The sequence below is a fragment of the Quercus lobata genome, chromosome 4 (genome assembly GCF_001633185.2).
Source record: "Quercus lobata isolate SW786 chromosome 4, ValleyOak3.0 Primary Assembly, whole genome shotgun sequence".
Lineage (NCBI taxonomy): Eukaryota > Viridiplantae > Streptophyta > Magnoliopsida > Fagales > Fagaceae > Quercus > Quercus lobata.
Genome location: NC_044907.1, coordinates 30,623,527 through 30,695,196, shown reverse-complemented (window position 1 = coordinate 30,695,196; position 71,670 = coordinate 30,623,527). Strand labels below are relative to the sequence as shown.

General features: G+C 35.7%; 6 protein-coding genes and 1 pseudogene across 6 annotated transcripts; 2 read left to right on the top strand and 5 right to left on the bottom strand.

Annotated features, from left to right (window-relative positions):
- Positions 1 to 1,570: 1,570 nt before the first annotated feature.
- On the bottom strand, positions 1,571 to 9,878 carry LOC115987187 (palmitoyl-protein thioesterase 1-like). The gene is made up of 12 exons (XM_031110688.1): positions 9,526 to 9,878; positions 8,199 to 8,283; positions 7,391 to 7,442; positions 7,272 to 7,292; positions 7,126 to 7,179; positions 5,936 to 5,986; positions 4,535 to 4,597; positions 3,701 to 3,766; positions 3,387 to 3,425; positions 2,936 to 3,058; positions 2,722 to 2,814; positions 1,571 to 2,081 (listed from the first exon to the last, which is right to left on the bottom strand). The coding sequence occupies exons 1-12, from the start codon at positions 9,620 to 9,622 to the stop codon at positions 1,815 to 1,817; spliced, it is 1,011 nt and encodes a 336-aa protein (XP_030966548.1). The 5' UTR covers positions 9,623 to 9,878; the 3' UTR covers positions 1,571 to 1,814.
- An 8,532-nt stretch (positions 9,879 to 18,410) lies between these two features.
- Positions 18,411 to 25,058, top strand: LOC115986961. Its single transcript, XM_031110394.1, has 6 exons — positions 18,411 to 18,663; positions 20,018 to 20,459; positions 20,658 to 20,977; positions 21,070 to 21,126; positions 21,670 to 22,106; positions 24,451 to 25,058. The coding sequence occupies exons 2-6, from the start codon at positions 20,038 to 20,040 to the stop codon at positions 24,742 to 24,744; spliced, it is 1,530 nt and encodes a 509-aa protein (XP_030966254.1). The 5' UTR covers positions 18,411 to 18,663; positions 20,018 to 20,037; the 3' UTR covers positions 24,745 to 25,058.
- A 649-nt stretch (positions 25,059 to 25,707) lies between these two features.
- LOC115987704 lies at positions 25,708 to 28,384 on the bottom strand. Its single transcript, XM_031111302.1, has 4 exons — positions 28,308 to 28,384; positions 26,774 to 26,888; positions 26,224 to 26,284; positions 25,708 to 26,150 (listed from the first exon to the last, which is right to left on the bottom strand). Exons 1-4 carry the CDS (start codon positions 28,336 to 28,338, stop codon positions 25,860 to 25,862), a joined length of 498 nt encoding a protein of 165 aa, XP_030967162.1. The 5' UTR covers positions 28,339 to 28,384; the 3' UTR covers positions 25,708 to 25,859.
- A 631-nt stretch (positions 28,385 to 29,015) lies between these two features.
- LOC115986323 (pentatricopeptide repeat-containing protein At2g44880) lies at positions 29,016 to 31,194 on the bottom strand. Its single transcript, XM_031109189.1, has one exon. The coding sequence runs from the start codon at positions 31,142 to 31,144 to the stop codon at positions 29,351 to 29,353; it is 1,794 nt and encodes a 597-aa protein (XP_030965049.1). The 5' UTR covers positions 31,145 to 31,194; the 3' UTR covers positions 29,016 to 29,350.
- Positions 31,195 to 32,889: 1,695 nt separating this feature from the next.
- On the top strand, positions 32,890 to 36,082 carry LOC115986324 (cytochrome P450 81E8-like). Its single transcript, XM_031109190.1, has 2 exons — positions 32,890 to 34,066; positions 35,282 to 36,082. The coding sequence occupies exons 1-2, from the start codon at positions 33,176 to 33,178 to the stop codon at positions 35,906 to 35,908; spliced, it is 1,518 nt and encodes a 505-aa protein (XP_030965050.1). The 5' UTR covers positions 32,890 to 33,175; the 3' UTR covers positions 35,909 to 36,082.
- A 3,105-nt stretch (positions 36,083 to 39,187) lies between these two features.
- On the bottom strand, positions 39,188 to 41,826 carry LOC115986325 (annotated as a pseudogene).
- Positions 41,827 to 50,213: 8,387 nt separating this feature from the next.
- Positions 50,214 to 52,810, bottom strand: LOC115983756 (cytochrome P450 81E8-like). The gene is made up of 2 exons (XM_031106515.1): positions 51,748 to 52,810; positions 50,214 to 50,918 (listed from the first exon to the last, which is right to left on the bottom strand). The coding sequence occupies exons 1-2, from the start codon at positions 52,633 to 52,635 to the stop codon at positions 50,292 to 50,294; spliced, it is 1,515 nt and encodes a 504-aa protein (XP_030962375.1). The 5' UTR covers positions 52,636 to 52,810; the 3' UTR covers positions 50,214 to 50,291.
- Between the last annotated feature and the right edge of the window lie 18,860 nt (positions 52,811 to 71,670).

Genomic DNA, 71,670 nt, shown 5'->3' with positions numbered 1-71,670 from the left:
TATATATATATATATATTAATATCATTTTGTCTTGATTACAAGAACCCATTAATCATGGTAAAAAATTCCATTGTTTTAACCGTGCACAATATACTCCAATAATGCAATACAACTAGAGAAGAATCTTTCATGTTACAGACATGACAAGTCCAATTGAATGATGATATCAGCAAACAATTATGAATTATGATACAACTTACTAAGTGTTGGAAACATTTTACAGCATTTTTTTTTTTTTTTTGGCTCTCTCCTTTTCCCTTGAAGACAAAAAATTTGAAGATTAAATTACAAATTTGACACAATATGTTCAGGGATGCTTTCATTTTAGTTCTCATATTGAAAATTTTCATTTTTTTTTCTCTCAAATTTGATATCATTTTCAATTTCATCCTCCTATTTATCTAAGTAAATATGCAGGCTGGCTGCCCAAACCATTTATACCCCCCCTGGTTCTTCTTCTTTTCTCTCTCTCCAACCACATATTCCCTTGAAAGGAAAAGCCTGGGTCTAAGAAGCCTTTGGTATCTTAATGCATATATCTCATTTATTCAAAGCTATTAGAGCGGGATCCAGTACATAAGATCCATTGCAGTGATGACAAATGGCTAAAAGTTGACACGTGTCACCATCACAACAAGTCCAATGCACTGGAACATTGGACTTAAGCCAAGCACCCTACTTTAGAAACCCAACTTTCTAGCCTTCATCAACATACCCAAACTATCAAATCAACCAAATACCCACTTCAAAATAGATTTTGTATAATCATTCTCAAACATCCATAAGCAATCAAATTAAACAAATGATTTTTTTTAGAAGGCTCATGCCCCTGCTACCATTGGAAAATCTAGAATCAAATCCCCATGACTCGTCCACTCTAAAATCAAAGCCTCATTAATCATCAATACCTCAAGCCACTAGCCACCCATAAAAAGCACCCAAGACCCACGCGCAAAGTTAGAACTTGCTACTCATTTTTCAAACTCCTGAACTAGCTCACATCACAACCCTCAACTCAAATCATTATCAAACAAGTCCTTGATCATCCTAAATTAGACATTGGATGAAAATTGATGAAATGACCATTCCTAGGCAACCACTATCAAATTTAGTGTGAGACCTCACATCGTGTTTGGGTAGAGGTGTTTTAGGGAGGGAGGAAAATAGGGGAGGAAAATGAAGAGAGAAAATGTCATTTTCTTATGTTTGGTATTGGCTGGAAGGAAAATGGGGCGGGGATAGTTTTTCTCTTTAGGCCACAAATCTTTCTCCAAAATGGAGAAAAAACTTGAAGTAGGTAAAATATCATCATTAACCCAACTTTTCCATCCCCCTAATAGTAATAAGGGCATAACGGTAAATTAATTATCTTTCCTTCAACTTTTTCAGCCTCTTTACCAAACACATATGGTTAAAAAAAAAAAAAAAAAATTCTATCTCCTAACCTCCCCCACCAACCCCACCCCCCCACAAAATCTCATCATGCATCACAACCTAAGGAGTTGGGTAAGAGGAAAAAAAACATAATTTTATATATGAATTTTTCTTTGTTTTTTAATTGCTAACATAGATTGAGCAAGATCCAAAACATAGTTTTAAATAGAAAAATTACATCGCCTTAAACTTAATTGTCACATAACAGTCACATCCCTAACGGAGATAGACGGGAGGACTACTTTAAAATTGTTATCAAATTGGAGAGTAAAAAATGAAAATGTTCAAACATGAGGGACTAAATGAAAACCCCCAAACATAAATGGTCAAAAGTGTAATTTACTCATAATAAATATACGCATGTGAAGACAGCACTCAATTAATCCACCATGCGCAGCAATGGTTGATCCTTAGAGAACCCAATCAGTTCCAAAAAGAAATGCCAGATTGATGAGAGCCAGTTAAATGGTGAAGTTTCTGTTATCACCACCTGTCTTGATGTTTCATCCTCCAAGTAAGGCACTATATACGTTTTCATATCACTTGTAGAAATCTCCAAATGGCCCCCGGAAACGTTTATGAATTTAACTTTACCAGCTTCATCCAGGATTTTCAAACCAATCCAGTCTTCAGTATAGAGTAGAGTCTGCAGGGAATAAAATATGCTAAAAAAATTAAAAGCAATCATTAATTAATATATGGTGGAGATACAAGCAACTAATGAGTTATTTTTGAACAATTTGAAGATTCTTCAATTGTGTAAAGATTGCATATGTGTTACTCTTGCAAAGGGTAAGACTTTATATAGAATAAAATGGCAAAATAGAATACATGCGATTGACTGATTCTAACTAGTTTGTTGAGGATCCATAGCCAATTCCAAATTTTAGGATTTTTTTTAAAGAAGGATTAAGGCTTGGTTATTGTGTCTTTTGTATTGAGAAAATGGACTTCTCCTTGATATTGGTTTGAAAAGCATAAGCGTTTTTATCAAAGAAATGTTGTCCACAATATTTTAACAACACTTTCACAATAAATCATAAGTTAGAGCTTGTTACTGACAGTTATTAGTTGGTAAAAAAGTAATTTCAATTATAGGTTTAAATTAGAAGTAGCACTTCTCTTTTTATTATCCTATATTAAAAATAATAATAATAATAAATTAAAAAAAAAAAACTTATTGACCAGGAAGTATGTTTGACCAATAAAGTCCTCCCCAGAAGCAAAGCATAGAGAAGAAATATTTCTTCAAGAAGGTAAAATCATGACATGGAAAGATGGATTACCTCTTGTGCAGGCAAAATAGGATCAAAGGCCCCATCTGGGTAATACCCGAACCAGGACGTCTCCTTAGGAACCAAAACAGTATCCTGCTCAAACTGATAATGCATTCAAAGAAAGAGAAGAGCATCACCAAACATGTATGAACAATTGAAACTTGCATCATATCTAAGTGGACTAGAAAAAATTACAGATACAGCTCATGACTCTTCAACTCACCATAATAAGAACCAAATTCTGTAAGCTAGCAAATCTTTCCTTATAGGTGGAATTTCTTGTAGCGTTGATTTCATTGTTAAGCTTTGGAAGAAACTTGCATCCTTTTAAATAGGCGCTAATGTCCTGAAGAAAGAAAAAATAATCTTGTTTAGCTCTTAGAATAAAAAAATTCCATTGAAGCAATATTGAGAAGGTGGCAATAATGAAAATATAAAGAATTAAAATAGCTGAAAGTCATATCAGCAATGGTTTCATCCCAAGAGAAAAAATGACTAAACAACACAGGCCCATATTCCATATTAAGAAGTAGGAAGCTAATCTTAATCAAGAATGAAAGCTGGTCACCAACTTTCACTGAGGGTTTGGTTTATTGCGAAGATTAAAAGACAAACTATTTGCAAGATAACCTGCAATTTAAAAGAGCTTTAAGGTAAACTGAAGTTATACTCACAGTTGGGATTTTTACATAACCACTTGGAGCCAAATGTTCCTGCAGTTCCACCAATGATTAGAAATTCAAATCGTAAATGTCATCAGAGATAAAATAACAAGAAAAAAATGGAAAACAAATCAATTAAAGTAGTCCATAAGGATGAATTTAAATTTCACAATAATCAAGAGGAAGATGATTTATAAAGAGGCCACTGTTTCAAACATTGAATTATTCGTTTGTCTTCATTTAATATATATATAGCTTTTCATTTCTCATTTAATAAAATAATCACAATGCAAAATTATAAATTTTATTTTAAAAAAAGTTCATACCTGGACATAGTTACTGTAGACTTCTAACTCGATTAATAGGTCCACTAGAGCGCAAAACCACTCGGACTGCAAAAACAAGGCATATCAAGCTATAGTACAATTCATATGTAGATTGATTAATTAACACATTCAAGTAGGAAATGAAATTACATAAAACATGTTTATTAATTGTAATGATTACTCAGCGCCTTTCTACCATAACAAGTCCAAATTTTGTTGGCAAAGGACATTGATTAGTGATATATTTCAATATCCAGATCACTCAATCTCTCACATATGGTATACAATATAGAAGTTTTAGAAAATCCAACTAGAATTGAAAAATCATAGGAAAGGAATGAAAGTCAATTAATAAGAAGAGAGAAATATTGTTGAAAATTGGCCATTGTGTTTTTCATTGATATCAATGATCTATAATGATCTGTATCATCAGTATCCACAATCGATTTATAGATATAAAGAGCATTGAAAAAACAGCAACAGCATTTTTAATCTTTTTAGTCAACAATAGTAAGTTTTTCTAGATACTGTGCAACTTGTTTTCCCCCCAAAATATAATCTGACCTTTCAAAGAGTGCGGAGGTTTTGTACAACTGAAATTTTCCTTCAATGCCAAGGGTTAATTTAGTATTTTATTGGTGTAAAATACCAGGAAGGTAATACATCTTTTACATCTCCCTAAGTAAAGATTGTTCTGTCCAACATGATTATAATTTTCAAGTCTATTCACGCCAAAACGTATGCATATAGTTAATGCAAAAGAAATATTTAGAAGTGTTGTCCCAATCTACTTCAAAAAGAATATACAGATCATGAAGTGAAAGAAGCACATACTCCACAAAATGGAATTGAAGCAATTCCAGCATGAATACCAGCTAAAGATATGAAATTCTTAACCTGTATATAGAAAAAGAGATGGAACATAAGTAACATACAAATCAAGTTTGAGAGAACTATAAATCAGCACAATGTAAGAGAAAGATAGAAGAAGAAAAAGAGAAACAGAGGAGAAGAAACAATAATGAAGATGATGGGGGAATGATCAAATATTTGAAGGATTTATAAGTAAAATAATGTTATGGAAAAGAGGATGTTGATCAATAAACAAAATGTGAATTGACCTACTCCTAAAGAACTAAAATCCCAAGCACAGAAGACCTAAAAAGTCACAAATAGAAGATGAATGGATGCTGCCTAAAACAGTCAACCACTCATATCAAGACTGGAAAAAAATTACTTAATTACACAAATAGGCCTTTCAACACCATCAAAATTTTTACCATTCGTCTCTCACAAAACGGTCCACAACACACAAAAGGGAGTAGCATTCCAAATCTTCAAGTTCCTATGACGATGAAAATTTTCCTTGCTAACATTCCAACATCCGAATCATTGTCTTCACTCTTCAGCATTACCCAAGAAACACCAAGTACACACAAGGGAGTAGCAAGATGTGAGTATTGCTTTCATGCTCAGTCTCTCTGTACCTTTCAAAAGCATGATTCAATCCTCGGTAGTGTTGTGCTTCTCTAAGATGGCCCATTTTATCCTATGCTCTAAAACCTTACTTGCCACCTAAGTTGTGAAGCTTTATTTTGATGATATTGTCAAATTATATAGAATTCCCAAAACAAGTGTCTAATAGGGATGTTAGATTCATGAGCTATTTCTTGAAAACTATTTGGCACATACAAATAGAAATTGTCTTTTAGGAAAGCATAAAGAATTCTCTTTGAAATGGATAGATCAAAGGCCCCTGGACCAGGTTCAATAACCAAAGCTGTGTGCCTAGACTGATTTTCAGGCTACTAGGAGAATTTTGACTCCAATAAAATTTTCAACTAGACGGTTACTCTACATTCATTTCATTGATATCAGAAGTTAATGTCTTCTCAGTATCAGGTATCTTTCAGAAGCCAAGTATTAATTAGCAGGGAAATGTATCAACACTGTGGCAATCGAAAGAAAGGATCTGCCTTTAAGCAATTTTCTGGAGTAAAAATTAACTTTGCTAAGATGAAGTTCTTTTATCATCCAGAAGGCATTTCATCTATAGCATGTGATATACCAATTCAGCAATATATTTACAAGGCCTTTGTGCATGTGTGGACATTTGATAAACATCAATATCATTGTATTGAAGATGATGAAAGAGTACCTCAACAATATGTTCACTATTCGGGAATGAAAAACATAAAAAAGCAATATCAGAGTTATTATCAGATTAGTTCTTACAGGAGGGGCCCCATCACACCATTCAACTACCCCTCGACCAATCATAGTACCCTGTGTAACAAAAATGACCATGTAATATGTTACTAATATGTAAAAACATAAACAAACAATCAGAGAAGTCTAAATATTGGGAAAGAAAAAGATAAGAAAATCGAGATAAATGTAATGCCATCTAATTACAACATTATACATCCTTGAAAACCTTCTCAATTTTACATGCAGTACGTTCCATACTTCTCCCCTACATAAGTGACAACTTCCTTTTCACACATGAATCTAGAACTGAAAAGAGAAAATTTGTCTTTTCATTTAAATTTTCCTTCATGTAATATAATGCTATTTATGCAGATAATTTACTTTGACCTGCTGATTCATAGGTGAAAGGACTATTTTAGGCACTCATTATGCATCCCCTTTTTGTATTGCAACCTATTCAACATCAACACTAGATGTTGAATTGTAATTTTATTTTCAGAGAGTTCACCCATTAATTGGATGTCTCCAAAACTCATCAGGTTCTCCATTGACATTGAATGATGAATCACATCAACATATGTCAATACAAATGTTCCAACAGGAATCTAGACATGTATTTAAAAATTGCAGCACTAAAACCAGTCATGGAAAAATATAGGAAAAGCTTGGGGAATATCAAAACAAAAACATGTAGAAAAAGAAAAATCAAACGAAAGTTTGCTGAAAACTAATGAGAATCTATAACAAGAGAATGCCATGAAAGAATCCACATTAATCAAAACACTTTAGTAAGTAAAGTCTTTCCAAAAGTATCCCCTTTCATAATCAGGAAAAGCTAAAAACACTACAATAACAGCATTTTCTTGTATCACATTGCAATGATCCCCTTGTTTACATGTTACAAACATTTTAAGCAGTACACTCAAATTAGGAAGCTGATAAAATTAACAAACAATTTGAATGTATATAACCTACAGTAAAATGGAGCCTAAAATCAATTTTACACTTTATTCTCCCTGGATTAGAGGGACTTTGTCCCAAGCAAGTCTCTTTTTGATGTATTTCTGAAAAAGACTTCCACTCCACTTTCCAAGTTCCAAGCATATGATTAATTCTTGTTTTTGCTTGTCTCAATTCCATTTTTACTTGTCCCCAGGGAGTGCCATTGAAGTACACCGAAAGTAATACATGAGAGGAAATCCTATGTTAATTACCTGAGAAAGTCCAACTATGTTGTAACCCTCACTTAGTTCACTCATGTTCTTCACCTGCAAATAGAAGCTAAATCTTGTTGGGAAACAAATTATACTTCCATTGCAAGAAGAGGAAACAAAAAGCTATTACCAAACAACTTCATCACCTTCTCACAAGCAATAGCAGTCTGCAAGCACAAGAAATATAAAAAAAATGATTATCACATGATTAAATATGGAACATTCTCGATAACAAGCACTCCTCATATATTAGTATGATTGGAACCTGTTCCAGCAGGGGCATAGTCCAGGAATCCCATCCTCCATCTCCGATTTCTCTACAGGAAAAAAAGTACATCTGATTACATTTAGGATTTACTTAACACTGTTCATGTTGGTTATACACTGGATATGAGCCTGATTAGATTACAGATGCCGTGTACCAAAAAGCCAATCAGCAGGAAAATCCAATCTCAAAGCATCAAACATGTTGATATGTTGTAAAATAATTTAGCTTTCCACTAATAATAGTTGAGCATAGTTTGACAACAGGTCAAACTAAATTCCACTTTCTTGATGGCTTTATGGTCATAAGTATAAGGTATGTTAAATTACTGATTGTCCCAAAAGTTTAAACTATTGGGATATGATAAACTTTATCATTTAACTACACAATTCTAACACTCCCCCTCACGTGTAGGCCGAAACTACTTTTTAATAGGTGAGACCCAACACATAAGAATTTAAATGCGAGGTAAAGTGGAGGAGACAGGGATCAAACTCAAGACTTTCTACTTTGATACCATGTTAAATTACCGATTGTTCCAAAAGTTTAAACTATTGGGATATGATAATTTAATCATTTAACCACACAATTCTAACAAGGTATATAACAAGTTTAAATTTTTTTTAAAGAAAGTTAGATAAATAGAGTCATCTAACGACCTTGTGCACAAAGATAAGTAGCTTTCTTCACCTAGAGGTAATCCCCCAAGGAAAACAAAGGTAGTGTGGATGTCTGGCCTATAGGTTAGGTTCAGGGTTTAATATTTTACCAAATAGAGAATAAAATATTCATTAAAAAAAAAACATACACGCAATATCCTTGAGATCCAGACCAATTGCTTAAACGCTCGGTGAATGTTGCGACTGCTTTACTGCTGCATTTATCTCCAATGCCTGCCACAAAATGCATACAAAATGTTAGTATAGCAGCAAACACTTAAAGGATGCTAAATATTGCAATATCTAAATAGCAGCAAACACTTCAAGGATGCTAAATATTGCAATATCTATACATCATTCTCCTGAAGGAAAGTCTCAACATATTCTAGTTGCCAATAGAGAAGCTGAAAGATGAAGTCAAAACATGTTTTAGAAACAACAATTCTACAGAAAAGCTTTCTTTACTTATCCATTAATGTAAGAAGCTCATACAGGCTAGAAATATAACAGCTGCCATATACATTTGTGTGTGTGTGCTCGCGTGCGCATGTGTAAAGAGCTCCCATGCAATGTGAGAGTGTAGCATTGCTCAAACTTTGTGATTAAGAGTGCAATGAACTGATAGTTTGTGTGAACATTAAAGGCATAACATGACAAACTCTAGCTCTCACATATTTAGGACTAACTAACTCAGTCTCTGTCATGATTGAGAACACAGTCACAGCTTGATAGGATAAAATAACTACCTAACTGCTTGCAAGCAATTTCTGAAAGACTCTTCTTTGTCAAATGACATTTCTGCTTTTCCAAACACTTCTTTACTTGAAGGAAAATACGTTTGTTAGGATTAAGTCTCAAGGTGACCAACATGAAATCAAAAAAGTAAATCCCATAAAGTTTTCCAGATATGGATTGCTGGTTACTGATACCCAGTAAGGGTATATTCTAAGTCCCATCACAAGGTTTAAATTTTTTTTTCTTTCCTAAAAATTTAATCTCATTTAAATATATGAGACAGGAACTCCAATACTCCTATTTTATATTTTATCTCAAAACAAAAATGGAGCCAGTACATCAAAGATCAAATAAAGAATAAGCTCAGTCCATCCCTTCCGCCACTAACTCACTGATAATTTATATTTATATAAGAAAGATTTTAAACAAAAACCCAGGTAGAATATCAAATGGACTTTAACCAAACGTAAGGAAACATACAGTACATAACAGCACAATCCAACAGAATTACAGAAAGCTAAAAGACAAATTACTACATAGCAAACAGTATATTCCTTTCCCATACTGGAAGTTAAATTCTTGATACTACCTACATTCCACCATTACCACATTACAGAGAGAACAATATAGAAGGTCAAATAGCAGGTAAGGCATAAGCAGAACCCAGAAAAAAATTGAGAGAATAAATGGGAAAAAATTATTAAAAAAAAAAAAAAAAAAGAGAGTAAGAAAATTAATTACCATGCAAGACAATGAAAGGAACAGAGTGAGCAGTGAGAGTGAGTGTGCAGATGATGAAAATGAGAACAGTTGACAGTGGTAGAGAAAGAGAAGCCATTTGGTGTTAAAGGGTATTTGATATTAGAGCAGGTAGCTGAGTAGTAGCATTAGGAGGAGGATATAGGAGAATGTTTTGAAAGATTTCAATCCTAGAAGACAGGATTTTTGTGTGTGTGGTTTCTGGTATTGGGAGAGAGAGATTGAAAGGAAAGGATTGACAAAAACAATCGAAGAGTCAGTTTGTCAGTAGACATGGCGCCAGCTACCCTTCCATCTGTTGACAATTTCTCCTTCATATGAACTGGCGGTCGGTCAAATGATTTTCATTTCCTCAAAACAAACAAATATTTCTAGTGATTATTATTATTATTATTATTATTATTATTATTATTATTGCTGCTAAGATTTTTATCAGAAAGAAGTTAGAGGAGTAGAAGGAAATCAGAACATAAAAAATTTATATTTATTTAAAAAAAAAAGTTAAAAATTTCTACAATTTGGTACACCACAATTTCTAAATCATTCCAGTTCAACTTTTATTGTATAGTATTTGAATATGATACGATTATGAAGAATTTAAGGAATGTACAAAGGGTATTGATTTATGAAATATTTTTATGGGAAAAGAAAAAAGTAATTAAATTTTTTTAAAAGTTTTTTTATTTATATTTAAAAAAAAAAAGTGATATCAAAATTTTCTTAAAATGATTTATTAATAAATACTTTAAAGACACTTTTAACTGGAACTTTATTATTAGTATTTATTTTTTAAGATTCAATTATTAGCATTAGTACCATTTTAGTATCAAAATGATTAGCTGTTGGATAAAAAAAGGAAAAAAAAATGATTAGTTGAGAGACTTTTAGACATCTCACTTATTACATATGTAACCAGATTATTATTATTTGAGAAAGATATGCTAGATTTCGAAACCCTTCACTTAAAACAAAAAATCAATCATTTGAGCTAATACTTTGTTTGTTATTATAACATTAATATTTTCTGAAAAAGTAATCATTTAAAAAAAAAGTATTTTCTAGAAATTTGTCTAAGTTTCCTATGTTTAGTAGTGATCTTTAAATGAATTTGAAAACTATTTCTTTGATTTTCTTTATTTAGTTTCAAGTAAGATAGATTTATTTTCCTTATTGAGTTTAACGTTTGAAAGTGTTGTTTTCCATAAAATTTTATGCGGAAAACAGTTCTATCTCATATCAAGCTATATAAGGGAATTTAGGAAATAGTTTTTGTGGGGCCCAACAATTCGTGGACCAGGCCCATTCACCCTTAGAGAGTCCGAGGGCCCAATCCGAGGAGAATTGTAGCCCAAGCTCCATGACGCAGAGCACAGACCAATTTTGGAGGCAGCCGAGGACAGTCTAGTCCTCGGCAGGCCCATAATCCCCCCAGAATAAAGGGACAAATTCGGGAGGAAATCCAAAATACCTTGGGGCGATTACCCTAAATACCCTTCTGGATAAGGCCCAATGCCTGACAGAACCGTACTCTGCAGCTTTATCAAGTCATCCCCAACAATTCCGGGATTAGACTGATGGGACCAATGTCAGTATTTGTAAAGACTGACCCTACACGTGGACGAAGGACATCGAACGCACGCTAGTATAAAAGGAGAAGTAAGTGAATCTAGAGAGGGGGGGGGAGAAAAAGAAAAAGACTTCATGAATAAGATCGCCGGAACGATCCATGCAGAGAATAGAAAAGGTCCTCCGTTGGACAGCCGGAAAGGACCACAAGGGTCCTCGGATCCAGTCCGAGGAGCCCATTCTCAGAAGTGGCAGCACGGCGGGGCTTTAAACGTTTAGGCCCAGTCCACTTTCCACAGGGACCTCTCTGAAATCCAGACCGGACCATCGTCCCGTGACCAAACCCAAGCTTTTCAAGCCCACTCTCTACAAATTGTATTGTGAGGGATCTCTCCCGCGTGAACCCAAAAATGTCACTGGGCCGCGCAGGAATCGTGTCCTTACAATTGGCGCCGTCTGTGGGAAAGCATGCGCGCTTGGCGCAGGTGGCGGTGGAGTCAACTCTCTACTAAGCAAAAATTCACGGAGCTTCCGCCGTCTCTTTTGATGTGCAGCTGTTGTTCCGACATAAACTTCTGCTAGGGGCTACTCCTTGCAGCGCCCATGGCGTAGGCCGCCCTAGGGGCTCTTGGCCTCAGGCCGGCTCTCCCCGCCCTGATCTAGGGGCTTACATCCGAAAAACAAACAAATACAAAAAACAAATCTCAAACTTTGGACAGAACCAAGGTCTTGCATGGTCCTCGGACTCAAACCTATGGGGAAACCAAGTACAAGAGATCAATATCAAAAGTTTTGGACAGAACCAAGGCCTTGCATGGTCCACGGACTCAAGCCTGTGGGGAAACCAAACACGAAAAACAAATCTCAAACTTTGGACAGAACCAAGGTCTTGCATGGTCCTCGGACTCAAACCTATGGGGAAACCAAGTACAAGAGATCAATATCAAAAGTTTTGGACAGAACCAAGGCCTTGCATGGTCCACGGACTCAAGCCTGTGGGGAAACCAAGGAAACACAAAAAAATCCCTTGCTTTGGACAGAACCAAGGTCTTGCATGGTCCTCAAGAGAACCTAAAAGAAGTCGGTCAAATGCATGGTCCTGGACTCAAGGGGAAACCAAGTACCAAGTTTTGGACAGAACCAAGGTCTTGCATGGTCCTCGGACTCAAACCTATGGGGAAACCAAGTACAAGAATCAATATCAAAAGTTTTGGACAGAACCAAGGCCTTGCATGGTCCTCGGACTCAACCTATGGGGAAACCAGGTACAAGAGAAAAATCAAAAGTTTTGGACAGAACCAAGGCCTTGCATGGTCCACGGACTCAAGCCTGTGGGGAAACCAAACACGAAAAACAAATCTCATAAACTTTGGACAGAACCAAGTTGCATGGTCCTCGGACTCAAACCTATGGAAACCAAGTACAAGAGATCAATATCAAAAGTTTTGGACAGAACCAAGGCCTTGCATGGTCCACGGACTCAAGCCTGTGGGGAAACCAAACACAAAAAAAATCTCAAACTTTGGACAGAACCAAGGTCTTGCATGGTCCTCGGACTCAAACCTATGGGGAAACCAAGTACAAGAGATCAATATCAAAAGTTTTGGACAGAACCAAGGCCTTGCATGGTCCACGGACTCAAGCCTGTGGGGAAACCAAACACGAAAAACAAATCTCATAAACTTTGGACAGAACCAAGGTCTTGCATGGTCCTCGGACTCAAACCTATGGGGAAACCAAGTACAAGAGATCAATATCAAAAGTTTTGGACAGAACCAAGGCCTTGCATGGTCCACGGACTCAAGCCTGTGGGGAAACCAAACACGAAAAACAAATCTCATAAACTCTGGACAGAACCAAGGTCTTGCATGGTCCTCGGACTCAAACCTATGGGGAAACCAAGTGCAAGAGATAAATATCACGAGTTGTAGACAGAACCAAGGTCTTGTATGGTCTTCGGACTCAAACCTATGGGAAAACCAACTACTCGTAAGGAAAAACTACATTACGTAGAATTTGGATTCATCTGAGGAAAGCTCTCCACTCGCCATTGGGTCAATTCCCAAATTGCGGGGATTCGCAAGTCTGCTCTTATATCTGTAGCACCAAGGGAATCGACGCGACGTAGGGCAATACGTCCTCTGAGAAACGATTTGAGTTCTTTACCCTCCGTCAACTCCTCGGACGGTACTCATATTTATCACAGAATATTCAATTGTTATCTTTGCTAGTTTCCTGAGTTAAACTTGCTATGAATTATTGCCGTAATGTTTGGTAGTGTTGGTACATTAGAATTGATTGGATTATGTTTCAAAACTTCCTGCTCTAAGTATCATTGAAGAAACAAACACAGGGAGCACACCCTTCCACAAAATAATGTTGCCAAAAGAGCAGTATTCAAAATAAGTAGGCAAAATTTCCTTTTTTATTAAAACAAAGAAACAGTACAGCATACAACAGAGGCTGAAATCAACTTATGATAAAACTTGCTACATGATAGAAAGGAAAGTTGCAAGAAAGCAAGAGAAGGCCGAGGAGGTAGCACAGACGAGAGGTTGGCTACTGCTTCGAGGCCTTGTCCCTTCCCCCATGCTTTCGCATGCCCATAGCTCCGGCAGCAAAGGAGCCCAACTTGAGCCTCACGCCGCAGTGGGAGGATGCAGGTAGCACAGAGGAGAGGTTGGCTACTGCCTCAAGACCTCGTTTCATCCTCTATGCTTTCACGTGCCCGAAACTCAGGCAGCAAAAGAACCTGACCTCAGGCTAACACCATCTACAAAGAAGGTGCAGGGAGCCGGAAGTTGGGGAGCCCCCGCAGAAATTTGCCGGCTACAAGGTAGACAGTGCTGATGGTGGAAATTCCTTCTTCGGACATACCAAAAATCTGGCATAACCAGAACCTGCTTCGGATTTTGACTAAAAGCGTGGGAAACACCCTCTCCCCTCTGTCATAAGGGAATATCTCTTTGAATCTACGCCTTCGTTGCCCGTATATCACTCTTCTGAGCCTTAGGAGAACGTGGCGCCTTTGCGGCGGAGAGAGTTTTTCTTCCCCGACCCTCGTCTCAAACATGACTTACTGCGGAAGGGAGCTGAAGGAGGAGACTAAGGAGCTGGTGCCTAGGCAAAGAAACTTGCTCTCTTATTTATTTGAGGAGATAGGGTGGTGGCATTTAATTAGCGCAGCTTCCCAAGGAACGCTACAAACAAAACGTCTCCAGCTCGACTTCCAACAAACCTCTGCAACGACAAGACTAAAGGAGCCTCGTGGAGGTGCACCTCGAACATCGGGACACCCAAAAGTGCCGCGTGGCCAAAGACTATGGAAATATCTCCTGATCTGTGGGCCTAGAAAATTCGCGGCCCATGCCCCTGCTACATGATAGCCCACGGACTACGGCCCACGCCGGGTAATAACTAATGCCAGGGACAACCTCCTGCCCGGCTGCGTACGGGGTACCTAAGGAGAGGGAATGAAACAGAACCAAGGCCTTGCATGGTCCTCGGACTCAAGCCTATGGGGAAACCAGGTATAAAAACTATTATTATTACAAGTTTTGGACTGAACCAAGGCCTTGCATGGTCCTCGGACTCAAGCCTATGGGGAAACCAAGTATAAAAACTATTATTATTACAAGTTTTGGACTGAACCAAGGCCTTGCATGGTCCTCGGACTCAAGCCTATGGGGAAACCAAGTATAAAAACTATTATTATTACAAGTTTTGGACTGAACCAAGGCCTTGCATGGTCCTCGGACTCAAGCCTATGGGGAAACCAAGTATAAAAACTATTATTATTATAAGTTTTGGACTGAACCAAGGCCTTGCATGGTCCTCGGACTCAAGCCTATGGGGAAACCAAGTATAAAAACTATTATTATTACAAGTTTTGGACTGAACCAAGGCCTTGCATGGTCCTCGGACTCAAGCCTATGGGGAAACCAAGTATAAAAACTATTATTATTACGAGTTTTGGATAGAGTCAAGGCCTTGCATGGTCCTCGGACCCAAACACGGCATCAAACCTCCAGTTCTCTCCTCGGCCAGCATGGTAATTATTACTTTTCACTGGTCGGCCTTATTGGGCCAAACACTTATATTAAAGTTATGGCAATATCTTTTTATTATCAAGTATTTTGGTCTTAGTTGTCATCGGTTTTAGATACTTTCTCATTGAGCCGAGCAGCGTTTACCAATATACAAAAACATAAACGGAATATGCAAAATGAAATAGTAAACACTTTTATTAATATAAGAGATTATTACAATGTACGAAAAAGGGCTCAAACAAGCCTATACAAAAGAAGAACTGCTAAAGCAACGATAACACTCGCAGTACAGAGAAGTAAACAGTCAGGCTTCTTCTAAACTCATCTTCAAGGTCTCTTCAGTCTCTGTCTCAACATTGCTCATATCGTGACAAGAACCTCCTTCGGAAAAGGATGAAGAACAAGGGAGAAGAACTGAAGGAGAAGGAAGAAGAATTGAAGGAGAAGGAAGAAGAATTGAAGAAGATGGAGGAGATGAATGAGGAAGATGGAAGACTATAAGAAGAAGGTGGAGGAGGGCACCGAGGAGCAAAAGAGGGAGAAGTAGAAGCACTTAGCCCCTGCCTCAGCCCTGACTCCTAACACGTTGGTGCCATATTAGGTACGCTCATGAGGAGCCGGGTGGTGCTGATATTGGGTATTCTCGACTCAGTCACGCCAAGAGTTCGGCGTGATGAGCCCCTGCTTCGGATTTTGGCTAAAAGAGAGGCGGGACGGATCTTAAGTCTGCGCCACCCTTGCCCTGATCGAGCCATTTCAAGTTTTATCAGAATATGGTGTCTAGAGGAGGGGCATGATTTCTTCATCATTTGTCGTGATCTCATAAGAAGGGAAGGGGGTTAGTACGAAAGTGATGGCCTCCTGCTTGCCTTCTTATAGGAAGAGCAGAACGGATGGCATTAAATGTATTCAACTTTCCCAAAGAATCTGAAGAAAAAAGAGGCGTCCGTTTCACTTCTCCACCTTATCAAATGAGCCGCCGGATATAAATGAGCCTCGTTAAGGGGATTCATTAAGGGCGCGTCTGGGACATCCAAGCGGCAGGAGCAGATTCTGAGCGGATTAAAAGGAATCCCCCAAAAACCGCCTAACTTCCTGGGAAACCGCTCACATAAATGCGGGATCAAGCTAAATGGGCCATATTAAGGGCCCGGGTTTGCCAAAACCCTCCTTTCCAATCCGGAATTCGGATAGAAGGGTTTTGAGGGGCTATTGTGGGGCCCAACAATTCGTGGACCAGGCCCATTCACCCTTAGAGAGTCTGAGGGCCCAATCCGAGGAGAATTGTAGCCCAAGCTCCATGACGCAGAGCACAGACCAATTTTGGGAGGCAGCCAAGGACAGTCTAGTCCTCGGCAGGCCCATAATCCCCCCAGAATAAAGGGACAAATTCGGGAGGAAATCCAAAATACCTTGGGGCGATTACCCTAAATACCCTTCTGGATAAGGCCCAATGCCTGACAGAACCGTACTCTGCAGCTTTATCAAGTCATCCCCAACAATTCCGGGATTAGACTGATGGGACCAATGTCAGTATTTGTAAAGACTGACCCTACACGTGGACGAAGGACATCGAACGCACGCTAGTATAAAAGGAGAAGTAAGTGAATCTAGAGAGGGGGGGGGAGAAAAAGAAAAAGACTTCATGAATAAGATCGCCGGAACGATCCATGCAGAGAATAGAAAAGGTCCTCCGTTGGACAGCCGGAAAGGACCACAAGGGTCCTCGGATCCAGTCCGAGGAGCCCATTCTCAGAAGTGGCAGCACGGCGGGGCTTTAAACGTTTAGGCCCAGTCCACTTTCCACAGGGACCTCTCTGAAATCCAGACCGGACCATCGTCCCGTGACCAAGCCCAAGCTTTTCAAGCCCACTCTCTACAAATTGTATTGTGAGGGATCTCTCCCGCGTGAACCCAAAAATGTCACTGGGCCGCGCAGGAATCGTGTCCTTACAGTTTTCTTTGACCTATTTTTTTTAATATATTACCAAATATAGAGAAATGCAAAAAAATTATCTTCACATAAAGTTTTCCATTGAAATAAACAAAGTGTAAGTGTTTTTTTTTTTTTTTTTTTTAAACAAGCTTATAATACATTACATAACCAAAATACTACTACAAAAGGGTTTAACATTTGTAATTGTAGCCTGGAATTATAAAGACTGAAACTTTAACACACACAACCAATGTGGGATAAACATCCCTAATGGTTTATCGTTTTATTTTTATTTTAGACTATTGAGTTAATACCAAAAGTTGCAAGTAAAAATTAATAAAAATGCTAGTAATTTGTTGAGACACAATATAGTGATTTGTCTCGGGCATAATTTTAAAAATCGGACTAGACCGGCCAATTTAATCAGAAACCGAACACTAATCAGGTCTAGCAAAAACTCCTAAGATCAATCAAAATTAGTAAAAACTCATGAGCAAAAATAGTTCTTTGATCATACTGGTTTTTAAAGCCATGGTCTCAAGGGATTAAATTTTATTAGAGACAAAATATCTATTTTTTCAAATAATTTACTCCCTCCATCCCACTTTGTTTGTCCTCTATTCCATTTTGGGATGTCCCAAAATATTGTCCTGTTTCTAAAAATAAAAGTTATTAGTTTACTAATATTCCTATTATACCCCTAAACCTCATTAAGAATAACTTTTTTTTTTAAAAAGCTGATAAATTTATTTAAGGGTAGTTTTGTAAACTTATATATTTTTATAAGACATACAAAACAATAAATGATGTTCTCTTAAAATATTTGCTTTTCAAACAGGACAAACAAAGTGGGACGGAGGGAGTATTTCTTATCCATATCAAGTTTGATTTCCTAATTTTTTTTTTTTTTTTTTTAAATTCACTCCTTCCAAGTAGAACTCTAGTTTTTATACAACTTATTATTAAAATAAATAAGTCAATATACTCAATAAAGTCAACAAAAACAGGCTTATTCATGGTTTCAAACACACACAGTGACACATGACACACCTAATTTTGAACCTCTATGACTATAATTATGTTTTCATTCTAATTCCTAGAGTGCTAGCCATATCCTCAACCTGCGGTGGGTATAACACCAACCTTGCATACAAACATTCCCCTTATACATTGGAGTGAGAGTGTGAGACACACACATCTGACACCACACGTGAATCCACTCCCACTTGACCCCACGTGCAAAGCACGATATAAAAAATTCTCAACTTCTAAAACTATAAAAAAACAAAAACAAAAACGCAAAAACAAAAACATAAACAAAAAAAAAAAAAAAAGCTTTTCCCACAACAAGTTGCTTTTGCTTTCTCAACTTCTTCACACAAATCCTTTATATTTTCTCCCTCCGTACAACACTCTCCCCCAAATATTTTGGGTTTTCTTTGGTTTTTTTTTTTTTTTTTCTTTCTTGGAGACCACTCATAAAATTTTCTCTCTCTCAGTCAAGTAAAAGAAGGCCACGCTAGCGTGCTCCCGGCGGTGACCTCCGCCGTCGTCACAACCCTTACACAGGTTACTCCTTTTCTCTCTTTTTATGGATTTGGGTTGATGGGTTCTCCTCACTCTTTGACTTTTTTGGCTCTTTTAATCTGAAAATTCTGTTTGTTTTGGTAGAAAATTTTCTGGGTTTCTTTTGTTTCTCTCTGCTGTACTGTTGTTTCATTGAAAGATTGCTTTTTTCTTGGTAATCATGGAAAAAAATAGTGTAACTTTGATTTTTGTTGGGTAAATTTTTGTGGGTGTTTTTCTCTTTTTGGATTTCTTGAAGTATAATGTATTTGATGGATTTTTTTATTTTTATTTTATTTGACTCAATTGTTGAGGAACTTTGTTGAAATAAGTTATGTTTGGTGGTTGCTCTAAGATATAACTTTTTTTTTATGGGTAAATACTATACTTTTGAGGAAGTTTTGTTGAATTTTGTTTGTTTGTTTGTTTAGTTTTGTGTAGTGTGTAACAATATTCTGGTGGAATTTTGGATATTGTTTTAAGAAAGTTTCAGGGAAAATTAGTATCTAATAGCTGAAATTGTATATTTTTATGTCCTGTTTATAGCGGATTGGAAGGAATGAATGTTAAATTATTAGGAATTCACCCAATTGTCATCATAAAAAAAATTATACTTTGTTGCCAATTAGCTGTAAAAGAAAACTCTACTTTTTTTGGTTAGTTTTTCATCCCCATCTGAGATCTTTTTTTTTTTTTTTTTTTTTTTTTTTTTTTTTTTTTTTTTTATAGGTACCCATCTGAGATAAATAACTAAATGGGAAGACGAAAGATGCTCTTGATTGAGCTTATTGAGGCATCTTTGATTCCATTTGATTTTCAGTTTTTGACAAATTTTTACCTTTGCTGCAATTGCGTGGAATGTTAGTTAATTCTGTGGTGAATTCACAAATGCATGTTATTTCATGAAAAATGTGATGCATGGCTTAGTTAAAAATTATATGTAAATTAAAGAAATTTTTTTTCACCATTTTCATTGAAATTGAATGAAAAAAAAAAGATGGTAAAATTGCCTTAATTTAAATTTCTTGAAATTTTTGGTGATAGACTTTATTGGAGCAGAATTTCAAACTTAGAACTTTGGTGAGAGTTTCACATAGAAGAACAAACTATCTCATTAATTTTAATGTACTTAACAGTGTGCCACATGGTGGAAGTATATTGTATGACACACATGTTTACATTGAGCATTTTATTATATTCATGATATGGACTAAGTGAAGCCATTTCTAAAATGATGAGTTCCCAATAAATTCTCTTTCGCAGTCTCATAATATGTCCTTTTGCATTTAATTTGGAATTCATGTAATTGTGATTTTTACTTCATTATTTTGAATTGTGCTACTGGTAAACTTTGCAGTAATCAAGTGATATTGTAGTATGGGCCCTGATTTAGAGCTCAAAGGGAAGTCTAAAGCTGCTATGGAAGTTTCAATAAGTAAGGAGAATGCAATTGTCCTGCAGGGCCTGGAAGATAAGCTTCTACAATGCGCAACTAACTGTCAGGAGACTCATGACAACACCTTTAGCATGGAAACATTGTTAGTTAAGCGAATTACTGAACAGGATGGAAGCGAGAATATGGAGGTTAATATTACAGACTGTACAAATTCGACTAATGCTGGATTGGTTGAAGGTGAATGCCAGGATGTGACTGAGCAGTCGAGTTCTTTTGGTGATACAGAATCTGGGACAGAGAATGGCTTAATGATGACTGATGGTGAAGTGGAGTCACGATTGTTTGCTGGTGATGCATCAGCGTCAGTATGTGATGGATATTTTGATACACACTGTTTTAAAAGGTGTGTAGAATGGAGGATTTCATCTGTTTGTTACCCATGTCTTTATTTCTTGACTGAGCCTGTTGGTCTTTTAAGTGTTAGAATGTAGACAATTGGGAATGAGCCATGGATGAGTACATATTGTTGCTCTTATTCCTCTTTTTTTTTTTTTTTTACTAACAAAAATGTGACATTTACATGAGTTATTGTATGTTTCAGATCCCTCAAGAAGAAAAAGTTGACAGTTCATTGGAGGAAGTTCATACGTCCTCTTATGTGGCGTTGTAAATGGATAGAACTGCAAATTAAGGAGCTCCAGTCCCAGGCATTAAAGTATGATAGAGAACTTGCAGAATATGATGAAAGAAAGCAGTTTAAATTTGAATGCTCCAAATTCGAAGGCATTGATGCAAAGTCTCTACCATATTCTAGTCAAATTTCTAGAAGTAAAGTCATGAAGAGGAAGAAAAGAAAGAGACTTGAAAGCACAATTGATATAACATCTTATATGTCTCAACATAACCTGTTCTCTTATTTTGGTATGAAATTTATAATTTTGTTTCTTGCTTTCTTTTTTAAATGCCTAGTAGAAGTCTGATTTATCCTCTTTTTTTCCCCTTTCTATTTCCAGAAAATAAGAGGCCTGTTGCTGACAGCACATCTATGGTAGAAAATTATGGTAATCTTGGTAAGGAATACTGATGTTGATTTGAGCAATTTTGATGATTTTATAGCTTGTTAGGGACAGCCCAGAAGAAAAACAAAAATATCACATATTCAGCATTGGCTTGTGTTTAGTATATGTTCACCAGGATTAAGCTGATTATTCGAAACCATTTGACAATCAACAAATTATTGTAACAATAATAAATGACCTAAAGGGTACTTTGCAATTATAGAATCATATCTTTGTTAAAAAGAAAAGATGATCAACAATTTGACATTCTTGATTAAGTCATATAAAGTTATAACTCAACCTCTTACCATCATCTTACGTTTTATGTTTTTAGCTACTAGAAGTAATTTTAAGAGAGGATGGAGTTTTTCTTGGAGCTTCAATGCATCTTGATTTCTTTCACTAGGATCTTAAATCTTCAAATGCTATATTGCTTTTCTGAATTTCTGCTAGTTTTGTAGAAAATGTTGTTTTCTTTTTGGGGTTAAGACAAAGAGTCCTTTTTCCACTAGCGATACTTATTGCCCAAATTTTCTCTTGTGGTGATTTCTGCAGATAAGGTCACTAATGGCAATAATGAATTCGAAATAAATTATGGATGGTCATCTCTTGAGTTTGGTAATGGTGATAATTCTTTTGAAGAAATCCTTCGGAAGATTGAAGTGGCACATTCGCAAGTTCGCAAGCTAAAGGCTCAAATTGATAAGGTGATTGGTGAAAATCCTGGAAAGTTCTCTTCCATACATGAGTGGAGCTTGCTTGTTCCAGATGATGCATTGACCAGTTCTGATCAAAATCCTGCTTCTCCTCGTGAAAATGGTCATAGCTTGCTATCTAGATCTCTGTTTACTGCATCTCAGCATATGTCCGAGTGTAACATGGGAGATACACCTATGCCTGAATGTTCATTTTTGAGTCATGGAGAGTTGACCCCTCTTCCTAATATAATTGACAGCATGGATCAGCCTCAGGTTGGGGTTTTATGTGCAAATGTAAGTATTTCTTTGGTGACAGGATTTACAGCTATATTTAAATTTTTTGGCTTAAGAATATTGGTAGTGACTATGATCATGTATGTCTTTGTTTCTGCCTGACATTGGTAGCCTGTTATAGATAGTAACTGAGGATGGTAGAGGGTTCAAGTATTTGTAATTTCCTCTTAGTTTGTTACATAGATACTTGCTGGTATTTGTTTTCTTCAAGTCCTATGAGAGATAATTTTTCACACAACTTAGATGCTAGAACACTTGAAATAGTTTAAGAACTCCCCCTTCTTTTATCAGTTTTACTTGACGATATGGAACAGTTTACTTTTTTCTATTGTCTTTTTGCTGAGTAATTATAAGGAGGGAGGTGCATGATGGCTTTATTTATTTATTTATTGATCAGTAAATAAAACTTTACTGAAAAGATGAACAAATACAAGGAGAAAACGATTTCCTTGGTACACATGAAGTGTACAAGGAAAGCAAAAGCCTACCCAAAATTACATAAATCTACGAAATCTAAAACAGAAGGTATGGCAAGACCACTCAAAGCAGTCCATTCAAATAAAGACAGATGGAAACTGTGCTTAAACTCGATAATAGAATGCTCCTCCCCTTCAAAGATTCTATTTTTCCATTCTCTCCATATGGTCCACATAATATACTGCGGAATAACACCCCAAACAGATGCTGACCTATGTTGTCCAACACCTCTATGCCAACAAGCAAGCAACTCGTTTAGGAATAACCAAGGATATACCAAATAAACTAAATACATAGGACCATAAATCAGAGGCAAAGGGACAATGAATGAGCAGGTGGTCCACTGATTCCCAATCATGTTTACACATACAACACCTGTTAACAACACAAATATCTCTCTTCCTCAAATTATCCAAAGTTAGAATCCTCCCCTTCGCTGCTGTCCAAGTGAAAAAAGCCATCTTAGGAGGAGCTTTCAGCTTCCAAATACTTTTCCAAGGGAAGGAATGCTTACCTCTGTTAGATAAGATAGAATATAATGACTTCACTTCAAAAGAAGCACTCCAGGAAGCTACCCACAAAACTTCATCTTTCTCATTCCAATCCACCTTAGAAGAATAAAGAAGAGCAAAGAAAGATTCCAAACTTGCCAATTCCCAATCTTGTATCGGTCTAACAAGATGCATATCCCAATTCGCAATCCCATTATGCCAACACAAATACTCTGCTAAAAACTCATCCTTATTCCTTGCTATGTGGTATAACATTGGATGTGCTTCCTTGAGAGGTAACTACCCACGCCATAAATTGTCCCAAAAACGAATTCGAACACCCCTTCCAACCTCAAATCAGATATTTTGAGAAGATCTTCCCCAATCACCTCTAAATGTACTTCCACAAAGAAACTCCATGAGGTTTAATTGAAGCTCCTGAACACCAACACACCCCCCCCCCCTCTCTTTTTCTCTTCCATCACTGCCATATTTGGTAGCTATTATAGTTCTTCACAGAGCATTTGTCTCCACAGAAAACCGCCATAACCATTTACCCAATAAAGCAGTGTTTAAATGAGTGATCCTTTGAATCCCCAAACCACCCAAATGTAATGGCTGACATACAGACTTCCAGTTAACCAGGTGCATTTTCACCTCATCACTTAAACCACCCAACAAAAAGTTCTGCTGTAATTTTTCCAAACGGTCAGCAACACTAGTAAGGATTGGGAACAATGATAAGAAAAAAGTAGGGAGGCTAGAAAGGGTACTCTTGATGATGGCTTTATATAAGGGCTGATGATGGCTTTATAAAGCACTTCAGCCTCCCTAAGGATCTTGGTGTGGGCTTGGGGCTTCTTACTATTATCAATGTGCCATTAAAGAACCAATACAAGGTGCCAATTATTTAAAGAACCATTTTTCTGCAATTATCTGCTGCAGGGGTGTTCCTCTTTTTGCTTAGCCCAGGGTTGAGTGCCCCTAGATTACCCTGGCAACTAATTCTGGCAGATGGGGTCAGTTGCCTATAGGTTTTACTTGCTAGAGGTGAGTCCAAAGGGCTCTTCTTTGGAAAAGTTTCCTACATTATCAAAAAAATGGGGGTGTTACTCTCTATCTCTCTCATCTTTGTTTTGGGCTGAGGTGCTGGGGTGTTTCTGATTTGACTGGTTTTGCCTGTAATGTTTCTTGTTCCTGCATACATGTTTACGGTGGTGTCCCATTAATGCACCTCTTTTCATTTGGTAGGTAGAGACTTTTCTGATTAATCCCTTTTTTTTTTGTGGTAATTATGACCATTTTATTGGTTCAATCACCAAAGTCACTTGCAGAGCTTATATTGATTGCAACTGATTTATTCTTCATGCCTGCAGACTGAGCAGGGAATTCTGATACATAATCAGGCAGCCAAGGAAGAGTTGGATGATTTTGGAACGGTTAGGCTTCAGCTCATAGAGAAGCCTCAGGTACCAATGGAAGAGCAGAAAATTGTTCCTAAAGTTGAGGTTGCAGAAGCTAATGACTTGCCCTCAGAAACTGCTATGCCTAATGTGCAATCTAATATAAAGTCACGCTCCACTTCCAAGTCAATTTTCCCTAGGAAAACAAGAAGACGGGGGAGGCGAAAGGCTGGCAAAAATAGGTGGAGCAAGAGACCCTCAGGTTAGCTGGATTGTGAGAGTTAGGATAGTTATATTTTTGAAAGGATGGAAAACCAAAAAAATTCGGGAAGGATGTCAAGCTGCACCTAGAATTTGTATATGCTGCTTATTCTGCCATTTATCTTCTCTCTGGTGGCGATGATTTCAAATATACATGTCTGCAAAAAACACATTTTCTAATGGAATCATGATATATTCTATTTGGATGCGCCCTATTAATTGAGTTTTTTGTGTCATGTTTACCTGGCTTTTCATATTTGGTGGATCCTTGTGTGTATATTTAGGGCAATTTGGGATAATAGTTAGTAATGGCTTTTCTATATTGAGAAAATGTGATGCTTCCATATCCCCTTTTTCTACTATCTTTAGATGCAGTGTAGAGTTCACTGATTAAATTATTGTTGGGACGTCAAAATGCCCTTGCCCTTGTATGCTTGGAATTGTGTTGCAAGTTTTTGGTTTCTTCTGGTCATGATTCTGGTGTTGCTTTACACTTGATATCAAGACTGCGGGGAAAGAAATGAATAATTTGTTACTTAGGTATGGTGGTTTTCTTGGCCTGATGGTATCTAGTGCTTGTCATGGATTGTCATTCAATCTTTCATGTTTTCAACTTTAGTATATTTAAAATTTCACATTTTCAAGGTTATATTTTAAACGGACTTAGGTGTTAATTTGGCCTTTTGAAGTTCAATCTCTGCTATTGGTCCAACAAAAAAGAAACAAGGAAAAAAAAAATGTTCACCCTCAGAACTATTAGACATTCAGAACAAGTGAACAACAATTTCTAATTTTAAAGATATGCTAGTTCTTTGATAATTGCTCTTTATTATCAAGCTAAGATGTTAATGAGTTTTGTTGTATAGATAGGATTCAAACTTAGGTCCTTTATTTGATGATAGGAGATTTTACCAGTTGAACTGATTGGAACACAATTGCAAAACAACATTATAGAAAGATTGATCCCACTAAAAAAAAAAATGATGTTTTTGGTATATATGTTAGATAGAAGAGATGGGAAATACAAATATCCAACTCAAAGTTCTTGTTTTATACATTAGAATCCGTAAAGAGTAAAATACCCGTAATCACAGACACCTTAGGCGTATTAGGCTCAATATTCAGGATGGAATGTTCCCCATGAACATCCTTTTGGACACCTTAGCAACAATGAGAGCAACCATTGTTGCCGAGGGAATAAATATCACATCAGGAACGGCCTTGATCATTTTTAGCTGTGTTACATTCTCTCCAGCCCTTTTAGCTGCCATTGCTGCTGGAGGTGTTACCATTCCAGTGATCATCATGGAGTTATCTCCTTTGTTAAGATTGACTTTGTTCTTCATAAACTCAATGAACACTAACCTCTTCTTTGTGGCGTCTGGTTCCTCTCTCCATTTTTCATAAGAGTCCTGCATTTGGTAACGTATAGGAGTTAGGAAGAAATGAGAGAATCATATAAATGTGCAAGCAATTTAGACTGACCTCAACTTCCTTGGTTGATGGTACATCAAAGTTTTTACCAGGCATTGCTGAGTTGAGAGTGCTGCATAAAATTTTATTTAGAACCAATAGTTAGACAGTTATTTAGGGGAATTAGCTTGGGGCTGATGCTATCAATTAGATTCTTGAAAATTTTCTGTACTTCCAATGATATCAAACAGTTTTATAGAAGAAGTGATCATGTAATGACTTGGAAAGGTGGCAAAGGAATAGTGAGAATCTTGGAAGACATCTATATAGTAGATTTTTTTGATAGATATAATAAGATTGAACTCATGGCATTCATTTCATGTTAATTTACTATTTATTGTAAGGTCAAAACATCAATGAATTTTTCTTTTTGGTGTGTATGTAGGGTTTAATCTCAGATTACTTATTCGACAATTACATACTTTACTAGTTAGTTAACAAGAACCCAAAAAGAGAACGAGTAGATCTTGAACATTTTCATCTCTAACATGCTCTTTCCCTTGTTATTATTATTATTTTGAAAATGATAATTAAGATATATTATATGATCTTAAATGCTTACTTGAAGACATCGAGCATAGCAATGTGGAAGTCATCGAAGTCGTTGATTTTTTTCTTCTGGAACTCGTTGTAGAGCGATCCCACAAAGAGATTCAATACCTGCGCTGATGGTAATCCTATGATGCAAAATATAATATAAAGCTCAGAAACGTTATGGTGTCTTATGGAATTATTAACTTTCTGCCGAAAATAAAATAAATTGAAAATATTAACTTTCTCCTAAGATGCAACTAGGACTTCAGATGAATTATGGAGATGGGTTTTATGATAACAAAAGTAGTAATGTGATGAGGATGATGATAACAATGATGATTAATGGAAGTGCATTATGACTATTAATAACCATGTTTGGTATTACATATAAGATGTTTGGGTGGCATTGAAAAAATGACTTAAGCTGCATTTTTCACAATGCTTTATGCAGTTGATCACTTCCATATTTGGTCATGTCTTGTAATATGATTGTCACATAATTGGTTTAAGGAGGTTTTTCTAAATCAATAAGAAGAAAAACTTTGTTTAAATATAAATGTTACTCTTTTCATCCCCTAATAAATCATTTATAAATCTCTAAAAAAAAATTATAAAGCACACATAATAATAATAATAATAATAATAATAATAATCCTCATATAATACTTGAAATTAAGCGACGGATGTGGGGGTGAGATGGTTTCAAACACACAAGACCTGCCTAAAAGCATTTACAAAGGGATTATTACTTTTTCATTAAAATGTGTCATCTTACAAATATTCATCTATTGCTGAACGAAAGTAGTATAAATATATTATGAATAATGATATATACTACCCTTTGGCACCATAAAGGTATTCATAGTTGCCATGCTTTTGTGTGTATATATAGATAAAGTTATTGTTGTCATGCTACTTGGCCAAATCAAATGGAGAGAGAGAGTTTATCTCCTTGCTTGATACTAACACAATTTAGTCCACAAATTTTAACTTGTTACATTTGATCCCTAAGGTTTGGATTAAAATGAAATCATTAGGATTTCATCCAAAATACCCTCAACAACTCTATTTTAATCCAAACTTTAATGGACCAAAATGTAATAATTGAAAAGGCTTGAAGGACTAAATTAGATTGGGTCAAATCATAAGGCGAAGTTGTTTGCCCACAAAATGTGAAATTTATTAATTTGGACGAAATTCTAACAACTTTATTTTTAATCGAAGTTTTAAGGGATCAAATGTAACAATTGAAAGTTTATGGGGAATTAATTGTAATGGGACCAAGCCACAAATAGGTATAATGAAAGACAATAAACAAATATCTAAAGGAGGTCAACCGTTTAAGTGATAGTCCAATGATAATGACATCTTTTGTAATATCCTATATTTGTGGTTTGAACCCCACCTCTCCCATAATCTACCTATCAAAAAATTTAAAATCTATAAAGAGAAAAAAAAGAAAGACATTAAACATGAATCATATATAAAACAAAGGAAAAAATGGTAATTGCAAAAAAAAGTGATTGAAGAAAGCACATGAAATGAGAAGCGAAGAGACAAACCTTTTCCCACGAGACTCATAACCAGACCCATTTTGGTAGAAGGATAGAAATATAATCAGGTCCAACAATAAGGTGCGTATATATATTAAGAGAGAGAGAGAGTTATAAAAAAGAGATAGGAATGACTTGCCAGTGTGCTTGCATAGACTAAGCAAGGTATTTGGGATTTGATGTTATGTTTTCCTTAAGAAAATCAGATTCTTGGCTTGGAACTACCCTGTTGTTTTAGAACCATTACGTGGGGTTGGATTCCATTTATTTCACGTCATATTTCAAATATATTTTCGTGAGTTACTGTATTTCATATTTGATTGAAAAATTGTATTTACAAAAATGCATTAAAAATACTGTATTTTTTGCTACAGAAACTGCATGTCGTTTTCTATAATACCTCACGGTTCATTTCACTTCTGGAAATAGTAAGGCTTTAATTACAGCTATTCATTTTAAATTATGAAAGTATTTGTAATGAGCAACTAAACCTTAAAAATTTTCAATTCCAACATTTTAGTTAAAGATTAATTTGTAATATCTATCACACTATCCTCATGGTTCATTCCATCTCTCTAATTTCATGAAAAGAATACCATGGGTTCTCTTCCAAAATTTTAACTCAAACTTCTCAAAACCTCTGATTGTATGGCTAATGAATGGTGAACAACTAGATAATATAACAGGAATAAGAAATTTCCTTGCGCGTCCCAGAAGGAAAAAACAATAACAAACTTTATTCCAAAATTTTAGGGTCAGATATGGATCCTCAATATAGGATCAAATGGAAAAAGAAGAGAAAAAGAAAAGGAAAATAAAATAAATAGAAAGTTCTATACAACTCTTAATATCAAGAGATAATAATTCATTCATCTGAGACACTTGTGCTATGGCCCTTAAATAAAATCATAGGCATGGCATCTTCATACTCTGTTGTTTTTTGATCTATGTACAGATATTTCTGAAAATTTTCTTGAAGAAACCAAGATTCATGGAATTTTATGTGATGAAAACTTGTATTAGCTTGTGCTTTGCCCAAGCCAGCCTCAGAATCAATTCAACCCTCCCCCTGTAATTTTAATAATTTGTCCTTTCATGTGCTTCTTCAACTGATCCAGTGTTAAATTTATAGCCTCCAAATGTGGATTCAGCCTCTCTCCAGCCAGAAACTCCCTGACTCTACCATCAACCTCAATAACGCTACACGCTACCTCTTTATTTGCTCCATTCTTTCTCATCAACCCCTTAATTTCCTCTACATCTCTCCACCTTTCCTCCGTTGCATACAAATTTCTTAACATGACATAGTTTCCATCATTGTGTGGCTCCATTTTGACTGCCTTGTTTAGTACTCGCTCGGCCCTCACAGTATCCTTAGAGCATCCACATGCAAATAGAAAAGAACTCAAGATTGTTCCATTAGCCTTGAAAGGCATTCTCTCAATCAACTGCTCAGCTTCCTCCAAGCATCCAGCCCTCCCCAGAAGATCTACCATACAACCATAATGCTCAATCTTTGGGATAAGCCTAAATTCCTCCATCGCTTTAAACCATTTCTTCCCTTCCTCCACCAGACCACTATGGTTACAAGCAGACAAAACACCAAGCATGGTTATGTCATTTGGTTTATATCTTTCATGTTGCATCTTTGAGAATATATCCAATGCTTCCCTGGCGCAGCCATTGACTGCAAATCCATGTATCAGAGCATTCCATGAAGCTGTTTCTTTTTCAGGCATCTCGTCAAAAAGTCTTCTGGCTTTGGTAACTTCGCCACATTTTGCATACATATCAACAAGCGCGGTGCATACATTAGTTGCTCTATCAAGCTTCTTCCTCCGGATAAACCGGTGAACCCAGCCACCTAAATCCAGAGCACCCAGATCAGCGATAGCCGGAAGAATGCATACGATTGTTACTTCATCCGGTTCCAATGATGTGGTTGATTGCATTTCCTGAAATAATCTCAATGCTTCATATGGTTGTTTGTTTTGGCAATATCCACCCATCATTGCATTCCATGAAAATAGGTTCTTCTCCGGCATGGTGTCAAAAAGCAACCTAGCAGATTCAACATCACCACTGTGGCAATATCCATAAATCATAGTAGTCCAAGACACCACATTCCTATATGGCATCTCATCAAACAAACTTCGAGCTGAGCCCGTATCTCCCAATTTGACATAACCATCAATCATTGCATTAAACGCTGCTGAGTCCTTATAAGGCATCCTATCAAAAAGCAACCTTGCATTACTCATATCACCAGACCTCACGTATCCACAAATAAGAGCAGTCCACGACACTTCACTTCTTTGCGACATTTCATCAAACAACATTCTTGCATAACCCATCTTCCCAAACTTAGCATACATATCGACCAATGCAGTTGATACGTGCAAATCTAAGCAAAACCCAATTTTCACAACATGGCCATGTAACCCTTGGCCTTCCAAAATTGCCAAACTCAAACCACAAGACTTGCCCAACGTCGTGAACGTGTAGCTATCGGGAACAAAACCCGTGTTTCTCCTAAGATCTCTATAAAGAGTGAATGAATCAACGAACTGGCGCATACCCACATGGCATTTGATCATGGAGTTACAAAGGAACGAGTCGTCTCTGTGGGGACGATGATCGAACACACGACGAGCATGGTGGATGCCAGCAAGGGACGCGCAGGTTGTGATGAATTTTGTGAGGAGATTAACATTGGTCTCAAGTGCGTTTCTGAGCATAAAAGCGTGGATTTGGAGGAGAGAAGCTAAGGTGTTTCTTTGTTGGATGAGGTATATGCATTTTCTTTCTATAGAGTTCCAAAGGAATAGCTGCTCTAGCTCTCTCATTGATAGATGTCCAAGATTTTCTGTCACTCTCGTTGCTAAATTGTATTATTTTTGGCGCTATAGTTAGTTATGTCTTTTTTATTTATTTATAATTTTTTAATATAATTTTTAAACTAGCTGCAAATCACGATTGCATGGGAATACTGATTATTTTGTAACAAAATATAAAATATAATTTATATTCTAATATATTTGAAAACTCATATATTAGGATTAGGAGTATGTGTTTGGGGAAAAATTGGAAAATAATACAAAATTTCAAATAATTTCGTTAATTAACAAAGTTTTCAAACTATTAAGGAAACTTACTTCTCAAATTAATCGAGTTTTAGAAACTCAATTTCAATAGATGGAACTCGAGTTTTAAAGACTCGAGTTCCATTAAGAGATTTCAAAACCACGAAAAATATAAACACCTTCATACACAAACAACAAAATAGAAACACGAAGATACAGGAACAACAAATTAGAAACACCTACACGAACAACAAATTAGAAAACCCAAATAAAAAAACCACGAAGAAGAACCCCACGAACCCAGTTCTCCCTAACCCAGGAGTGACGGCAAAGGTTCTAGGAGGCAGTGGCAGCAAATCTCCAAGTGAAGGTTTTTCTTCTTTGGGTATTTGGTTTGATGAATTTTCGTTGTTTGATGATGTTTTTCTTCTCTGGGTTTGTTGAAAAAATTTTGCTTTAGGGAACTCAGAATTTTGCTTTAAAGAAATCGATTCGATGATGTTTTTTCTTCTCTGGGTTTTGATTTGATGATGTTTTTCTTCTCTAGGTTGGTTTGTTGAAGAATTTTTGCTTTAGGGAACTTGAAATTTGCTTTAAGGAAATCAATCCTTAGAAGGTTGATTTCAAACACAGAAATTGAGTCTCTAAAACTCGATTTCCTATAGCAAAATCGACTCTCTTAGACTCAAGTTATTAGTTTCCTAAATAGTTTAGAAATATTGTTAACTAATGAAATTGTTTAGAGTTTGGTGTTATTTTCCAATTTTTGCCATGTGTTTGATGGTGATGGTGATGGTGATGGTGGTGTTGGTGTTGGTGATGGTTGTGTGTTTGATGGTGATGGCTAAACTTTCCTCATAGATGGCACCAAACTGATGAAACAAAAAATTGTTAGTTAAGTCACTCATTTAATTTTGAGCTTTTGACGAGTTTTGAAGATCTACAAGAATAAAAAAGCTAATCAAAGAGTTTCGGTGGGGGAGTCTCTGATGCTTGAGTCAATATCAGCTCATATATTTTGCATATAAATTGTATTTTGTAGTCTTTTTTTGGACATACCTTAGTAAGGGAGATGGATTGTCCATTTTATAGTTGATTTGGGTAGTTGTTGTACATAATTGAAGGTGATTATTACCCATGTGTAATGGTTATCATATTGATAAGAGTTTAAGGTTGGCAAGTAATGGTTGGCTTTTAATGTGTTGAATGTGCATGGACAGTTTTATTTTCTTCTTTTTTTCTTTTTCTTTTTTTGATAACTTACTAATGACGCAAGGTCATCCATTAAAATGTATTAATGGATGAACTTAGTGATTTTTCTAGACTCATCGAGATGCAACCATTCTCTTTCATCCTTTTTTGGATCACATGTTTAGTTAGGATTGTGTGCCACGTTAAGTTGTTTAGAAGCCTTATTTGAATCTTGACTTTTCACAATTTTGTCCGCCACATAAAATGTATTTGACAAAATAGTCTGTCTTTATGATTGCCCGAAGAGGCCAACATAGTGTTGTTCTCTTCCATTTCCTTCCTTTTTGTGGATCTCATATTTAGTTGGGATTATCTCAGCCACGCTATCTTCCAAAGAAAAGTTTGAATGTCTTTCTTGAATCCTGACTTCCACAATTTCCTCCCTCCTTTGCTTTCAATTAATTGGGCCAACATAGTGTTCTGTTCTACTCCCAGGAAGGTGTGCGTTTCAAAGAAGGTGTGCGTTTATAGAATACATTAACCCATATATAATCTTCCAACAGATTGTCACAGAGCATCATAACAACAAACAACAAATCAAACATGGAAGACATGTTGCCATTCTCATCCCTCTCTCTTCTTCTCCTCCTCCTTGCAGTAGCTTTCAAGTTCTTGCTTCAAACAAGAACAAAACACAAAAACCTCCCACCAAGCCCACCTTCTCTACCAATTCTAGGCCATCTCCATCTCATTAAGAAACCCCTCCATCGTACTTTCCATCACTTTTCACAAAAATATGGTAACATCTTCTCTTTGCAATTTGGGTCTCAACTCGTGGTCATTGTATCATCTCCATCTGCAGTTGAAGAATGCTTTACCAAAAACGACATCGTTTTAGCCAACCGTCCTCGCTTATTATCGAGCAAGCACATAGGCTACAACCACACCACCATGACAGCAGCTTCTTATGGAGACCATTGGCGCAACCTTCGCCGCATCAGTGCCTTAGAAATCTTCTCAACAAATCGTCTCAACATGTTTCTAGGTATCCGAAGAGATGAAGTGAAGCACTTGCTAGACAAACTGTCACGCAACTCGTGCCAAGGTTTTGCTAAGGTGGAGTTGAAATCTATGTTGTTGGAGCTGACATTTAACATCATAATGAGAATGGTGGCAGGGAAGAGATACTATGGGGAGGACGTGAAAGACGAGGAAGAAGCAAGGCAATTCAAGGGGATAATGAAAGAGATAGTAGAGGCAGGAGGAGCCTCAAATGCACAAGAGCTTGTGCCCTTGTTGCAGTGGATTGATCATGGGCGTTTGGAGAAAAGATTGAAGAAACTGGCCAACAAGACAGATGCTTTCTTGCAAGGTCTTATTGATGAGAAGAGGAGTAAGGAAGAGAAGGGGAACACTATGATTGATCATCTGCTTTCTTTGCAAAATTCACATCCCGAATACTACACGGATCAAATTATCAAAGGGCTTATTCTGGTATGTGTAGGTCATTTCTTCCTTGTTCAAACTTTGATGATAGTTTTTTATTATTTGATTAAAATACCAATCGGTTTTTAGTGTGTAGAAGAAGATTAAACATCAAATCTCTTATTTAATCATTAAAGATTTTACCAGTAGTTGAGCTAACTAAAACCCATTGTTTGAACTAAATGCTAATTAAAAAGCTGAAAACATCAATGCTCAGGATTTTTTAAAGAAGATGAAAATATATTAGATTGATCAATTATAAGGGAAATTCTGTAATCAAATAATCAAATCCAGTTGTTTATTTGACAGGTTAGTATAAAATATGTAGAACACGAATTTGAAGTCAACCGCAAGTCAACCTCGTAGTCTTGATTTCTAAGCAAGAAGTTGTTTATGTAATTATATTCTTCTCACTATCTCTATTTTTTTTTAAGAACAAAATTCTCTAGCAAGGTAGAGACTTGAGACTCTAATTTCATATATAACAGTATAGAGAATTATAATTTGTTTAAAATTTCAAATTTTGTGGTACTCATTAATCTTTAATCATATCATATTAATTTTTTATTTTTTTATTGTTCTTTTTCCCGAATATAAATTTGATTTTTACCGTTTAAAGGTAAGCTAAAGCTGGGGTAAGTCTTTTGTCTAGTGCTCTTCCATACTCAGCAGATGAAACGTTAGGCTAATACATGTCTTATCCCTATCTCTAAAGCTATCATAAAGGGCAAGATTTAGGTACAGTACTTAGGTGCTATTTTTTAGATTCCAATTTTAAGATTCTATCATGTGGATTTTTTCTCATGAGATGAAAATGCATTTTTTGGTTAAGTAGCCACATGGCTAAATCTTAAGAGGAGAATATAAAGAACAACACCTAAAATATTATACATAAGTTTTGTCCTATCATAACACTACGTGTGCTATCTAGCATGACTATCTATTGCATTGCAGCCCACTTGGTTGTGTCGATAGTGACATAGAAATTTGGAATGAACCCAAACAATATCTCAACCTTTTGACTCAGTGATATTTTATTAGAAGCCTTTGTCAGAATACCAATAATCAATTCGCAAAAATAAATATTAGCTATAAATCCATTTTTACCTTAGAATTCTTGGTGTGATGTTAAGAATCGCTAAAATAAATATAAGCTATCAATCCATTTTTTACTTTTAAATTCTTCTTGTGATTTTAAGAACTTATTGAATGTATAATAAGCAGGTCTTGTTAATTGCGGGGACTGACACATCAGCAGGGACGTTAGAGTGGGCAATGTCCAATTTGCTCAATCATTCGGAGGTGTTGAAGAAGGCTAGAATTGAGTTGGATAATCAAATTGGACAAGAAAAATTACTTAATGAACTGGATGTCTCTAAATTGCACTATCTACAGAATATAATCTCAGAGACTCTTAGACTGCATCCTGCAGCCCCATTGCTTCTACCCCACATGTCCTCTGAAGATTGTACAATTGGAGGATACAATGTTCCGCGTGAGACAATGTTATTGGTTAATGTATGGGCCATACATAGGGACCCCAATATATGGCATGATGCAACTAGTTTTAAGCCTGAGAGGTTTGAAAATGGAGAGAGTGACGAGAACAAGTTAATGCCATTTGGACTGGGAAGGAGGGCTTGTCCCGGGGCAAGCCTTGCCCAACGTACAATGTGCTTGACATTGGGGTCATTAATTCAATGTTTTGAGTGGGAAAGGATTAGTGAGGAAGAAGTTGACATGGTTGAAGGTAACGGGCTCACCATGCCCAAGGCTGTGGCGTTGGAGGCCATGTGCAAAGCACGCCCAATTATAACTAAGGTTCTGTCTATGTCTGAGGATGAGTTTTGAGCAATGTTTTTGAGGTTTGCAAGAATAGCTTAGCTATATTTGTGAAGATTAATTTAATATTTTTTTTCTTTTTTGAGAAAGAAGATTAATTTAATATTAGTTACTTAGTAAATGCTATTGTAATAAGTACATTGCTAGTATTTATATTGTATTATTGTATTTGTACCTTTTTAACTTTTTATTTATTTATTTATAATTTTTAACTTATCCTATATAATAATTTATATTAACTTTATAGGTACAAGGAATGAGAAAGGTTTTGGAAGATTAGCATATTTGATCCTGGCCTGAAAAAGTTATTGATCGACTATGGCCCTATTAATAAATGATAGAAAGGGTTTATAAGGTCTAGCCATGTAAGCCTACACCTATGTAGAATAGATCATTCAATATCTACTACATGAACCCAATTTTGACCTATTGGTGCTAGTAAGGGCTGCAATAATAATGATTTGAATCTATGGTGTCCATTCCATAAAATTCATACCCATTTTTAACCTATTGGTCCTAGTAATGTCTGCGATAATAATGATTTGAATCTATAGCGTCCATTCCATAAAATTCATTGCTTAATAGAAGTTTATATTAATGTTAATTTGAATTTTTGCGTTTGGTTCAAATAAAAACTTAAATGAAGATGATTTTAACTGTTGTTGTCTTGTTTATCGATTCCACATTTTTTATAGTTATTTTCCTTAATAGTTAGTGGACATTTTAAAATATGTAGGTAATGATATTTAATATCATATTATCATATATCCACACTCTCCCATTTGGCAAACTAATAAGGGAAATTTGGAAAAACCTTTTTGCATTTGAACAGGATATATAATTAGATTGCCACTAAATGATTCTAGGCAATCACATTCCTCAAGATTAAAATTTGTATTTTCTTCTCACCATTCTTTTAATTGGTATTGGCAACACTATAAGGTTTTTTGCCTGCCAGTCAACCATGGCTAACATGCTTTCATGCCCAATGCACTGTGTAGGTTGCCCACTTGCAAAGCTCATAGCCTTTAAGCTTTGTTGGACATAACCATTAGCTTCAATGCTGATCCTTTCTTCATTCTTACCATGTTTGACCCTCTCATACACAATCACTTCAACCTTGTCTTTGCATTTCTCATTCCTACCTTGCTCAACAACTTGCTCATATTCTATCACTTCAACATTGTCTTCAAAATGTGGGCATTTCTGATGCTGTTGTTTATGGTGTCTCCATGAATTTTTTTATAAGTGAAAATAAGCACAGGAAACAGACCAAAATTCGTATATGAAAAGAAAATATATCAAAATACATAGCCAAGAGAAGAGTTCATGAACATTGCAAAACACATAGGTAGGGTGCAAGTGCCAACGGTTGGTAAAAAAAACAATTTATTTTGTAACTAAATGAAAAAACAAATAAAAATTAATTTTTTTTTTTTTTAAAACATGAGTTACCTTGATTGGTTGGCTACCTTCTAGAAACATAACACCATTCATATATAGAGTATATATGGTATAGACAGTGGTTTTCTAATTCAAAGCGTATTTTCTTTAGATTAGATCATAAGAAGTTATTTCTCAAAAAAAAAAAAAAAAAAAGATCATAAGAAGTTTAATGGCTAGAATGGATGGTGAGTTCTTCAGACATGCGTCAGAGCCCATTAAGGCATTAATAGCATCAGTGTACACACAAGTATCATAGAAGAGTCAATTTAAGCAATTTTCTTCTTCTTTTTGGATATAGTACATACATCAGACAAATTTGTAGATCGGAATGGGAAAACAAGGATGCCCTGCGTAGATTCTTAAGGGAAGATGAGCGTTTTAGGTTTTTTATGTTTTAGTAGTAGCATATAATAACGTAGCGTGTCTATTTCTATTTTTTTTTTTTTTTTTTAAAAAGGTAGTGGTGTTTTTCTTTTAATTATTATATAACTTTAAATTTTATTAACTAAAATAATTTACACATCAATAAAAAAAAGGTAAGATATGTAAAAATTAAAGGGGACATATATAAAATGATGAAAAAGTATAAATCATGTTTTGGATTAGGTCTCACTTTTTCGATTTTGTCAATTAAAATTCCAAATTTATGAAATTGTTTCAATATAAGGTTTTTGTCCATCTCCATTATTCATTTCTGTCATTCTAGGTGATAACAAAGCGTATTGCTATTGACGAAACTCAGCGTTTTACCTTGGGTTTGTTCATAAATCTATTTAATTAGTATCTATTGAAAAAAGAAGTCAGAGAGAAATGGCTTTGTTTGGTGAAAGAACATGATTATAAGAAAATAGCAAAATTATTACGTAGGTGAAACCCAAAACAATTTCAACAGTTTACTAATTTTCACTACTTATCAGGGTTTATAATAACGTAGATGAATAACGGATACGAATAGTTGCTTCAAATTGAAATGATTTCATAAGTGTTGTACTTTTATTGATAAATAAAAATATGAAACAATGTAAAAACTTTAATTGGGCTTATTAATAATATTTTTCTAAATTAAAAATAACCCCCTCATTCAAAATTCGATCCATGTATAATTATTATGCGTCAGTTGATATTCATCTGAATGACACAATATAGTGATACAACTGAAAATGATTGAAATTAGGAAATTAAGATCTTAGTCAATTGAAAATGTATTTTAAAATATAGGCAAATTACCATTTACACACCTGTGGTTTAGTCGAAATTTAAGTTGTTTACCTATGGTTTGAAATTTGACACTTTATCCACCTGAAGTTAGCTTAATTAGATTTCTATAACCCACCTCTATTAAAAATAGAGCTAAATATGTAATTTTGCTCAACTTTTAAGTCTCTCTCCTCCAAAAACACAAAATACATAAAAATACAAGGTCAAATAAGATTAATATCCATTGGAACACTTGCATCATAGAATTTCAAACCACAAGTAGTTACTTACCTATGGTTTAAGTTGCCTATAGGTAACATAAATTTTGGTCAAACCTCAGGTAGGTAAAGTGTTAAATTTTAAATCACAGATAGACAACTTAAATTTCTGCCAAATCACAGGTAAGTAAGTTGTAATTTGCCAAAAAAGAAAAAAGAAAACAGCAAATGAATATGTTTATCCCATAAAAAGTTCAATTAAATGACATCATTTCCCGAATTTTTTTTATTTGAATACCCTATTAAATTAACAACTGTAAACAAGTTTACGATAATGTCACATAAAATAGTAGGAAAGCAAATATGCTAATAAAAATTATTACATAGGGCAAGCTAAAAATAATACAAAAAAAGTTAAAAATATACAAATACAATAATACAATATAAATACTAGCAATGTACTTATATAGTACAGTAACATTTACTAACTAATGTTAAATTAGTCTCTGCAAATATAGCTAAGCTATTCTTGCAAACCTCAAGAACATTGCTCAAAACTCATCCTCAGACATAGAAAGTACCTTAGTTATAATTGGGCGAGCTCTGCACATGGCCTCCAATGCCACGGCTTTGGGCATGGTGACCCCATTACTTTCAACCATGTCAACTTCTTCCTCACTAATCTTTTCCCACTCAAAGCACTGAATTAATGACCCCAATGTCAAGCCTATTGTACGTTGGGCAAGGCTTGCCCCGGGACAAGCCCTCCTTCCTAGTCCAAATGGCATTAACTTGTTTACGTCACTCTCTCCATTTTCAAACCTCTCAGGCTTAAAACTAGTTGCGTCATGCCATATATTGGGGTCTCTATGTATGGCCCATGCATTAACCCATAACATTGTCTCACGAGGAACATTATATCCTCCAATTGTACAATCTTCAGAGGACATGTGGGGTAAAAGCAATGGGGCTGCAGGATACAATCTAAGAGTCTCCAAGATTATATTTTGTAGATAGTGCAATTTAGAGACATCCGGTTCATTGAGTAATTTTTATTGTCCAATTTGATTATCCAACTCAACTCTAGCATTCTTCAACACTTGAGAATGATTGAGCAAATTGGACATTGCCCACTCTATCGTCACTGCTGATGTGCTGGTCCCAGCAATTAACAAGACCTGCTTATTATATATTCAATAAGTGCTTAAATCATGACAAGAATTTTTTTTTTTTTTTTGAGAAGGAATCACGACAAGAATTTAAAAGTAAAAAAATGGATTGATAACTTATATTTATTTTAGCGATTCTTAAAGTTACACCAAGAATTTTAAAGTAAAAATGGATTGATAGCTAATATTTATTTTTGTGAATTGATTACTGGTATGTTGACAAAGGATCCTAATAAAATATCACTGAGTTGAATTGACTGGTAGTTTTATGATAGCTTTAGAGATAGGGATAAGACATGTATTGGTCTAGTGTTTCGTCTGCAGAGTATGGAAGAGCACTAGACTAAAGACTTACCCCAACTTTAGCTTACCTCAAGATGGTAAAAATCAAATTTATATTTGGGAAAAGAACAATAAAAATTAAAATAATTAATATGATATGATTAAAGATTAATGAGTACCACAAAATTTGAAATTTTAACCGACTTATAACTCTCTATACTGTATATATGAAATCAGAGTCTCAAGTCTCAACCTTGCAAGAGAAACTTGTACTCAAAAAAATATAGAGATAGTGAGAAGAATATAACTACATAAACAACTTCTTGCTTAGAAATCAAGACTACGTGGTTGACTTCAAATTCGTGTTATACATGTTTTATCCTAACTTGTCAAATAAACAACTGGGTCAGATTTGGTTATTTGATTACAAAATTTCCCTTGCAGTTGATCAATCCAATATATTTTCATTGTCTTTAAAAAATCTTGAGTATTGATGTTTTCAGCTTTTTAATTAGCATCTAGTTCAAACAAAGAAGAAATGACCTACACATACCAGTATAAGCCCTTTGATAATTTGATCGGTGTAGTATCCGGGCTGTGAATTTTGCAAAGAAAGCAGATGATCAATCATAGTGTTCCCCTTCTCTTCCTTACTCCTCTTCTCATCAATAAGACCTTGCAAGAAAGCATCTGTCTTGTTGGCCACTTTCATCAATCTTTTCTCCAAACGCCCATGATCAATCAATCGCAACAAGGGCACAAACTCTTGTGGATTTAAGACTCCTCCTGCCTCTGCTCTCTCTTCCATTATCCCCCTGAATTGCCTTGCTTCTTCCTCGCCTTTCACGTCCTCCCCATAGTATCTCTTCCCTGCCACCATCCTCATTATGATGTTATATGTCAGCTCCAACAACATAGATTTCAACTCTACCTTAGCAAAACCTTGGCACGAGTTCCGTGACAGTTTGCGTAGCAAGTGCTTCACTTCATCTCTTCGGATGCCTAGAAACATGTTGAGACGATTTGTTGAGAAGATTTCTAAGGTACTGATGCGGCGAAGGTTGCGCCAATGGTCTCCATAAGAAGCTGTTGACATGACGGTGTGGTTGTAGCCGAAGTGCTTGCTCAGTAATAAGCGAGGACGGTTGGCTAAAACGATGTCGTTTTTGGTAAAGCATTCTTCAACTGCAGATGGGGATGATACAATGACCACAAGTTGAGACCCAAGTTGCAGAGAGAAGATGTTACCATATTTTTGTGAAAAGTGGTGGAAAGTACGATGGAGGGGTTTCTTTATGAGATGGAGATGGCCTAGAATTGGTAGAGAAGGTGGGCTTGGTGGGAGGTGTTTGTGTTTTGTTCTTGTTTGAAGCAAGAACTTGAAAGCTACTGCAAGGAGGAGGAAGAGAAGAAGAGAAGAGAGGGATGAGTATAGCAACATGTCTTCCGTGTTTGATTTGTTGTTTTTTGATATGATGCTTTGTGACAATCTGTTGGAAGATTATATGGATTAATGTATTCTATAAACGCACACCTTCTTTGGCCTAGTTCTCATTTTCTTTTGGACTGGTTCTATAAACTCACAACTTCTTGGGAGTAGAATATGTTGGCCTCTTGTGACAACCATACAGACAAACTTTGTCCAATACATTTTATGTGTCGGTAGATAAAATTGTGAAAAGTCAAGATCCAAGAAAGACTTTTTATACTACTTAAAAAAGTAAACACCTACCCCAAATCTTTCACTTCTTTCTTTGGGTTTGGTTGAGAGCGGGTCAACAAGGGAACAAGTACTTAAATACGACAAAACACTACAGCATGTAACTTTTTTTTTTTTTTTTTCTTGGAACTGAAAATTCTGATTCATCAGAAACTAAATAGTAAATACTGAATAGCCCAACAGTAACTAAATATTGAACAACTTTGCCTTTATTTGACTTTGTGGTTTGTCATTTTGTGTATTGTTAATGTTTTTTTGCAGTGCTTGTTAATATTTTCTTAATGTGAATCTACTTAATAAACAAATTAGATAAATGAAAGAAAAAGACATAAAAATAGCATCACAATTTATTTTAATGTTTTTTTATCTCTCTATGAAGTTGGCTCCAAAGCTTATAAAGCTAAAAAAAAATGACATAAAGTTGCAAAAAAAAAAAATATATATATATATATATATATAAAGTTTAAAAAAGTTGTTTTTATATTTCTTTAACTTCACCCACCTACTATCCTTTAACTCATGACTTAGAGCATTCAAATTTCAAAATTCTATCACATCTTATTTTACCATCCTAAAAAACTACTTTATCAATTATATCATATTACTTTACAATACTCTTAACATCTCAACTTTTATTTTACAATACAACACATTAAAATAATATTTCTACACAATAAAATATTATATGCAAAATACCAACTTATGCAAAATACCAACTATTGCAAAATGTTTTTTTTTAGCATATAAAATAATATTTTGCATATAATATATATATATATATATATTTTTTTTTTTTCATATATAATATATGCAAAATACCAACTATTGCAAAACATATACCAACTATTGCAAAAACATGTCCATAAAAGACTACAAAATACAATCTATATGCAAAATATATGGGCTAATACTGACTCAAGCATCAGAGGCTTCCCCATTAATGCTCTTCAATTAGCTGTTTATATTCTTGCAGATCTTCAAAGCCCGTCGCCCGTCAAAAGCTCAAGATTGGATGAGTGACTTATCTGGCGATTTTAGGTTTCATCAATTTGGTGTCGTTGATGGGGAAAGTTTAGCCATCACCATCAAACACACAACCATCACCAATACCACCATCACCATCAAACCCAAAACCCATCACCACCGTCACCCAACCATCACCACAAGCCTTCACAAGACCCAAGTCAAATAAAAAAAATCATTGCAAAACATATCACCTCATCACCCAAATATAAAGAAAAACCCAAAATCTAAAATTATATTAAAAAAAAAAAAAACCCCAAATTTGAATCTGAGTGTGAGAGTGGACAACGTGGAGGTCGGCGGCATGGCGAGGCAAGGTCAGCAATGGGATAGCTGGTGGCATGTTTGAGAGTGAGAGAGGAAGAGAGAGAATGAGAGATAAAGGACTAAGAGAAAGGGAGAGTAGATGCTTGTGAGAAGAGAATAAAAAAGTTTTTTTTTTTAGCATTTATGTCGGTACCGTTCCAAATTTAGAATGGTACTGTTCATCCATGCCAAATTGTTTGGCATTTAGAATGGTACTGTAGTGACCCAAAAGGGGGGGGGGGGTCTTGCATTCCATAGAATCTCATATCATCTAGGAAAGCACATGAGAATGTTTTTATAAGGAATGACCTCCCTTTAATGTGTAAAGGCATTTTCCCCCACTGTTGTGTGCTTTGGGGGAGAACAAAACCGTGAGAGATATGAGGCCCTAAAGCGGACAATATCTACATGTACAAGTGGGGTGAGGTCGTTACATATCAGAGCCATGTCCTAATTAGAAGTGTGGGCCCCACACTTGAAGATGCATGTGCCTGTAAGGGGGGTGGATTGTAGTGACCCAAAAAGATGGGGGTCTTGCATTCCATGGAATTCCAAATCACTTAGGGAAGCACATGAGAATGTGTTTATAAAGAATGACCTCCCTTCAATGTGAAGAGGCAATTTCCCCCACTGCTGTGTGCTTTGGGAGAGAACAAAACCGTTAAGGGCATAGGCCCCAAAGCGGACAATATCTACACGAACCATCAGCTTTCTCAATGAGCTCATCAATTGGGAGAGCAACAACTGCCTCATCCTTACTATCACCAAGCAGAGATGAAGAAGGGTACATGTTTGTGCCCATACCAAGCCGTCTTCCTGTTTCCTTAGCAACTGCAAGTTGGTCACCTGCAGGGGTTATAAAAGGATAAATCACTGCTGATGCATTTTGGTTTTGTTGTTGTTAAATTGCAAGTCTAATTGTATTCATAATATCTAATTTTCATACTTGATTCATATTTGAAAACAGAGGCATGTAATCTTCACATGTAGAACACCTTACCAATACCTAGAAAATATCACCAGATATATCAATTATTCTCTCTTTCCCTCTCTACCAGCCCTTGATCCCTTAACCTTTAGCTGATTTTGTTGAAAAAATACACTAACACGGTACCACCAACGCCATGAGAGGGCCAGTTGCATTATTTCAGTTTTATTTGCCTATAAGAACTGGACTATTCTGTTTTCTGTTTTCCATTATGTTTAACATCTCAATATTAATCTCAAAATTCACATCTCGACATCCAGTGTAGTCTATGAAAGAAAGCAAGCTTGAAGGTTTATCAATGGTGGATCAACAATGAAACAGAGAGAATGGAAATGAAGAACCAAAGAAAATCTTCTATTAAGCTTGCATAATAATAGTACATAAACCTGTAGCCACTATTTATACATTACAAATGGTAACTACTCTAGAAGGTTCTATCTAACCAACTCTAACAACAACTAACAGAAAATACAGCTGTACATTATAACAAAATATCTACATCCAAAAATATCTAGACTCTAGAAGCTTTGAGTGAAACAGAGTAAGGTCAGAATAGAAGAAGGAAGAGCTTCTGATCAAACCGACGTGCGTGTGTCAACATAAAAACGGTGTCGTTTCTCATTTAATAAAACGCCACCGTTTTAAGTTTTGTTCTCTTTTAAACTGAAGTGACCGTTGGAGCTTTGGAACTTTCCTGTTGCTTCTTCTCAAGATCAGATTCAGTAACTCTACTTTCATCCCCCCTCAAAACCAAGGGGTCAATGGACACCATGGTTTTGGAACGCAAATAGAGAAACCGAGAAGAAGAAAGGCTCTTAGTAAAAATGTCAGCAAGCTGGTCACCAGTAGCAATATAACAAACCTGAAGATCCTTGTGAAGCACTTTCTCACGTACAAAATGGAAATCAACCTCAACATGTTTGGTTCTGGCATGAAACACAGGATTGGAGGCAATAGCAAGAGCTGAGACGTTGTCAGACCAGAGCTTAGGAGCAAAGGAAAGGTAGATGCTGAGATCCTTCAAAACTTGACGTAAATCATGGGCGTACTTGGATTGATTGAGAAAGATCCCCCTGGAAGTTCTTGTAATGTGCAAACCAAGGAAATAATGCAAATTACCAAGATCCTTAAGCTCAAATTCAGAACTCAATTGAAGAATGAGTGACTGCAAGAAAGAGGGGCTGTTCCCAGTGAGCACAATGTCATCAACATAAACCAATAGGAAGTTTAAGAACTTGCCATGCCTCAGGATGAAAAGAGAGGAGTCAGCCAAAGATGCTTGAAACCCCAAATGCAGAAGATGAGAAGAAAACCTCTCAAACCAGGCCCTAGGTGCCTGTTTTAGACCATAGAGAGACTTTTTCAAGCAACACACATGATTGAGAAAAGCTGAATCCACATAGCCAGGGGGCTGAACCATATAGACTTCCTCCTTCAAAAATCCATGGAGAAAGGCATTTCGAACATCCAACTGTCTGAAGGGCCAATTGAATTGCACAGCAAGAGACAAAATGATTCTGACAGTGGGAGGCTTGATCACTGGACTAAAAGTTTCATCAAAGTCAATACCATATTGTTGATGAAACCCCTTAGCTACAAGTCTAGCCTTGTATCTATTAATGCTGCCATCACTATTATGCTTTAATTTAAAGACCCACTTACAACCCACAACATTCTGAGTTGGGGAAGGAGGCACCAAGACCCAAGTGTCTTGTCTAGTGAGAGCATTAAACTCTTCATCCATAGCAGAACACCATTGCCGATATTGGGCAGCAATTTTATAAGGAGGCTCAGTGACTGTGTAATCAATAGAGGTAGCTTTGGATTTAGAAGAGACAAAGGCTTTAGGCTTGAAGATACCAACCTTAGACCTCGTGACCATAGGATGTATATTCTGTGCAGATACTGAAGGTAAAGTCACATCAACAGAAGGCAATGACACAGGAATAGAAATAGGAACAATGGAACCTGTGGTAGGACAAATAGGGTCTGTGAAAAGAGAAATAGAGTCAGTGGTAGGATTAATAGGGTCTGTAGTAGGAGTAGAGTCTAAAGGTTGAGTGACTGATGTGGATGAGTGGATAGGAGATAAGACAGGAGTAGTAGTATTATGAATAGGATTGACACCAAAAGAGGACTGAATGGGAGATTTCTGAGTAGGGAAGTGAGAAAGAAAGGATAACCAATGATCAATAGAGGAAGAGGTAGATGGAGATGATGTATGAGAAGAAGAATCAGAGATTGAAGAGGAGGAGTTTAAGGATACAAATTCAAATTCATTAAACAAAACATGCCTGGATATATAAATTCTTAGGGTGCATGGATCTAGACAAATATAACCTTTGGAGTGAGTAGGATAACCAAGAAAGATATACAGTTTGGTATGGGGTTGAAGTTTGTGCTTATTGTAAGGTCTGAGAAGAGGGAAGCATGTGCAACCAAATGTTCTAAGATGGAGTAAATCTGGTTTGGAATGAAACAACACTTCCCATGGAGATTTATTATGAAGTAAAGGTGTGGGAAGCCTATTGATAATGTGAGTGGCTGTGGAAACTACATAAGACCAATAGAACAAGGGCAAGCTAGAGTGTGAGAGCATGGTTAAAGAACACTCAACAAGGTGCCTATGTTTTCTTTCAGCTGTGCCATTTTGTTGTGGAGTGTAAGGACAAGTTGTTTGATGAAGAATTCCATGACTAGAACAGAAGTGATTAAAGGCAAAAGAGTTAAACTCACCCCCACCATCAGTTCTAAAAACCTTAAGAGAAGTGTTTAGTTGATTTTCAATATAAGCCTTGAAGTACTTAAAAATATCAAACACATCAGACTTATTTTTAAGAAGATAAACCCAAGTGAATTTGGAGTAATCATCAATAAAAACAAGGTAATATCTAAAATCGTTGATGGACATGACAGGAGCTGGTCCCCATACATCACTGTGAACAAGTTCAAGAGGCTTAAAAGCAACAAAATCAAATTTATTGAAGGGTAATTGATGCATTTTACCACTAAGGCAATGCTTACAATGACTTGCTGAGCATGGAGCAATGTTATTACAAACATCAGTGCAATGAAAAGAAGATAAAGCCGTTCTAAGTACATTGTCACTAGGGTGACCTAGTCTGTGGTGCCATAGTAACCACTTATGTGACTTCTATACATGAAAAGAAGTCGAAGAGGAATGGTGTGAAGGAGATGAAATGGACTGTGTTGAAGGAGAAGTAGATGAATGTGAGGGCAGATGCTTGGTGAAGAGCTGTGGATAGATTGGGTAAACCCCATTCTCACTCAAGCCCTTGTAAAGGATTTTCCCCGTAGGAACATCCTGAATAGTGAGCTCATCAGCATTAAAATGGCAAGAACAATTATTGTGTAAACAAAATTTGTGAACTGAAAGAAGATTCATTGCTATTCTAGGAACATGAAGCACATCCCTAAGAATAAAATCATGAAATTTGGTAGAGAGAGAAGCATTACCAATGTGATTAATAGGAAGAGATTGACCATTGCCTACTATGATCTGATCTGAACCTTTGTGTTGTGACTGAACAGAAAGATTGTTGAGAAGAAAACCTGTAAGGTGATCTGATGTACCTGAGTCTGCTAGTCAGCGATCTTGATTGTTGGTCAAAGCAGCATTTGAAGCTGAAGCCATTGCAGCTAGCTTGGTTGGTGGATTCTTGCCTTGATAGGCAAAATTCATCCTGTGATAGCAGTCAACAGCTATGTGACCTACCTTTCCACAAATCTGGCAGATAGGTCTTTCATTCTTGAAGGTTTGACCCCCAAACTGAGCCGTCTGAGTTGAATTGTAATTCTGTTGAGGCTGATGAGTGTAGAATTGATGCTGACCTCCACTAGTATTGTTGTTGAACCTTGCTCCACCTCTGCCTCAATTACCATTATTCCTTCCCCTTCCTCTATTAGAGCCACCACCATAATTGTGTGACTGAGGTTGATGATTGCTAGAATTCTTACTGCCAGAAGCAAACATAGCCAGAGAATGTGAAAAACTATCAAGATTCTCTGTCATAGCCTGTTCTTCACTTTGTAACATGATTGAAAGTTGTTCATAAGTGATTGGCTTACTTCTGGTGCGAATTGCTAAGCAAAAATGAGCAAAATCTTTAGGTAGACCTCGAAGAACAATACAAATAAGTTCTTCATTGTCCACAACTACTCCAACGGCAAGGAGTTTATCACGAGCTACCTTTATTTTCTGCAAGAAAGTGTTCACTGAATCTGAACCTTTCTTGAGACTTTGGAGCTCCAATTTTAGATTGAGAATGTTTGCTCTCGAGGTTGAAGTAAACCTCTGTTCCAGAGTATTCCACACTTCCCTTGAAGTGGTGATTCCAACCACAAGAGAGAAAACTTGTGGAGTAAGAGTGGAATTGATCAAAGAAAGAAGAGCTTTGTCTTTGATCTTCCAGGTTTGGAAATCTGGATTCACATTTGAGGTCAAATGTCCTTGAGTATCAAGAAGGAACTGACCAGGTTGAGAAGTAGAACCATCAATGTGCTCTACCAGAGAGTAAGCTTCCAGTATTGTGATCAACTGGTGCCTCCATGGAATATAGTTCGTATAATCAAGCTTGATTGACATCAAGTTTGACATGCTAGAAAGCAGTAACAATGGTGAAGGTGGTAAAGGTGTTTGTGTAATGGTTTGTGCAGGTGATGGTGGTGTAGTATTTGTAGGAGTAGAAGAAGCCATGGATTCTGGCTCTGATACCATGAAAGAAAGCAAGCTTGAAGGTTTATCAATGGTGGATCAACAATGAAACCGAGAGAATGGAAATGAAGAACCAAAGAAAATCTTCTATTAAGCTTTCATAATAATAGTAAGTAAACCTGTAGCCACTATTTATACATTACAAATGGTAACTACTCTAGAAGGTTCTATCCAACCAACTCTAACAACACCTAACAGAAAATACAGCTGTACATTATAACAAAATATCTACATCCAAAAATATCTAGACTCTGGAAGTTTTGAGTGAAACAGAGTAAGGCCAGAATAGAAGAAGGAAGAGCTTCTGATCAAATCGACGTGCACGTGTCAACATAAAAATGGTGCCGTTTCTCATTTAATAAAACGCCACCATTTTAAGTTTTGTTCTCTTTTAAACTGAAGTGAACGTTGGAGCTTTGGAACTTTCCTGTTGCTTCTTCTCAAGATCAGATTCAGTAACTCTACTTTCAGTCTACAACTGATTCTATAATCAGAGACACTCATTGTGTGCTACAATGGTTGATTATAGAGAGATTAATTTGTTGACTGCATTTTGCAAGTGGGATTATGAATTTTAATATCTCAAAGGTCAAATAAAAAGGTTACAAAATTTGAAGAAAATGATAGGATACTATTTATAACATTAATATGAGGAAAAGAAACACAGTATTTTAACTAATCTAGTAACCATGAGGTTAGATTGTAATTTTGCTCAACTTTTACGTCTCTCTCCTCCAAAAACACAAAATACATAAAAATACAAGATCAAATAAGATTAATATCCATCTGAACACTTGCATCATAGAATTTCAAACCACAAGTAGTTACTTACCTATGGTTTAAGTTGCCTATAGACAACTTAAATTTTGGTCAAACCTTAGGTAGGTAAAATGTTAAATTTTAAATTACAGATAAACAACTTAAATTTCTGCCAAATCACAGGTAAGTAAGTTGTAATTTGCCCCAAAAAAAATAGAAAACAGCAAATGAATATGTTTATCCCATAAAAAGTTCAATTAAATGACATCATTTCCCAAATTTTTTTATTTGAATACCCTATTAAATTAACAACTGTAAACAAGTTTACGATAATGTCACATAAAATAGTAGGAAAGAAAATATGCTAATATAAATTATTATATAGGGAAAGCTAAAAATAATACAAAAAAAGTTAAAAATATACAAATACAATAATACAATATAAATACTAGCAATGTACTTATATATTACAATAACATTTACTAACTAATGTTAAACTAGTCTCTGCAAATATAGCTAATCTATTCTTGCAAACCTCAAGAACATTGCTCAAAACTCATCCTCAGACATAGAAAGAACCTTAGTTATAATTGGGCGAGCTCTGCACATGGCCTCCAATGCCACGGCTTTGGGCATGATGTTCCCATTACCTTCAACCATGTCAACTTCTTCCTCACTAATCTTTTTCCACTCAAAGCACTGAATTAATGACCCCAATGTCAAGCCTATTGTACGTTGGGCAAGGCTTGCCCCAGGACAAGCCCTCCTTCCCAGTCCAAATGGCATTAACTTGTTTACGTCACTCTCTCCATTTTCAAACCTCTCAGGCTTAAAACTAGTTGCATCATGCCATATATTGGGGTCTCTATGTATGGCCCATGCATTAACCAATAACATTGTCTCACGCGGAACATTATATCCTCCAATTGTACAATCTTCAGAGGACATGTGGGGTAAAAGCAATGGGGCTGCAGGATACAATCTAAGTGTCTCCAAGATTATATTTTGTAGATAGTGCAATTTAGAGACATCCGGTTCATTGAGTAATTTTTCTTGTCCAATTTGATTATCCAACTCAACTCTAGCATTCTTCAACACTTGAGAATGATTGAGCAAATTGGACATTGCCCACTCTATTGTCACTGCTGATGTGCCAGTCCCAGCAATTAACAAGACCTGCTTATTATACATTCAATAAGTGCTTAAATAATGCCAGATTTTTTTTTTTTTTTTTTTTTGAGAAGGAATCACGACAAGAATTTAAAAGTAAAAAAATGGATTGATAACTTATATTTATTTTAGCGATTCTTAAAATTACACCAAGAATTTTAAAGTAAAAATGGATTGATAGCTAATATTTATTTTTGTGAATTGATTACTGGTATTTTGACAAAGGATCCTAATAAAATATCACTGAGTTGAATTGACTGGTAGTTTTATGATAGCTTTAGAGATAGGGATAAGACATGTATTGGTCTAGTGTTTCGTCTGCAGAGTATGGAAGAGCACTAGACAAAAGACTTACCCCAACTTTAGCGTACCTCAAGATGGTAAAAATCAAATTTATATTTGGGAAAAGAACAATAAAAATTAAAATAATTAATATGATATGATTAAAGATTAATGAGTACCACAAAATTTGAAATTTTAACCGACTTATAACTCTCTATACTGTATATATGAAATCAGGGTCTCAAGTCTCAACCTTGCAAGAGAAACTTGTTCTCAAAAAAATATAGTGATAGTGAGAAGAATATAATTACATAAACAACTTCTTGCTTAGAAATCAAGACTACGAGGTTGACTTCAAATTCGTGTTATACATGTTTTATCCTAACTTGTCAAATAAACAACTGGGTCAGATTTGGTTATTTGATTACAAAATTTCCCTTATAGTTGATCAATCCAGTATATTTTAATTGTCTTTAAAAAATCTTGAGTATTGATGTTTTCAGCTTTTTAATTAGCATCTAGTTCAAACAAAGAAGAAATGACCTACACATACCAGTATAAGCCCTTTGATAATTTGATCCGTGTAGTATTCGGGCTGTGAATTTTGCAAAGAAAGCAGATGATCAATCATAGTGTTCCCCTTCTCTTCCTTACTCCTCTTCTCATCAATAAGACCTTGCAAGAAAGCATCTGTCTTGTTGGCCAATTTCATCAATCTTTTCTCCAAACGCCCATGATCAATCCATTGCAACAAGGGCACAAACTCTTGTGGATTTGAGACTCCTCCTGCCTCTGCCATCTCTTTCATTATCCCCCTGAATTGCCTTGCTTCTTCCTCGCCTTTCACGTCCTCCCCATAGTATCTCTTCCCTGCTACCATTCTCATTATGATGTTATATGTCAGCTCCAACAACATAGATTTCAACTCTACCTTAGCAAAACCTTGGCACGAGTTTCGTGACAGTTTGCGTAGCAAGTGCTTCACTTCATCTTTTCGGATGCCTAGAAACATGTTGAGACGATTTGTTGAGAAGATTTCTAAGGTACTGATGCGGCGAAGGTTGCGCCAATGGTCTCCATAAGAAGCTGTTGACACGGCGGTGTGGTTGTAGCCTAAGTGCTTGCTCAGTAATAAGCGAGGACGGTTGGCAAAAACGATGTCGTTTTTGGTAAAGCATTCTTCAACTGCAGATGGGGATGATACAATGACCACGAGTTGAGACCCAAATTGCAGAGAGATGATGTTACCATATTTTTGTGAAAAGTGGTGGAAAGTACGATGGAGGGGTTTCTTAACGAGATGGAGATGGCCTAGAATTGGTAGAGAAGGTGGGCTTGGTGGGAGGTGTTTGTGTTTTGTTCTTGTTTGAAGCAAGAACTTGAAAGCTACTGCAAGGAGGAGGAAGAGAAGAAGAGAAGAGAGGGATGAGTATAGCAACATGTCTTCCGTGTTTGATTTGTTGTTTTTTGATATGATGCTTTGTGACAATCTGTTGGAAGATTATATGGATTAATGTATTCTATAAACGCACACCTTCTTTGGCCTAGTTGTCATTTTCTTTTGGACTGGTTCTATAAACCATACCTTCTTGGGAGTAGAATATGTTGGCCTCTTGTGGAAACCATACAGACAAACTTTTGTCCAATACATTTTATGTGCCGATAGATAAAATTGTGAAAAGTCAAGATCCAAGAAAGACTTTTTAAACTACTTAAAAAGTAAACACCTACCCCAAATCTTTTACTTCTTTCTTTGGGTTTGGTTGAGAGCGGGTCAACAAGGGGGATCCGGATCCTCTCCATTTCAAAGTGAAATGGAGAGTGTCCAGTTAAGGGATAGGATGCATCTAAAATAAATCAAGGGTGTAAAAACTGCCACATCAATTAAAATTTAAAACACTTAACTCTACAAGCTCAATTGTGGTTAAACAAAATGGTTAACTCAGCAGACCCATCTTATCTCAATCTCTCTTCTCCATCACTAAATGTATCAAAATCACCAATGCCGAATATAGCAAACCCATCTTATCTTCCTTTGCCAAAACAAATCTTACCCTCTTGTTTCTCCCATGTCTGTATTTCGCTGATGGAAATCCTTTGGTGGTGACCGGTGGGTCAGAAAATTTAATGGGTTTCTTTGTGAAAGAGATGAAGAAATTCCTTTTGGTTTTCTCGGCAACCAAACACTGAGTAAAGGAGTCTAAAGAGCAGATGAGATTATATGGGTTGTCCTTTTGATATTTTGGCTACTTATTAGATTTAGGAATGAAGAAGATTTATGGGTTGTTCTTTTGATTTTCTTGCTGCCAAACATAGAATTGGGAAGATCCGTGTGACTTTTTCTTTGGATTTTCTTGGCTACCAAACACAAAATTAATAATAATTTTATTTTAAGAAAAAGTCTAAGAAAATCGTTGGTGTGGTGTTGATGAAACATGAAATTGTGTGGTGTTAATGTCCCACTTGCTTGTTGTCATTGTAGTCTTCCTTTAGAAATCCCAGGTTGCTTGTCGTCATTGTAGTCTTCCTTTAGAAATCCCAGGTAGCTTTGCACTGGGAGAGAATGCACAAACGTTTGAGTTCGGATTTGAACATGATGATTTGGCCTACCACATGCTTAACTGTATCGTGCAAAATGGTAAATCCCTCTCCAAAAGCTGCCCCCACAACACCCCCTGAAGCAAGATCAGCCATATCTTTTTGGAACCTCAATTAAGAAAGAAATACAATACGGCAATGGAGAAGAGAGATTCAGAGAGCAAAGCACAGCGTTGGTGATTTTGATACATTCGGCGATGGAGAAGAGAGATTGAGATAAGATGGGTTTGCTGAGTTAACTATTTTGTTTAACCACAGTTGAGCTTGTAGAGTCAAGTGTTTTAAATTTTAATTGATGTGGCAGTTTTTGCACTCTTGATTTATTTTAGATGCATCCTGTCCCTTAACTGGACACTCTCCATTTCACTTTGAAATGGAGAGGATCCGGATCCCAACAAGGAAACAAGTACTTAAATACGACAAAACACTACAACATGTAACTTTTTTTTTTTTTTCTTGGAACTGAAAATTCTGATTCATCAGAAACTAAATAGTAAATACTGAATAGCCCAACAGTAACTAAATATTGAACAACTTTGCCTTTATTTGACTTTGTGGTTTGTCATTTTGTGTATTGCTAATGTTTTTTTGCAGTGCTTGTTAACATTTTCTTAATGTGAATCTACTTAATAAAAAAATTAGATAAGTGAAAGAAAAAGACATAAAAATAGCATCACAATTTATTTTAATGTTTTTTTTCTCTCTCTATGAAGTTGGCTCCAAAGCTTATATATCTAAAAAAAAATGACATAAAGTTGCAAAAAAAAAAAAAATATATATATATATATATATATAAAGTTTAAAAAAGTTGTTTTTATATTTCTTTAACTTCACCGACCTACTATCCTTTGACTTGTGACTTAGAGCATTCAAATTTCAAAATTCTATCACATCCTATTTTACCATCCTAAAAAACTACTTTATCAATTATACCATACCACTTTACAATATTCTTAACATCTCAACTTTTATTTTACAATACAACACATTAAAATAATATTTCTACACAATAAAATAATATATGTAAAATACCAACTTATGCAAAATACCAACTATTGCAAAATGTTTTTTTTTAGCATATAAAATAATATTTTGCATATAATATATATATATATATATATTTTTTTTTTTTCATATATAATATATGCAAAATACCAACTATTTCAAAATAGATACCAACTATTGCAAAAACATGTTCATAAAAGACTACAAAATACAATCTATATGCAAAATATATGGGCTAATACTGACTCAAGCATCAGAGGCTTCCCCATTAATGCTCTTCAATTAGCATTTTATATTCTTGCAGATCTTCAAAGCCCGTCGCCCGTCAAAAGCTCAAGATTGGATGAGTGACTTATCTGGCGATTTTTGGTTTCATCAATTTGGTGTCGTTGATGGGGAAATCTGTTGGAAGATAATATGGATGCTTTGATATGATGCTTTGTGACAATCTGTTGGAAGATAATATGGATTAATGTATTCTATATACGCACACCTTCTTTGGCCTAGTTCTCATTTTCTTTTGGACCGGTTCTGTAAACCACACCTTCTTGGGAGTAGAATATGTTGGCCTCTTGTGGCAACCATAAAGACAAACTTTTGTCCAATACATTTTATGTGTCGACAGATAAAATTGTGAAAAGTCAAAATCCAAGAAAGACTTTTCAAACTACTTAAAACTTAAAAAGTAAACACCAACCCCAAATCTTTCACTTCTTCTTTCTTCTCCAGAATCTTCACCTCTCCCTTTTTCTTTTCTTTTTTTCTTTTTGTTTTTCCTTTTTTCTTTTTTCCGTCACTTTCTTTGTGCCTCTCTCTCTCTCTCTCTCTCTACTTTTTTCTCCTCCTAGATCATTGCCATTGAGATCGGCCATCGCCGTGGAGTTTGGCCTCACCAATGAAGTCGACTTGTGAAGATCGCAAGTAAGTTTGGCCGGTTTTTTTTTTTTGGTTGTAGATTCCATGTGATTGTGGGTGGTGGTGGAGTTGGGTTGATTCTGTGTGATTTGGGTTGTATAAATGGAGTTAATTCATTTCTTCATTTTTTTTTTTTTTTGGGAGAGTTTTGTGTTGATTTTGGGGATTTTTAAAAAAAAAAGTAGTATTGGGAGTTGGTGGTGGTGGCGGGTTGTACCTATGGGTGGTGGTGGCGGGCTGAGCTTGTGTATGGTGGTGGGTTTATTACAGTTCAGTGCTTGTGTTTATATATGGTGGTGGGTTTTTATTTTGTATTTTTTTTATGGTTTTTTAATGTTTTTTAATATTTTTATATATTATTTTAATATATAGAATTGAAAAATAAAAGATGTCATGAATGATGAATTGTAAAATAGTGTATTAAAATAATAAAGTAAGTTTTTTGATATGTCAAAATGGCATATTTATGAAGAGAAATGATATGTCTACAACATTTTTACAATAAATCCTAAGTGGTAGGTTATTACTGGTTGTTATTGTTAGATCAAAAAAGTAATCTTAGTGTTAGTTTCAAATTTGAACCAATAACAACTAACCAGCTGTTATTTGTTGTAAAAATATTGTAGAAATATTATAGACGTAGCATCTCTCATTTATGAAATAGTATGAGAATGCTCAAAAGCTAGAAAATGACATAAAACTGGGAAAAAAAAATTTTGTCAAAAAAGTTGTTTTTATATTTCCCTAACTTCACGCACCCACTATCCTCTGACTTGTGACTTAGACTTAGGCTCTCATCTTTTGACTTTTGTGTAAGCGAATGTAATTGTGTTGTTTGGCTCTCGTCTCTTGAGTGGGGGGTCAAGGGTGGATGGGGCCGTGGGGCATGGATTGGGTAAAATTGTGATAATGGACTAGACTAGTCTATATATAAAATAATAGGTAAAGCAGAGAGAGTGCGAAATTGAATTCCAAATTAGAGTTCTAATTTTGTGCCATGTGTCTAGAATCTGAAATTGAAATTGAATTTTGCATCATGTGGCTAAATGTATGTGGGCTCATTCTCATTAAAACCACTTCTATGTATCGGGTCAAGTGGGTTACTGTGCTAATTGATTTTTTTCTTGATTTTGTAGTCAAACGTGAAAACCAAAGAGATTAATATCGGTGATAAGAACTTGGTTTGGGTACATTGCATAATTTCTAAAAAGATAGCAAAGCCAGAGTTTGCATCTTTGTTATAAATTGCTTACAAAGTTTGCATCTTTACATTTGCACTGAGTTTCGGATTAAAGTGCTTTCTTCTTGGTTCTGACACTGAGTTTTGTTTACTATTCACTTACAAAGTTTGCATCTTTACATTGTTATAAAGTGCTAATATGTGATTAGATGCACATTATGCCTAAAATTCACTATCCTTATATTTGGCTTTTTGTTCAGGTTGGGCACCTATAACAATGAAGAAAGCACTGCTATGGACCGATGGATGATACTTTTTGTATGCTACAAAGGAACTTAGTGATCAATGGAATCTCACGTGAATTGGAGAGGACTTGGCTGTAGATGTCTGGATGGAAGATGTGAGTCACTATGTTTTTAAAATGTTCAGTGAAGGTAAAGATTATGAACAATGTAAATTTTCTGTAGAGAGATTTATTATTCTATACTTACACAAGTTTGGTCGCCTTCTTGGAGTGGATCACTCCACCCTGTCTTTCTACTGGAATTTTTTATTTAGATTGTTACAATTTAATTCGAAATTTTATTTGAATTTTCCTATTGTTGTTACTATCATATATTATCATTCCAATTTTACTATACACGTGTACAATCTAATTATTTTTAATTTTACTATCATGTGCAGAAGCCAATGAGATGAAATTAATAACACATTAAACACTCATGCTTTGGGAATCGGTAGTACCAATCTAAATCCATTGAACCTGCTTCGTGATAATACAACTATGAAGGATGTATAAAAACACGCACAAACCCATCTCTCTATAAAAAGAGATTGGAGAGAATTTCTTTTATCAACCATGGAACTTCAGAGGTTTTTTTTTTTCACACAAATGCCCATCATGTTACAAAATGACCCATCGTAAAACTACAAAATGAGTATAACTCTAAGGATTTTTTTTTTTTTTTTAAATTTTAAATTTTTTAAGCTGTGAAAATTTCAATCACCAATAGAGATTGAAGATTCAAAAGCATGAATGGATCTTTTGGATAAACATTGTCACCAAAGTTCATCTTTCTGTGTAAAATATATATACTGCTAAGTTTTGTTAATGAAATTTTCTGGTTAATAATATGAATTTAGACTTAACTGAGCCTTTTAAACATGAATAAACTCATGATTAATAATATATCCATTCCTGTGCGGTAGCACGGGGCTACATACTAGTGGTCATTAATGAACAAGAGATTATAAAAGGAAAAAAAATAATAATAATAAATAATAAAAAATAAATGATGTTTGACACTGGGGTGAGCCGAGTGGATGAGACTGTATTTTTAGTCTTTACATTATGCAAAGTAGGCTAAGCAGCGGGGTGTGTACAAGCAGACTAAGTAGCGGGGTGTGTGCTAGACTACTGGTGGTCAGTTAAAAAAAAATACTGAAACAACTAAACAACAATAATTAATATATTTATTGTATTAAAAAATAATATTTCAAATGAACTTATAGTTTATTGTTTATTCTTTTACTAGTATTATGGTCAAATATTTGATAAGGAAACCACATATCCAAGATTCAACTCTTGTCCAAGACTCATCTTCATCTTTTGGGCATATTCATGTTGACTTTAACTTAGACAATCATCATTCAGATCTTGGGCTATGAGAAAATATATCATCTTATCATCCTAATAACTATGATGAAATTAAGAATATTTTATTTACAAAAAGGCCCTTGTCAACCTCGTCTCGATAAATACCCTCCAACAAATTTTTTTGGAAAGACTCGTTGATTTAGTTTCGAATGGTATGAAAATAGAAGATGGTTTGAATATAGTATAGACAAGGATGAAGTATTTAGTTGAGTATTTTTTGGTTGTTGTTGTCAATATATGAATTTCTCTTTTTATTAAATTATGTAATTTATGCTTCTTAAGGATCACCCTGAAAAAAATTCTTAGAGCTGCCACTGGTTCTACTTAGCACAATTGGTAAAATCTCTGATGATTGAATAAGAGATCTGGAGTTCAATCCTTGCCTACACCAAAAACTGATTGGTGTCTTGGTCTGATAATAAAGAGCTGATCATCAGGAGTGGACACCATAGGTTGAAACTATCTAAAAAAAAAAAAAAGAGTTGTATTACGACCCAACAAAAAAAAGTGTTAGTCCTTTATAGGTTAAAAAAATTTAATTAAATAATAAAATATTAGAATTGCATATACTAAATATAAAGAATTATCATATATTTATTTTATTTATTTTTATAATTTTAAAATTATTTATTACGTTATTGGTTCGACCATTAGTTCAACCTTGATCAAACCATAAAACCACTAACCAGTCCCTTTTTCGATTCTTTGACCATATCGGTTTTTAAAACCACATGGCAGATAATCCCAACTAAACACGTGTTCCAAAAAAGTATGAAAATAGAAGAAAATGGTTGCATCTTGATGAGTCTAGAAAATTCATTTAATGGACGACCTTGCATTAAAGGAAAAACTAAAACCATTCATGCACATTCAACACATTAAAAGCCAACCATTACTCGTCAGCCTTAAACTCTCATCAATATGATGATACACCTCCAGTTATGTACAACAACTACCCAAATCAACTATAAAACGGAGAATCTGTCTCACTTGCTAAGGTATATCCGTAAAAGACTACAAAATACAATCTATATGCAAAATATATGGGCTGATATTGACTCAAGCATCAGAGGCTTCCCTATCAGGGCTCTTCAATTAGCTTTTTTTATTCTTGCAGATCTTCAAAGCCCGTCAAAAGGTCAAGATTGGATGAGTGACTCATCTGACGATTTTTTGTTTCATCAATTTGGTGCCGTCGATGGGGAAAGTTTAGCCATCACCATCAAACACACAACCATCATCAACACCACCATCACCATCAAACCCAAAACCCATCACCACCATCAAACCCAATACCCTACAAATTCATATCACCCTAACCTCTCTCTCATCCTCTTCGCTTACTCTATCCCTCTCTCCATCTCTCTCAAGCACCATTAGCCAACACCGCAACTCACTGTCTCCACCGAACAACCCTAGAAACCCACACAAACAACCTCCACCACCCACCAAACCCATGAACCTAGCAACGCTGAAATCCAAAACTCCAAAGCCAATCTCAACCAAATCCAAAAAACCAACGCTGATCTCAACAAAATCCAAAACTCCACCACCCACCAAACCTATGAATCCAAAGCGCAGGAACAACCACGAATCTAGAACTCCATGCCGCATACCAATCTATAACCCATTTATCACCATTTTGCTGAGAGAGGAGAGGAAGCAATAGAGGAGAGAATAGAGTGAATGAGAGAATGGACTTGAGATTGAGAATGAGAGAACACACGGAAAGACTTGAGAGAGAGAGAGAGAGAGAGAGAGAGAGAGAGAGAGAGAAGAGAAGCTAATTTAGTAATGAGAGAATAAAGAGAAAATAATATAATATTGGTAGCAACTTGCTACAGTGAGCTGCTACTATTAGTAGTTCACTGTAACAAGTTGGTAAAATTTTTTAAGTTTAGCAACATTGTTGTGGGGTGTCTTTGTGTGTGTTGGAGCTATAAAATAGCATTTTAGCAATTTTAAGAGCATTGCTATGAATGCTCTAAGTCACATCAAATGAAAGGAAGTACTTTTGTTTTCCCATCTCCGATATGATTTTGATTTTTTTTTTTTTTTTTTGTGTCACAGAGCTTTGAAATCTTGTCAATGACCAACATAAAATATTTTTGATAATTTTTGCTTTTCTTGAAAGCCATATTTTTCATTTTAGGGATATGATAATTTGCTTATATAAGGAGAATTTAAAAGCAAATGCTAACGGAAACAGAATGTATTCTACTTTCAAGTTTCAACCAAGATTTAAAAAAGTCAATTATCATTTTTAGCATCTTAGATGATGGAGCAAAACTTAAAACTAACATATCATCAATAATTGTAAAAAAGTTGAGCTAAGCCTGGCTTAAGTCAGGTTTCTCAAAAAAAAAAGTAAAATAGTTAAGCTAAGCTCAGTATATTAAAAGCTTAGACTTATTCATTTAATTTTATTTCGAACACAAGATGGGTTCAGGCTCATTACCAAACAAGATTACATTGTTCAAGCTTGAGTAATTTTCTTGTGAAACAAGTTTGATCTTGTTCATAAGCTACTTAATTAACTTGCTTTTTTCTCCTACACACACACACACACACACACATATATATATATATAATCATGACTAATATGTTTTACCTCTTCACAAATCTATGAATTTTTACCATGGATAGATTGTTTATTTTATCAGTAAATTACAAATAATAATTTAACATCATATAAACCTATTTCTAAACTTACAGTACAATTCAACCTCAAGTCTATATAAATATATTTTTAAATAAGTATACAAGAGACTAAAAAGTTAAAAAAAAATTCAATTAAATTTATTAGGGACTAAAAAAGTAATTTTTTTTTTAATAAAATTTTCAGGATTAAAATGGTTGCTAGTGGACTAAGCTTATGAGTTATGACCTAGTGTATTAAAATTTTATTTCTCAACTTAGTCCATAATCCATAAACACAAAAATAAAATTATTCAGAAAAAAATATAAAAAATATATTTTTTATTTCCAAAACCACGGTATTACATCACACAACTTTAACCCCAATCCAAAACCCAAGAGAAGGACCAAAACCGAAGGTACTCTTTTCTCTTTCGGTTTTACTTCATCCCAAACATTTTATTGGTTTTTGTTTTTTTTATGAAATAGCATCTGTATATGTATTTGTCAGTTTAGTTATTGATGAGGAGAAAAATCACCCTCATCCAAAAGAAGAGAAAGCCAGCTTCGTCCATGTGATGAACGACTACAGCATACATTAAATGAGTTCCCCATAAATGACATGAGTAATAGTTAACACGCTAGACTGGAAAAAATGTAACCGACGAACCGACGGGCAGAAGACCATTAAAGTCCATTACGCCTCCACATTCATTATTGATGAATTATTAAGATTGTCCATCTCTCGACAAACGAATTAAATGCTATTCAATGTAAGGTGTAATGTACAGGCACCAACGGACGAATAGCCATTGGCAAACTATAAAAGCCAGCCATTAATACCAACGGCTCTATATCTCATGAATGCAAATATTCATTCAGACAATGAAGACAAGGGCTATAAAAACCCACACAACCAAAGGAAAAGGTACACACAATTCTCATCTGAAAAACTATTCTCAAGTTGAATTCTTTTGCAATATATTTCAATTAAATCTCATTCTAACTTAATCATCAGAGGGTGTTTGGCAAACGCCACACTGGTGTATCTATATTTCTCTATTTCATATCTCATTGCTAGTTTGTCTCTGGATGAATCCAACGCCTTTGTCCATTTGTATTGACAAGAAGAGAAGAACAATACCAAAAGCTATAAAGCCAGAGAAGAACAGCACCAACAGGTTCATCTCTGGACAAAGCCAACGCCTTCATCCATCTGTATTGACGAAGAGTTCATTCTGACGATTTTTGGCATCATCAGTTTGGCTTCTTCTATGGGAACATCTGCAAAGCCATACAGTTTCCCTTTTTATGACAAAATAATTCCTCTCAATACCAGATGGATTCCACAGCACAACAAATTTGCAGGATCTCACGGCTGCTGTGTTGAAACCATCCATTCATATAGACAAGGATTAGCCATCACTTTACTCCTGAGATAAAAGGTCATATAGGTCAAAAATCGATCGATGGCATCAGTCAACCCCAAAATTGGAAATCTCCCCACCATCGTAGAAAGGCAACTACAGACGCTTCGTCTACCATTGAATGACTTAGCCAGCAAAATTAAGCCCTAGTGCAACAAAATCAAGCACTAGAAGTACGAATTGAACGATTGCAAGAGGAACAACCCAAAGCCAACAACCACCAAGAGCGCAGCAACCATCACCATTCAAGGAATGATCAATAGAAGGAGGAAACGAGACGATCATACAGATCGCCATCCTGAAAAGAAGAAACACCAACAAAATACAAAGCATGGCTCTGAAAATCCCTCCAGAGCAGAGGCCAAAGTTCACTAATTTCACTCCTCTAGTGATGCTTGTTGACCAAGTGTTGAGACAAATGAAGGATGAACTTGGTTAAAGTTGGCACAAAACAATTAGAACCCCAACTGAATCTCGAGATAAAAGTAAGTATTGTAGATTCCATCAAGATCATGGCCATAATACTGACGAATGTAGGCACTTGAAAGAGAACGGAGAGTTCTTGACCCGTCAAAGGAAGCTTCAAAAGGTTGTATAACGAGAAGATTATCAAAGACAATCCTATGAAGATGGCAGAAACAGAGAAAAAGAACCAAGTCCTAGTCAAGTTAAAGCCACCATTGGAGAAGAACAAACGATCTCTAGGTATCATGACGGGAGGATCTTTCAAATCATTTAGGAAAGCCTACATGAGCGAAATAAACATTGCCCACCACCATTTTCCATCCTCCAAAGTGCCCAAAAGAGACGATCCAGACATTATCTTCTCCAAAAAAGATACCAAAGGGATCAAATAACCTCATGGCAATCCCTTAGTAATTATGTTAAGGACAAAGGAGTATAACATTCATTGAATCTTGATCAAAAATAGAAGTTTAGCAAACATCCTCTATATATCAGCCTCGCAGCAGATGAAGATACTAGAAAGACAGCTTCGTCCAATCACATCACCCCTTATAAGTTTCACAGGTTACAAAATATACCCCAAGGGGATTGTTACACTAACTATCATTGTAGGAACTTATCTAGCCCAAATATCCAAGGATATTGAGAAGATATTGACAACCACCTGACAAAAGACACTTGATGGGTAAAAGCTACCTCATCCTTGGAACGCCAAACCCTTTACTACCAATGGTTCACTCCTTCACTCCCTGCAACCATGTTTACTTTTATTGAATAAAAAAAATTTCTCTACTTTTGATGCATTAGGTAGAAGGAATCAAACGACCAAAGTTGCTATAGGTGGACAGTCTAAACAAAAGTTGCGTACGGGTGGACATACAACCAAAGTTGCCTACGAGTGGATGTATGAACAAAGTCTCCTATGGGTGGACGGTCTAAACAAAGTCGCCTACGGGTGGACGGACAACTAAAGGCACCTACGGGTGGACGGTCTAAACAAAAGTCGCCTATGGGTAGACAAACGACCAAAGTAGCCTACGGGTGGACGTTCTAAACACTAAGTTGCCTATGGGTGGATGAATGATCAAAGTCACCTAAGGGTGGACGATCTAAACAAAAGTCGCCTACAAGTGGACAAACAACCAAAGTCGCCGATAGGTGGACGGTCTAAACACAAAGTCACCTATAGGTGGATGTACGACCAAAGTCACCTACGGGTGGACGTACGACCAAAGTCGCCTACGGGTGGACAATCCAAACACCATTGTTATTCGCTTGCGAGTCTTAGACTTATTCACATCAGATTCTGCCTAGACGAACCTATCAACTAATGAAAGTGGCTTCATCACCTTTCATATTCCAACCATGCCTATACAAACAACAGTAGGAATATGGGGGCAACTGATAAGGAGAAAAATCACCCTCATCCAAAAGAAGAGAAAGCCAGCTTCGTCCATCAAGCCAGCATCGTCCATGTGACGAACAACTACAGCATGCAGTAAATGAGTTTCTCATAAATGACATGAGTACAGTTAACGCGCCAGACAAGAAAAAGCGTAACGATGGACCAATGGGCAAAAGACCATTGAAGTCTATTACGCCTCAGCATTCAGTATTGATGAATTATTAAGATTGCTCGTCTCTCGACGGATGAATTAAACACTATTCAATGCAAGGCATAAAATACGGGCTCCAATAGACGAATTGTCGTTAACAGACAATAAAAGCTAGCCATTAATACAAACGGCTCCATATCTCATAAATGTAGATATTCATTCAAACAATGAAGACAAGGGCTATAAAACCCACACAAACCAAAGGCGAAGGTACACACAATTCTCATCCCAAAAACTATTCTCAAGTTGAATTCGTTTTCAATATACTTCAATTGAATCCCATGCTAACTTAATCATCAGAGGGCGTTTAGCAAACGCCACACCAGTGTATCCATATTTCTCTATTTCATATCTCATTATAGGTTCGTCTCTAGACGAATGCAATGTATTCATCCATTTGTATTGACAAGGAGAGAAGAACAACACAAAAAGCTATAAAGCCAAAGAAGAATAGCACCAACAGGTTCATCTCTAAACGAAGCCAACATCTTCATCCATCTGTATTGACGAGGAGTTCATCCTGATGATTTTTCACATCATCAGTTATCATTTAACTTCGGTTTTAACTTTTACGTTAAGGTTAGCAATAGCATCTTGTATTTGCAACTTTAGTCTTCTTCTAAATTCTTGCTCTATGTGTGTGTTTTTTCTCTTTTTTTTTTTTTCTTTTTTTTCTTTTTTTTTTTTTTTTTTTTTTTTTTGGGAAAGGTGGTGATTGAAAATGATAAAACTTAGGTAACTAGTAAAATCTCTTATGGTTGAATATGAAATCTAGGATTCAATCCCCGTTTTAAAAGAAAAGCTTCACTTGTATTTAATTGGGGATTCCAAATAATTGAATATAAAGAACAATACATTAGTTTTTCTGGTTTGAAAAAGATAATTTAGCTTCACTGATAGTATTTAATTGGGGATTCTAAATGATTGAACATAAAGAACAATACATAAGTTTTACTTGTTTGAAAAAGATGTCTCTAGAAAAATAAAAAAAGATTTTAAAAAGCTTAAACTTGTGCTAATTACGTGTCCAGTACAACTTATTTTTAAGTTTTTCACAAAAATAGTGTTTGAAAAAGGTGTACTTAGAAAAATGTGAGGTTTTAAAAAGTTTAGTCTTTGGCTAATTAAGTGCCAACTTGGTACAATTTATTCTTCTTTTATAGTGGGGTTTTAAAGAGCTTTTCTTTGAAAAAGTGTTGTGTTCAAGGCTTAGTTTTTATTTAATTTTATTATTTAAGATTGAATAAGGAGTTGGGTAATTAGATAATGATAGGATAGATTGTTAGCTAAGTATTTGAAAAAGTGTTGTGTTCAAGGCTTAGTTTTTATTTAATTTTATTATTTAAGATTGAATAAGGAGTTGGGTAATTAGATAATGATAGGATAGATTGTTAGCTAAGTATTTGAATATATTAGATAAAGATTAGGTTTCTTTTGAATTTAAATGTTAACCTTATCTTCTAAAAACATCTATTTATATGGCTTGATGTTGATTAATAAAGTAAGCTGAAGAATATTATTATTGATTGAGTGTTCACTTTGGAGGTCTAGACTCCCTCGAAGTAGTCCATTTATCAATTAGAGGGAACTAGGTCTTAGTTCCCTCGAAACAACCAACAAACAGGTCTTAGTTCCCTCTCAAAGCAACCAACAAACCCAATTGAAGTTGCTTGAAAGAATAAAAAAAAAAATTTGACCTAGTTGGTTGATTTGATATTATTGCCCTTTTTTTTTGCCTATGTATGTTGCAAATGGCCAGATGGGATGAGATTCTATCCCTTCTTGTACACATTGGAATTTATTGCTTGCTGACCTTGTGTGGTCAAAGGTGGAAGGTTGGCATAACAAAATCAATAGAGTTGCTGTAATCCCCTTTGCTAGAGTGAATGATTTTGTAAAGGGTGAATCAAAAAATAAAGACTGTCCATCAAGATTTCATGTTGAAGCAAGGCAGCGACGATCTCCAGATATGACATGCAAGCCAAAGGTTGATGGCATTCTTGAATATATTTTGTAAGTTCAAACTTGTCCCTTTACAGGAGTTCCTGGTAACAAGTCCTGCATCATGAGATTTAAGGGCATTCTTTTGGCTAAATATTTAGTTTTTGAAAATTACCTTGTTAAAAAACTTCTATCGCAAACACATTTAGTTATATATAGTAGCCTCTTTTTGAAACTCAATTTTATAGATATCAAGTTCAAAATAGAACTTAATTTTGCCAAAGTCAAGCTCTATGCAATTCAATGATATGTGGCAAACTAGAACTCGAGTTCCACGTTCCACTGAATTGCATACAACTTGACTTTGGTGAAATTGAGTTACATGTTAGAACTCAACTTTCAGAAATTAAGTTTCAAAAAGATGCTACATAACTAAATAAGCTGTGACAGAGGCTTTATAACAAAATAATTTTAGAAAACGTAAAATTTAGGCGAAACTACAATGTCAATCCCTCAAGTTTACCCTCAAAGCACAATTGGTCTCTCAAGTTTCAACTGGGTCAGTTTGCTTTAGATCAAATCTAAAGCAAACTAACCCAGTTGAAATCAAATCTAAAATCACAACCCAGTTACAAATTCTCGTCAGTTCATTCCTTACTCAACCTGCTCCTAACAATTTTCCTCCTAAATGTCATTTTCTCACATACAACATCAATTATCAGTCTTGGGAACAACTCGACACTCCTGTCTCTGTGTGCAAGTTGATTGGTGGTGGTAATAGTGCTGTAACTAATGATGATGGTGATACTCTCTATTGGATTTCATTCGATAATTCCGAGAGGGATGATTTGATTATACACTCTTACAATCTGTTTACAAATGAGTGGAGGGCAGTCTCTATGCTTGTGATGAAATTCTTGGGAATAAAGAATGTATCACTGATCTTTGTCCTCACAGTCCATAAATCTTTCTCTTGCGCCATCTGCATTTGTGAAACAAAAATCAAATAATGAATGGGATTTAATTTGTAATTGGGTTGTGATTTCAAATTTGATTTCAACTGGGCCAGTTTGCTTTAGATTTTATCTAAAGTGGAAACTAGTTATTGTAATTTTTTTAATTAAAAAATGTTCTGTAATTAAAAAAATGCCAAGCCATTGTTCCATTACTCATTTTTTTAAACTTGAAGGACCAATTATGCTCAATTGAAACTTGAGGGAGCAATTGTGTTCCGATGGTAAACTTAAGGGACCAACATTGTAGTTTCGCCTAAAATTTAGTACAAAAGACCTGAGTTTTTAACTTAGCTTTTTGATTGTTAAGGTATTGGTGTTCCTTTGGTCATTATGACCACAGTAATGGTGGCATTGTATGACCCATTACGAGTACTTATGTCCCAAAGTAGAAAAAACAACCCAAGACAAAGAGGGGGTGCACATGCCACTTTATTGTGACTTAATTACTGAACCATCAGTAGCACTTATCATGTATAATGAAGACAAGCATGTAGATAAGAAGGGGTGGCCATGCCATGGTGCACTAAATAAGAAGGCTGATGCACCCATAAGCACTACCTTGGTTGCTTATAACTATCTTTAATTTATTTGGGCCTTTTCCCTAGGAATAATTAACTTCCAAATTGTCAGCTGGTGATATCCTTTGCTTTATAAAAGAACTTTGAAGTAAAGTTGTATCCTCTGATACCCAAATAAAAGACTTTTATTTCTTTCTATTTCAATTTAAAACTAGATTGTATTACATCATTGATTGCATTCTTTCTAGTGCTGGTAATGGGGGTAGAAAATTTCCTTATTGTTAGGGACATAATTATGTAATTGGCTAATCCTTTGACAAAACGTACTTTACTTGTAATTGGGTAGATCTAGGATGGATTTAATACTTCAAAAAATAAGTGCTCAAGTTAAGTATTGAAGCCATGCAAATCTAGCCAAGAAACAAGTGAAGGAAGTGTTGTTCATTAAAGCTCGACAAAAGTTTCGACAAAATCCTTTCTATCGAGAATTACTCTTGAAGCTCGACAGAAGCTCGACACAAGTTGTATCTGTCGAGAATTACAAAATCAGGTTTTCTAGATCTGATTACATGCATATCCTTGAGTATTTGTGTAGGGTTTCTTTTCTCACAACCCTAGACATATATAAGGATTATTTTAAGAGTCATCACAAGGTGATGCAAAGTGTTGCAAAGGAATAATCCATGCATATTGTGACTAGAGACAGAATTTGCTTTAATTCATCATATTCTCTATAGAAGCTACTACATTTTTATGCCAAAGGTTTTGTGACAAATGAGCTTTCTGATCTTTGTTGTTGATGAATTGAAGAACTTTGCAGCCAATATCTTCCTCAAGTTGGTGTGTTAGTCATGTACTAGGATCTATGCATCATTGGTTAGTCACATATTAGGATTTGTACATTGAATGGAGATATTGCCGCTACAATACAAGTGTAATTGGGTATTGGGGTAAGGGTTCAACTGTAGGTTGGTATTGGATACTGGGATTCCTTTTACTTGTAATCACTTGTGATTGATAATAGTGGATTCTCAGGAGTGGTGACCTTAAATTCACCCGGTGGGGTTTTGTCTAGGTGGTTTTCCCCATTCGTAAACAAATCACCTGTGTCAAATTTAATTTCCACTGCATTTAGTTATTTGGTGATTTGTTTGTGTTACCACGCTATTGCATGTAATTTGACTAATTAATTAATTTAGGTAATTAATTAATTTGCTAAGGGGTCAATTCATTTAAACCCAACAAGTCGTATCAGAGCGGGCACACTTGATTAGATTTAATCTTTGCTATGTGATCCATTGACTCCTGTTTTTCATGGATAGAGGACAATCTCTTATTATACCTCCTTTATTTGATGGCACTAACTATACATACTGGAAAGTACGCATGAAAGTTTTCTTGCAATCTTTAGATGAGAAGGTGTGGCAAGCTGTGGAGATTGGCTGGACTAAGCCAAAGGAAACGCCGGCAGATTGGGATGAGGCCAAGATCAAAGCAACAAACTTCAACAGCAGAGCATTGAATGCCCTATTCAGTGCGGTAACTAATGAGGAGTTCAAGAAAATATCCTCAATTGAAACTGCTAAGGAAGTATGGACCATTCTTCAGACTACCTATGAAGGAACCAAAGCCGTCAAGGATTCTAAGCTCCAAAGGCTTACTACAAGTTTTGAGGAGATCAAGATAAAGGAGGATGAGTCATTCGATGGGTTCTATGCCAAGCTGAAGGATATAGTCAACTCAGCATTTAATCTTGGAGAACAAATTCTCAAACCCAAGATTGTGAGAAAGGTAGCAAGCTGTGGAGATTGGCTGGACTAAGCCAAAGGAAGCATCGGCTGATTGGGATGAGGCCAAGATCAAAGCGGCAAACTTCAACAGCAGAGCATTGAATGCCCTATTCAGTACGGTGACTAATGAGGAGTTCAAGAAAATATCCTCAACTGAAACTACTAAGGAAGCGTGGACCAATTCTTCAGACTACCTATGAAATAACCAAAGCCGTCAAGGATTCTAAGCTCCAAAGGCTTACTACAAGCTTTGAGGAGATCAAGATAGAGGAGGATGAGTCATTCGATGGGTTCTATGCCAAGCTGAAGGATATAGTCAACTCAGCATTTAATCTTAGAGAATAGATTTCCGAACCCGAGATTGTGAGAAAGGTACTCAGATCTCTGCCTGAGAGATTCCATTCCAAGATCACTACCATTGAAGAATCAAAGGACATTCACAAAATTCCTTTGATGGAGCTAGTTGGCAACTTGCAAACCTATGAATTAGGTTTGACTAGATTTGGGAAAGGAAGCAAAAGTAAGAGCATGACACTAAAGGCCAAAAGTAACGAGACTGATGAGTCTTCAGATGATGAAGATTTCAAGATGAAGTCCTACATCACTAAGCAATTCAAGAAGTTCATGAAGAATGCCAGTGCGAAAGGATTTGATAAGGATCGCAAGCAATCCAGTTCTTCTCAATTCAAAAGCCAAAGATTGAGGAAAGAAGGATGCTAAGGATGGCGGTTAGTACACTATTCCCTCCGGACCAAAGTGCTTTAGATGTTTAGGTTTTGGACACATGAAACAAGAATGTCCAACATATCTCAAGTAAATTGGGAAAAGCAAGGCTCTTACTGCTACCTTGAGTAACACCGAGCTTGAAATTGAGTCAGATGACAGTGATGACAAGGGAATCTTGAGTGTCTTCACTGCTACAGTGGATCCTATTAAGGGGATTGTAGAAGTAGTAGATGAAGAAGAGGACTTGACGAAATCAAAATTTGAGAAAATGGACGATCAAGATGACATTCATATAACCTATGCTAAGTTGTACAAGGTTTCCGAGAAGCAAGAGAAAATGTATAGGCTAGCCACTAAGAAGCTGAGTAATGTAGAGCTAGATTGAGAGGAGCTCTCTATAAAGGTTGATGAAACAAATCAAACCGTTAGAGTTTTGTAGTTCAAGAACAAATTCCTTTCTAAAAGGACAAAGAAGCTTAAAGTGGAACTGTTTCAGGTTAGAGCTCAATTAGAGAGGACTTCCAGTGCAAAGCTCGATGAGATGCTAAGTTTTCAGAAAGTTACTTCTGATAAAACCGGTTCGGGGTATGATTTTTCTCCTAATATTGCCTCATCTAATACAACTGTGTTTGTCTCACTTGCTGATAATGTTAATTCTAAGAATGATAAAGCTAAAAATGAAATAGCTAGTGAGAACTTAGATAAAGGCAAATCTATTTTAGGAGCACCCTCTAAGGTTGAAAAGAAAGAAACTAGAAACCCTAGGACAAAAAGGGAAAACAACAAAAATTCTCAACAAAAGAAGCCGCATTTCTGTCATCACTGTGGAGCTTCTAGGCATACTCATCCAAATTACTACAAGTGGTTAGCCACTCAACAAAGCAATAGTATGCTCTCGTCCGGAAACCAGAATCAGTTTCCATCCTTTTTTGCTCCTCTTGGAGATCTTCTCAAAACCCTCATGTTCCTTTCGAACTTGAACGGT

Excerpts from the sequence above, each read along its gene's own strand:
- LOC115987704 (XM_031111302.1), bottom strand. The coding sequence starts at position 28,338 with ATGGGTCTGGTTATGAGTCTCGTGGGAAAAG. Across the intron at positions 26,889-28,307 it reads TATGAGTCTCGTGGGAAAAG|GATTACCATCAGCGCAGGTA; the intron begins GTTTGTCTCTTC and ends TTTGCATCATAG. Across the intron at positions 26,285-26,773 it reads GCTATGCTCGATGTCTTCAA|CACTCTCAACTCAGCAATGC; the intron begins GTAAGCATTTAA and ends AATTTTATGCAG.
- LOC115986961 (XM_031110394.1), top strand. The coding sequence starts at position 20,038 with ATGGGCCCTGATTTAGAGCTCAAAGGGAAGTCTAAAGCTGCTATGGAA. Across the intron at positions 20,460-20,657 it reads GATACACACTGTTTTAAAAG|ATCCCTCAAGAAGAAAAAGT; the intron begins GTGTGTAGAATG and ends TGTATGTTTCAG. Across the intron at positions 21,127-21,669 it reads AGAAAATTATGGTAATCTTG|ATAAGGTCACTAATGGCAAT; the intron begins GTAAGGAATACT and ends TGATTTCTGCAG.
- LOC115983756 (XM_031106515.1), bottom strand. The coding sequence starts at position 52,635 with ATGTTGCTATACTCATCCCTCTCTTCTCTTCTTCTCTTCCTCCTCCTT. Across the intron at positions 50,919-51,747 it reads TTATCAAAGGGCTTATACTG|GTCTTGTTAATTGCTGGGAC; the intron begins GTATGTGTAGGT and ends TATAATAAGCAG.
- LOC115986323 (XM_031109189.1), bottom strand. The coding sequence starts at position 31,144 with ATGAGAGAGCTAGAGCAGCTATTCCTTTGGAACTCTATAGAAAGAAAA.
- LOC115987187 (XM_031110688.1), bottom strand. The coding sequence starts at position 9,622 with ATGGCTTCTCTTTCTCTACCACTGTCAACTGTTCTCATTTTCATCATC. Across the intron at positions 8,284-9,525 it reads TCCTTTCATTGTCTTGCATG|GCATTGGAGATAAATGCAGC; the intron begins GTAATTAATTTT and ends ATTTTGTGGCAG. Across the intron at positions 2,815-2,935 it reads AGAATTTGGTTCTTATTATG|TTTGAGCAGGATACTGTTTT; the intron begins GTGAGTTGAAGA and ends ATGCATTATCAG.
- LOC115986324 (XM_031109190.1), top strand. The coding sequence starts at position 33,176 with ATGGAAGACATGTTGCCATTCTCATCCCTCTCTCTTCTTCTCCTCCTC. Across the intron at positions 34,067-35,281 it reads TTATCAAAGGGCTTATTCTG|GTCTTGTTAATTGCGGGGAC; the intron begins GTATGTGTAGGT and ends TATAATAAGCAG.